The sequence below is a fragment of the Peromyscus leucopus genome, chromosome 8b (genome assembly GCF_004664715.2).
Source record: "Peromyscus leucopus breed LL Stock chromosome 8b, UCI_PerLeu_2.1, whole genome shotgun sequence".
In the NCBI taxonomy this organism is placed as follows: Eukaryota; Metazoa; Chordata; class Mammalia; order Rodentia; family Cricetidae; genus Peromyscus; species Peromyscus leucopus.
Genome location: NC_051086.1, coordinates 12,785,956 through 12,858,044, shown reverse-complemented (window position 1 = coordinate 12,858,044; position 72,089 = coordinate 12,785,956). Strand labels below are relative to the sequence as shown.

The 72,089-nt window shown below is 36.3% G+C and overlaps 1 pseudogene; it reads left to right on the top strand.

Annotated features, from left to right (window-relative positions):
• Positions 1–71,772: 71,772 nt before the first annotated feature.
• Positions 71,773–72,089, top strand: part of LOC114689876 — a 1,768-nt pseudogene continuing 1,451 nt past the window's right edge.

Below are 72,089 nucleotides of genomic sequence, written 5' to 3'. Positions count from 1 at the left end.
ACAGACTGGTTCCATCATGAGTCCACCCTAGCTCACTATAGTGCTCTGTGAGGAACCAATAATTCAGAGAACTGGGGTTTCAATTGAAAAATATCCCCACCAATAATTCCAGACTGTACCTTTTAGGCTGAGTAAAAAGGAGCAAGGGGCAGTTCATTTAGATAGTTTTAAAAAATACATGAGTTTTACCAGATTCATTTTTGTGGAATAATGAGGTAAAAGGAAAATCGGGGATATAGTGAGTTTGAGAAATTTTGTTTCTGTTTGAGTTTTTGATCATAGGTATAATTGAATATTGTATCTTAATTAGCATTGTGTAACAAAGAAGACAAATTAAATGATATAGAAAAATACATTGAGTTTATGTCCTTGAGTTAGGGATATAAACTTTGATTCATCCCATATTATATTGCCTGGAACTGAATAATAGCATTTAGACATTGAATAGGAACACACAGTCAAATGATTGCTTGGTTTAACCTCAACATGTATACAGTAATCAGAGTAGACAAATCAAATGATTAAACTAGGATTTGAGCAATTACAAGTGAAAGGAAGTAAGGCATTGAACTTCAAACTACATTAAAAACATGCTGTGCCATGAATTTAAGATTGTTAAGGAACAAAGTTAAGAAACGGGTGATCTGAGAATGGATGTGTGTTAAGTTCAAAGTGTTTGCCATCAAAGGAAGAACTACCATTTGTTGAAACTTGGGAATTCTTGGGAAGATCTTGGGAAGTAGGAATTGACATTTGTAGATTATAGAGCTTGAAAAGCCCCAAAATATCACAGTTCCTCAACTGTATGATTAAATAATTTATTTTTGAATGCTACTGTGAAACAATCATGATGCACTAGATAAAGAACAGCTATTTAGCGATAAGAGGTCATGAGGTTGCGAACTATGTTTAGTCCACCCAAGGATTAAGACTTGGCACTAACAGAGAGTAGCATGGAAGCATGAATCAGGAATCTTCATGGGAGAATTTTACATTAGCCTATGGTTTACAGCTAATTATTCCCTTAAATTTCCTCCAGGTACCTTTACTTTTGTATCAAGAATATGCTCTCTTTCTCTTATTAGTATTTGACAAAAGCTTTCAAAAACAAAAATCTTGCTCAATAATATTCTTCCCCAGAGAATAGCACACAACTATCCAATACCAAATGCTAAGCCTCTGAAAACAAAAGTATCATTATACAGATCGAGCTGAGCATGTTGTACTTTTGTATTTAGGAGTGGTGTGTGTGTGTGTGTGTGTGTGTGTGTGTGTGTGTGTGTGTGTGTGTGTTTGTATGCATGTACTCATGTGCACACACTAATTTAAAATATATGCTATGATGTACCATACTTCTTCCCTGATTGTCCTGTACAATGTAAAAAATCTGGCATAAAATAAAAAAATCAGATATTAAAACATTTCAAAATTATGATTTAAGGAAGAAATGTATAGACATATAAACGACAGAATTTAACATGAAAAAAAACTGCACATGTATTGGAAATCTGTTATAGATTGCTGACATTAGGCGCAGGAATTGTATTGTAGTTGCATCAGGTGGGCCTTGGATTCCCATGACCAATTATTCTCTTTATTTTGCCCAGTTGTGAATCTGAACAAAAGTCTCCATCTGCTACAAAATATACTTATTTGATACGAGGTGAAAGCTACACTAACCTGTGGGGACAGAGACATATATTTATATTACAGTTAGCAATTATATTGGTTTAGGAAAGTGGCAAGAGTAGTTCTCAGTTCTAAGTTCTATGATCTCTCTAGCTATGGGTAGTAGACTATCAGACATGAATTCCCTCATATTAGTGAACCTTAAATGCAATTAGATATCTGTTGGCTTTCTCTAAGGTAAAAGTGCCACTATTGTATCATTTTGGACATTTTTCACCCTGACCATTGCTGTGACTTATAGTATTTAAAATCAGGTGAGACCATTGATAGCTTTTCTATCTTGTCAACTTGTATATTGCTTTCTGATGCTGTAAGAGGAAGTGTTCACGATGGAAGATTATTACAGGTCAGTTCCAGCTCAATTCCACCAAGTCCTGCATCTGATGTATATAATGTCGTCAGCAACAGGGATTTACCTTCAGTTCTGAGAGGTAACTAAGAGCAACGTCAATAGTTGTTGAGTGTCGCTTGGACCTTCTGTCACCAAAATCTCATAAAATAATGTCTCCCTGTGGCTTTTCAATATCATTAGTGTTATTTCTCTCTCCTTCCCTTCCCCCTCCCCTGTTATATTCCCTTCCCCATCCTTAAATACCCCCCTTACCCTGCGTTTTTCCATTATTCCCCTCCTAGCATCTATCTCCTACTATCTCCCTCTCTAGATGGTCTTCTCTCCATTCAGCATCATAGTCCCTTTCTACTTTCCTGGCTTCTGTAATTACTTCAGAGAACACATTCACATCAGAATAGTCAAAGCTAGGATCCACAAATAATACAGAACAACACCTTGTTGTCTTTCTGGATCACAGTTATATCATTTCTTATATTGTTTTATTGTTGTTTCCATGCATTTAACTGAAAATTTTATGATTTATTTTTTCTTAAAAGCTAAATAGAGACCTTGTCTTGGAAGAGGCAAAAATGGGGCATGGGTTGGGGGTGAAAGCTCAGGGGCAGGAGGAGGGAGGGCAGGGGAATCTGTGGTTGGTAAGTAAAATGAATAGAAAATCTCTTTATATATGAAAAAAAGCTAAATAGAATTCCATTGTGTATATATAGTACATATTCTTTATCCATTCATCAGTTTAAGGGCATTTAGTTTGTTCTCAATCCCTAACTATTGTGAATAGAGCAACATTGAACTTGATGGAGCAAGTATCTATTGAGCAGGATGTCCAGTCCTTTGAACCAAAGAGTGTTATAGCTGGATCATACAGTAGATCTACTTTTAGCGTTTTGAGAAATCTCTACACTTATTTCATAGCAGCTGCACAAGTTTACAATCTTATCAACATTATATCTGAGCTTATACATAAGAAGATATTAAGAAATACCCCCATAACTTCAAAAGAATAGGAACAAACTCCTGAGTGTTTTAGTATGTTCTTTGCATAGATGCTTGGGATTCGAAGACATACCTGATCCAATTATGTTTGTAAACAGAAAATAAAACCAGAAAAAAAGTTAGAAGACACTAAAGTAGCACATGTTCTGAAGCCAGCAGTGATTCAAGGAGGAAATAGAAGGGAGTAGCTGAGATCATTGTCTATGACAAAAAGGAAACTAGGGTTACAGCCAGATTTGATGTTCTATAGTTAATCTGGGAATGTATAATCCTGATTCTGCATATCAAACACAGCATATAAGTAAGTCAGGTATTATAGACACATTAGAAATACACACACACACACACACACACACACACACACACACACTCACACACACATAAAACCTTGGCTTCCTTTTTTTCAATTTGATACAGGATTTCATGTCTTCAAATATACCCTCATCTAGGACTGGTATTGTAGCTGAGGAAGACATACACACATATTCACATGATAAAAAATAATAAAATCTTCAAAAGTGTACTTACATACAATATTCATTAAAAGAAACGGACTAAAGGCTCCAAAATGTGATCCAAACTTACAAAAACCTTCAAAGAGTAGAAATTCTTCAAAACATTGGGTTTGGAAATGAATTTATACATGTAGAAACATAAGATCAGATAACAAAACAAAAGTTGACATAAATTTCAGACATTTCTCCAGAGATGATAGGCAAATAGTATAGTCAGGAAGTTTCTCAGGTCCTACCCAGCCCCACAATCCCGCAGCTGCTTATAAAATAATCACTCAGAGGCTTAATGTTATTTGCAAACTGTATGGTCTATGGCTAGCTTCTTGCTAACTAGCTCTTATAACCTAACACATTTCTATTTATCAACAAGTAGCCACCTGGCTGTGTCTTACCAGTTCTTTCACATTTTGCTTCTCCTGGTGGTGCTGGCATTACTCTGGACTCTGCCTTTCTTCTTCCTTTCTCCCTTCTTTGATTTCCCATTGCCTCTAAGCTGCATTGCCATAAGCCAAGGTTATTTATTAACCAACGGGAACAACATATATTCACAGCATACAGAAAGACATCCCCCAGCATTTCCCCTTTTCTATCTAATCAAAAAGGGGAGTTTTACCTTTAATGTAGTAGTAAAATTACATATAATATAACTGTTAGCAAGCAAGAATTCCAGTTACAAAATCTAGTCTATTTGTTTTTGACAAAATTAAAGAAAATATTTGATCATCTGTCCTATATTTGTGAGTCTAGAGTTTCATACCTAATTTATCTTTTATCATAACTAAAGAAAAACTATAACTATCTAGTCGTCAACTACATCAAAGACTCAAGAGTGATATACTATTACCTAAATAAACAGGAAGTACATTGTAAGCATCTTCCAAAAATATAGAATGACAGAGACATCTGGCTGCCTGGACAGTCACCAGAGCTCCTCTGCAATGTTGGCACATCTATCTTCAGCCTATAGGCCTAGAATTTTTTTAGTCACTTCTCCTTGCATCCTGTAGAATATCTGGCAGTCTACTCTGCGAAGCAGGAATCTGAAGGACTACCTCACCTTGTTTTGGCAAAACTTAGTGCTCATTTTTCTATGGGTCCTACATGTCCAGTGAATACAAAATTTTGTCAAGCAGCCCAGGCAAGAACAGTTTCTTGCTCAAATGGCCAACTTTTGCCATAAGGAAAGAAAACTCCATATGGAGCTTCTTTGATGCCCATCGTATTCTCTGAAATAATTGGTGCTGCCAGGAGAAGATATGTCTCAATGTCCAGAAAAGTCAACATTCTTAAAACATTTTAAATGCCATATTCTGTAGGTCTTTGATGTGTTTGAAGATTACCTACCTAATTGAAATATACCTTTATATATCTAAAATACTTAACTAACCTGACTATAAGTTTGATTATTCTAGATGACTATTAATCTAGATTTTTAATCATATATTACAATTTTAAATGGGTTACATAAACATAATACCTTAAACAAGAATAGAAATATGTATATAGTATAACAAAATTAACTTTAAATTTGTATTAATAACTAAAACGTCTAGCAATGTAAAACATTTAAATAAGTTATGTATGTCCTGTGGGAGCCCATTCTTGGGTTCCTCGTGACTTTACCCAGCAGGTCCGCATAGAGGATGATTAGGACCATGGGCCTGAGTGCAGGTGTCTGAGATGATCTGCACTTGGCTGTGCTGAGGGATGGTCTGTATGTCAAGTCTCTGATTGGTCAATAAATAAAACCCGATTGGTCATGGTTAGGCAGGAAGTATAGGCGGGACTAACAGAGAGGAGAAATAAAAGAACAGGAAGGCAGGAGTCACTGCCTGGAGCCACCGCCAGGACAAGGAAGATGTAAAGTACCAGTAAGCCACGAGCCAAGGTATAGATTTGTGGAAAGGGATTAATTTAAGATATAAGAGCAGTTAGCAAGAAGCCTGCCACGGCCATACAGTTTGTAAGAAATATAAGTCTCTGTGTTTACTTGGTTGGGTCTGAGCGGCTGTGGGACTGGCAGGTGACAAAGATTTGTCCTGACTGTGGGCAAGGTAGGAAAACTCTAGCTACAGTTCTTTAACAGTAGAATCAATAATAATCTACCCTTTTATTCTATCATATCTATACTATCCCCTTTTCCTTTTTAGAAATAGATTGCATTTTTAATCATCCCCTTTAAATAAAAATAAATATTTATAAACAATATTTTGGGAATTTGGGCATAGTTTCTTCTACTACTTCCTGCTGATTGTGGGCTGGTAATCTTATGGGGATCCTGAGAAAATTAAAAATTATAGTTAAATCTTAGCTGTAGTAGTCTGTGAGTCTGTATTGACCTTTCAGGTGGTCTTAGTTGATCAAATCATATTAGTCTGAAAGTAATCCACAGGTTCTTATCTTCTGTGGAAACAAAAGCAGAACCTCCTTTCCAAAGACAAATTTTGAAGTCAAGATACCTTTAAAATATACATATTGGTTTAACTCAGCAACCTTTACAATCAAAATTCTTTCTGCAGTTAAAAATCCCAAAGACTATATAATCCAAACTCTCTGTGTGATTTCTATCTTTATGTGGCTTATTTTTATATTATTTTTACTCTCTTTAAAGACTTTATTTTTTAAAACTATTTCTTTATATAATTTCAAATATTCCTTTTCCTCTTTCTTCAAAGCCTACATACATTTTTACACACACTGTAAACCATTTAGAGTTTTATTCCATCTGAATCTGTCTCATTGCGAATCTATAATCCTTCTCTGACAAGGAGAGATTTTAAACTGCTGCACTCTGTGGCAAGAACAAAAAGCGGTAGCCTGGCCTGCTGACTCCACCCATTTCAGCTTTTCAACATGGCAGAGGTATCCAGGAGAGTAACACTTACCCAGTCATTTCTGGGGTCCATGCTGCCATCAGGTAGTGTGCAGCTAGCCCATAAATCCTTTTTGTCTGTATGAGTAAAGGCTAAATCCACCATGCAACATGCTGCACACCTAGGAGACACCTCCATATACCATGGTAGGAATCTGCCATGCTGTCTTCAAGCCCAAATGCTGCAGCATCTTTGTATCTTGACATCTCTATATCTCAACCCACATGAGACATGAAGTCAGAAGCTGTTTTTAGCTCCATTTAGAACATCTTATTAAGTTCTCTCAGGTTTTAGGTGGAAACTCAAGCCCCATGTTAGATGTCAAATGTAGTCAGAAGATTTCTCCGGTCCTGCCTGGCCCCACAGTTCTATAGCTGCTTCTAAAATAAACACTCAGAGGCTTAATATTATCTACAAACTATATGGTCTATGGCAGGCTTCTTGCTATATATAGCTCTTATAACCTAACCCATTTCTATTTATCTGTAAGTTGCCATGTGGCCATGGCTTACCAGTACTTTCACATCTTGCTTCTCCTGGTGGTACTGGTGTCTCTCTAGACTCTGCCTTTCTCCTTCCTTTCTCCCTCCTTCAATATCCTGCCTGCCTCTCAGTTGCCTTGCCATAGGCCAAAGTAGCTTATTTATTAACCAATGGAAACAACATATATTCACAGCATACAGAAAGACATGCATAGGTTCCCACAAATTCTCAACTCTGCTGACCAAAGAACACAAATTCCAATAGCAATAAATGATCACCTCACATGTTATGGTGGCTGTTATCAAAATGACAACATACTGTTGCTGCAGCTGTAAAAGAAGGGGAGCCCTGAGATGCTGTATGTGGTAATGTGAATTGGTACAGTGTTATGGATAATAGCATATTGCTTCTGAAAATAATTGATATTCTGATTTCTTTGTCACATAGCAAACCCCCTTCTGGACACAAGCACAAGTTAGGAAAACTTTTCTCTTATGTGCACTGTAACATTAATTACAGTATCAAAGACACGTAATCAACCTATGTGTATATCCATGGATGAGTAGAAAAGAAAACAGAATATATATTATATTTAATATATTTATATATATTTAATTATATATGTATTTAATAAAGCAAAAGAAGTGTTTTAAAAGCTAACAATGTAGCTGAGCCTGGGGACATTACACAAAGTAAAATAAGCCATCTATTTCATATCTACCACTGCCCAAACTCCTTGTAATATAAAATCTGTGGTAGTCAAATTGACAGAATCATAGAGCAAAGTGGTGGTTCTCTCAGAGAACATGTGAGGAGGTAGGTTTGGGCATTGGTCAACAAAATTTGAGTTAGAAATGAAAAATTATTTCAGAATATTAATTGCAAAGTGGTGGTTCTCTCAGAGAACATGTGAGGAGGTAGGTTTGGGCATTGGTCAACAAAATTTGAGTTAGAAATAAAAAATTATTTCAGAATATTAATTGGAAAATATGTTGGATGCAATTCATACAATTACATAGCATAACATTGTAAATATTTATCAGCTAACTATTTAATTAAAATTGTTGGAGTGATATGAAACCTTAAGACTTCATAGAAACTCAGAGCAGACAGGATTTCCAATGTTGATAGTTGTGTTGCCTGGTGAGAAACATTGTTTTTATTAGTTTAGCTTTCAATTAGTTTGTACCTGGTAACATTACCCCATGAAAGGTAGGGTGTTGCTTGTTGTTTTCTTACTCTTTTGGCTCTTTGTTCTTTGGAGGGGGCTGCCACCCATATACCCAATAAATACACAGGGAGGCTTATTATTATTTATGAATGCCCAGTCTTAGCTTGGCTTATTTCTTGCCAGCTTTTCTTAACTTTAAATTATCCCCATCTTCCTTTTGCCTCTGGGCTTTTATCTTTCTCTATTTTTGTATACCTTTTCTTTCCTTCTTACTTGGTGTCTGGGTGTGTAGCTGGGTGGCTGGGTGGCTGGCCTGTGAAGTCCTCTCCCTTCTTCTCTCATTCCTTGATCTTTCTTCTTCTCTTCCCAGATTTCTCCTTCTAATTATTCTCTCTGTCTGCCAGCCCACCTATCTTTTCTACTGCCTTGCCATTGGCCACTCAGTGCTTCATTACACCATCAGGTATTTTAGACAGGCAAAGTATTACAGATTCATAGAGTTAAACAAATGCAGCATAAAAGAATGCAACACATTTTTGCATCATTAAACAAATGTTTCACAGCATAAACAAATGTAACACATCTTAAAATAATATTCTACAACAGTAGGGTAAAATGAAATGATCAGATTCAATAAATTAAGCAGAAATTCTAGTGCATATTACAAACTGTATAAAGTTTGAAAACACCTTAGAGTGATAAGACAGAAATAGAAAGACAGATATTATGTGAATCCATTTGTTAAAGCTACCAAGTATGTTTAAATTCACAGAAACAAAGAGCAACACAATGATTGGGATACAGGGCCGGGAAGGAGGGACAGTAGATAGTTCATTCTTAAAGACTAACATGTTTCAAGTTGGAAAAATAAGAGAGTTCTAGAGAGAGATGGTGGTGATTGCTACTGATGATGTGAGTAGAATTTATAACACCCAACTGCATATTTAAATATACTTAAAGTGGAAATATTCTAGTAAGGCTATTTTACCACTATAAATTGCTTGCAAATCTGTAGAAGATAGCTCAGAATTCTTGCATGCAGATGCTATCAGTGACATTTTAGACAGAAAAAATATAAATAGAAATAATAGTGAGACTTTTATTTGTCCATTAAATTCTTAAAAAAAAAAAAACAACACAGAGTGTTGGATGTAAATATCTTTGAATTTTCATGCAATTCTCCTGTTTAAGGAACATTGACTGCCTTCCCAATGGCCATATTTTCATATTAAAAGTGGCAACACAGCCACATGATTCTTTGTATATAGGGAAGAACATATTTAGTTATGTGCATACAGCAACATAAGAGTTTTATAGTAGACACTTCATGAAAACATCCTAATGTCTATTGCATTTTACTGAATAAATGAATATTATGGGATGCTTATCGTCCAGTTAATACAAAGCTGTTCACACATAAGATACATGTGAAGAAAAGGAAATGTTTCAAGACATATGGTTTAGTAATGAGACTAAGTTCTTGAGAAAATACATAGACCAAAATATTGTATACACACATATATAAATAATACCTAAATGCAAAACATATTAAAATACACATTTCTCCTTGTAAGTGTGTAAGTTCTTAAGTTGTTTTAAAATTAGAGTTGTGAAATCAATATTATAGTAACAGTTTTCAAAATCAAACAAGGATTTCTTTTTTTTAGAAACTACCATATTTTTAACAAAGTAGCTAATTTTTTTCATCCTCATCTCTTCTTACACAACATGGATTTATGCAAATACAGCTTTACATGTGGCATTTCCAAGTTTAATAAGTACCCAAAGATCTGATGGATGTTGGCTTTTTCTATATTTAATATTTTTAACTCTACTATTAATAAATTTTGATAAACTACAATAAATATGTAAATGCAGTGAATTTAATATTTAGTGGGTTTTTTTTCCACAATAAATTTGAATGACTAGGAATAGTGGTCAAAGCTATAAATGATTAGCTGTGTGGGTGTCAAATGAGAATTCAGTTACTCTTGCATCTAGAAACAACACATGACCTCATCAACTACTACCTTTAGAACAGTCTGGGTGCATTGATGATGAACATTTTTTTCTGACTTAGACATTACAAATTGTCTTTCTTACTTTTTCAACCTGCATTATTTTCACTTGCAGAAGTAAAAACATTTGCAATACTGAGGTTTCCCCAAATATATATTGACTTCTGGATGTTATAACACCAATACATTTTTGTTATTCAAGGAGGGCAATCTCTTGGCTGTATGGTTTTATGCTTGAGATGAAAAAAATCCACTTTACTTTTATTATTTATGATTATATGTACACATGTGTTTCTGGGTTGTGGGGTATGTCCATATGTATGCAGACACCACAAAGGTCAGAGGAGTTGGACAGTCTGGAACTGGAGTTAGAGGAGGCTGTAAGTCCTTCAAGTGAGGGTGCTGGGAACCGTGTATCCTCTACTGGGCCAGAAAGTGCCCTATGCTGACCTATCTCTCCAGCAAAAAAGAAGGGAAATTTCTTAATATAACTATCAAGTGATCTGATTTAAATGAGGAAACAAGTATAGTTATTAATAACATACTCTTTGTCATTGACCTTCCTTTATAAATATTTTACTATTGTTAGTATAGAAATATTAGTATAATTACTATAGTTTTCAGAAATTTCATCTACTTTATCACTTGGTATTGAGTAAAACAAACACACACACACACACACACACACACACACACACACACACACATACACCACAAAAACAATACAGCTTTATGTAGACACTAGTGCAAATCTGTATCCATAGGAGAATACATTACCCAAATATGCAACTTCTATTTCTCTTGTTTAATATTAAGTTGTGTTAATTATATACTAATTTCATTCTCATAATTGTTTTTGTATTTATTATCTTTGAGTTTAGTGTCATCACCACAAAGTTTGAAGAGTAATCCTCCAAATATTAGATACACTTTCAAACTGACTGTTTTACTGTTTTTATGCTTGGATTTTTTCAGAACTAGGCAACTAACATTCACAAATCATTGAGCATGTAACTAAATCTAGTAAAATCTCTACTTAAAATACCAATATTGAATGGATACAGTTTTAAGTCTATTAAAATGAGAATATCAAATATAACAGTTGAAAAATAAGTTTTCCTTTATTTGCTCATGGCTGCCACTGCCTTTGGTGTCAGTAAGACAAATTTTCTGCAATGATGTCTTTTCCTGAGTATCTCAGTAGCTCTGCTGCTGCCCAGGTTTCTTTAGAGAGAAATTCTTAATCCACACATTCTCCTGTTTATAATGAGGCATACATATCCATTTGCAAAATATGTGGACAGTTGCTACAGAGCTATTTCTTTTCTTGTTGTTTTAATCTTGGAGTCTTATTTTCATGATTTTAATTGGCTAATATAACAAGTAGATGTTTTATACACACACATATTTGTAAAGGGCAGATAACAGCATCTGGTCCTGAAATTGTAAAATCACTTCAATAGAAGAAAAATGGTTGGATGTACATTAAGACTCTGTGACTTCGAAAACAGTAACTCTGATTCATATTACATGTATTTTGACCAGGTGATGAGTTTAGTAGTACACAGGGAATAGTTTGTGGGAAAACACTTTGACCTTCTGGCTTGGCATATTAGTTTATTCCTTTGTACTTTGCTTCTGACTACTTACAAGTGATCCCACAAAATATACACTCAGATCCTGCCCAAATGGGGAAAAGTGCTGTAAATATATTAAAGTATCTTATGGTCATGGCAATTTAACTTTCTTCCATGACACAGTTCCATGTAACTTTTCTCAAAAGCATCATCAAATCTGCTTACCATGCCCAGTCACCAGAAGCTTGGGAATACATAGCTGTACATCTTGTTTCAAGGACAGGTGTACCGTACTCAATCACTCACTTTCCACAATACAAAGTTAAGTAGGGCTTCAGCCCTTTCCCCTTTTATTATTTGTTGCCACCTTTGCTGATTGGGTTCCTGTACTCTTTCCTTATCATCTCTTCCTAACATCTGTTCCATTGTCATTGTCTGATGATTGATATGAAAATCTAAATACATTTAACCTTTGTGTTTGTGAATACAGTTGAATTTTCTTTGACAGTCTCTACCTTACCAGTTGTATAATTTTCCATTATATCTACAATTCATTTCAGATCTTTTCTATTGATAATATTATATGATTTTATCTTTTTCTCTAAATATAAATGTCAATATTTATGCTAGCCCTTCAAAGCCAAGATGATTAGATGGTAAAGTTATTTCCTTTTAAAAACTCTTAACTATAGGAATAGTACTTGATAATCTTGAATAATTATTATCAGGTGAACATATTTAAGTACAATCTGTTACATTGCTTGAAGGTGCCTTTTAGGACTGTTAATGGGAATACTTGAACTATATTAATAAATTAGAAGAATGTGCTCTATTTTTCTGCTGACCATTGTCTACCTGTGGTAGCTAAAATAAGCTTCTATGATGTCCTCACCAAATTTTTCAGCAACATAAAATAAAAAAATTTAAAAATATTCTTCTGATATGTTAAAAAGAAATATCATATCTAGGTAAGAATTCAATCCATCCAAAGAAGAAGGTCCACCAAATAGGGGCATTTTTCAACTTATAACTAACCCATTTTCCTGCTGGTAAACAAGGAAGTCATTCTTAATAGACACATAGGTAGCATGCACAGGAGGAGTGAGTGCTTGTAAATCCAAATTTTACTACTTTGACCTTACTTAAGGGGTAGCTTTCAAAGGGATTTTTCATCATACCAAAAGGAATAGAGCCACACTCATAGTGGCTGAGAACATTTCAGAATCTAATTTTGTCTTTAACATTTGTATGAGTAGGTTCACATAAAATTTAAGGTTACACAAAATAGATATGTACAGTATTTACATTAGATGAAGACAGTTCTGGTTGGAGATTCAGATGAAAGGCTACTTTATCTGGATCATCTTTAAAATGCCAGATTATTTCTGTTCTTCCTCTTGACCATGTAAAAAATAGAGATTACTATTACAATTCTGACCCATTTGCATTTGAAGCATTAGACAAATTAACCTGAATATGAACTCTATTCATCAAAGTAATGGTGGTTAAATTGCTCATCCTATCATTGTATTTATACCCTCTCATACTAACACAGATCTAATTTAAAAAGAAAATCTACTGTGAGATTGAGGCAGCCAAATCAGGTCTTAGCAAAATATTCCATAAAGCTACAAACAGCATGGAGCCTGAATATGAGGATAATTATCCTACTCTTCTGGGAAACAGGTTGATAAGACCATGAAAGGCCCTTTCAACAACTCAGAGGACTTGTGCCAGACAGTAGTCACATTGTTCATAACAAAAGGCACAGTTTAATAAAATAAAAATATGAAAAGAATCTTCTCAGGACATCTTCATTCTGTACAGTTTAAAGTTGGCTTTCAAGTTGTATGCTCATTTTACCAATATGGAAGTCTAGAATGAAGGAGCAAAATGAGAGGAGAGTTAAAGTCTGAAATTGGTAATACATTAGCTACTTCCTTTTATGGAGCATTTGAAGCATAGGCCATTAAACTGTCTTTTCTGTTTGGTTAGCTTTGGGTCCAGAGAAGCATTAAGCTCAGATGGAAATTGAAATCAAAGGAGAATGACATATAAACTGAGCTTTAAAATACAGCAACAGCAAAAAAAAAAAAAAAAAAAATTGTGTTGCCCTTTAAGTCTTCCTTGTACGTGTGTGTGTGTGTGTGTGTGTGTGTTCATGTTCATATGAAGTTGCGTTTGTCTGTGTGGATACACATGCACTTCTGTGCACTTGCATATAGAGTTCAGAGGGCTACCTTGGACATCATTCTTCAGGTGCTATACCACTTTTTGTTTGGTTTTTGGTTTTTGGGACAATATCATCATTTACTGACCTGGAGCTCACTACCAAGTATGCTATTCTGCTTGGCTAGGAAACCCCGGGGATACTCCTGCCTCTGTCTTTCCAGTGCTGGGTTTGCAAGCATACACCTCAATGCTTGGCTGTTTTTCCATGATTTATGGGAATTGAATTCATGCATCATGCTTGCAAGACAAGCACTCTTCTTATTGATCTATCTCCACAGCCCTCCCTTTGCTTATTTTCTATACTCTAGCTAGTAGGTGCGATATTGTACTAAAAACTAAAAATTAGAAAAGGAGAAAGAAAACTAGATGGAATCAAATTTGATAAAGTGCTCTCAGTGGCCTTTTAAGAGTATCTTAAATATGTCCCCCGTTGCTTTGATTAAAATACCACAACATGGAAAAAGGGCTCGTTTTGGCTTTCATTTCCCAAGGGGTCCAGTCCATAAAGGCATAGAAGACAAGATGGCATGCAGGTTAGGCATGACAGCACCAAGAAGATTCCTGTTCTCACTGGGTCCACAGTCCAGAGGAAGAGAAGGAACAGGAAATGGACACAGACTACGAAGCCTGCGGGCCAGCCCCAGGGATCCCATTCTTTCAATGAGGCTTGACCTCCTAAGTTTCCAAAATATTCCCACATGGCACTAATCCGAGACCAATAGTTCAAATACTTAATATGGTAGGGGATGTTTCTTATTTAAACCATAATAGAAGGCTTTTTAAATAACTGTCGAATATGGTCTTGTTTTTGTCTATTAATGGCAAGGAGTAATTCTAGGCACTTTAAAATAATTTTCTTTTTTTTGACAGGTCATAGAGGTTTACCATGAAATATGATCATACCCACCTCCTTTTTCCTCATCCATTTCCTTTTCTGTCCCTACAACATGTCACCTTTCAGCTTCATGTCTCTTATTTTATTTTATTTTTTTATAACCAACTAAGTCCAGTAATACTGCCTGTATCTTTATAGATGTGGGACTTTCCCCATGTCCCAGGCTATATGGGAGCCTGGAAAATCTATGATGTGGATATGTGAATGCCCTTGTTTATTTTCTCATCCCCCCTTTGAGACAGGGTTTTCTTGTAGCCCTGGCTGGCCTGGAACTCACTGAGTAGAACAGGCTGTCCTCAAACTCAAAGAGATATGCCTGCCTCTACTTTCTGTATGCTCAGATTAAAGGCATGTGTTACTTGGTTTGCCTGTTTGTTTTCTAAAGAGAGAGAGAAAGGAAGCATAAAGTTGGGTGGTTGGGGAGGTGGGGAAGAGATTGGGAGAGGACACCATGATCTGAATATATTTTATTGAAAGAAATTTATCTTCAATTAAAAAATATAATTTCCAGCCGGGCGGTGGTGGCGCACGCCTTTAATCCCAGCACTCGGGAGGCAGAGCCAGGCAGATCTCTGTGAGTTCAAGGCCAGCCTGGGCTACCAAGTGAGTTCCAGGAAAGGCGCAAAGCTACACAGAGAAACCCTGTCTCGAAAAACCAATATATATATATAATTTCCTTTCCCTTAGCAACTATCAGGTGCCAATAACTCCTCAGTAATGGCTGAGGCTTAGAGTGTACCTCCTTACCTATACTAGAATCATGGCTTTATCTTGTCTATATTTTGTTCAGGTATCCACAGCTTCTGTGAGTTCATGAAGGTTATATCTAGGCATATTTCTACATTATCACTCCCATGATGGGAGTGACGACTTCAACCCCATGCCCTATTTTCATACACATGATTTTTCCCATTTCTAAACGTGGTTGGAGACAGTGGAGGAAAGATGAAAAGGGGCCTGTCCTGATTTCATAAAGATTATTGAGCCCAATAGTTCAGGACTGGCTATTAGGTGAACTGCTGACCTTATAGTTGATGCAGTTTTCAAAAGTGCTTAACTTAGTCGGAGAGAAGAGCTTACCCCCTGGTGAAATCAGGATCAATACTTATTAAATACTTCATGAACTCTATTCATTTCTAAAACAGCCACTTGTCTGCCCTTCCTGTCATGTTCAGAATTAATTTGATATGTGATACAATCCATACATTTTATATTAGGTTACTTGTATTCTGAAAAGGGGAAAGCCATGCTGATGCCTGAGAGAAGGGCCGTTGATATTCATTCTGTCATTAACAATCTGTACTCTCTTTTATTATTAATTACATTTTTAATTAATCTTTTAAGTCAGCATACAAAGTGATAGGTTTTGTTATGGTGTTTTTATACATATATGCCATTGCATGCTTCTCTTTCCCCTTCTCCTCTCTAACCACTCCCTGCCCCCTTCACCAAGATCTTATTGTAACATTTTCTTACACAAATTTTCATTACTTTCCCTCTGAATTTTGTTAAAAATAATTAGGCTTAAGTCCACAAGCAGAATATCAAAACATTTGCTCCATGTTTCCTTCTTAAGGCTTTTAGGGGAAAGAGGTGATTTCTGTAAACAGATATTAATCATTTTGATGGATTCTGTATAATACACTAATTATAAAGTTAAATTTTCAGATTGGAAATACTCCCTTTAAATTTTGCAATAAAGTTTTTCTTTAATTGTAAAAAGGATAGAACATGTAATTTCCCCCAGTAGTTCAGATGGGCATTCTCTGGGAGCATCATTTTGCTTGGAGTTGTCCTTTATTTCAACTCATTTTCATGTTTGGTGCTGATATTGAGTATGATCTTTTATTATGTACTTTAATGACTTTAAGACAAAGAATGTATTCAAAAATTAAGGAAACTAGTATACAAAGAGAATGAGCGGCCAGCCAAGGCTCTGAGATCAGTAGGTTTCAGGACATAGCCCTGGGTGTCTAAAGGAGTTAAGACTGAGAGACCATTAAAAACAAGTTCAGGATGTCTGAGGCTGGGGATATTTGAACCAGTACAACTTAAAACTGGTTTCCTTAAGAGAAAAATAATAAAAGCCTTTTACTCATGTATCATTGAGGTTTTCCACAAAAGCACTCCCCACTTTGAACTACATCTCCTGTGACAATCACTTTCTATAACGTACATCTTACCCATCTCTATTTTTATTAACTTGGTACAGTAATTGCTGTTAACCCGCAAAGCCATCTTCCCTTTTAAGAGTAAATAAAGCTAATCTTTCCAGTACTCTGAATGAAATAATATTTTTTATCCTATATAGCCCTTCCTTTGGAAAATACTCACACAAATAACCCTAGCTTTTCTAAATTACCATAAAACAATGATAGCATATGGATACTTAAATGCTTATTGTACACTGGGATTTTTTTCCCAAGATATTGAGTAAAGTGACTCTTTCATGTTGTTCAAATCTTAGATGATCTTATAATAAAAAACCTGGAGCCAGATATTGGGGTGAAAGCTGAAAGATCAGAGAAGCAGAGCAGCCAGCTCCTAGTTCTTACCTCTACAAAATCCTCAGCCTAAAGAGAGTGAGTTCCTGTTTTTTTATGCCTTATATACATTTTTCTACACAGATATCACTTCCTGGGATGAAAGGCATGTAAGTTTCCCAGTACTGGGATTAAAGGTATGTGCTACCAGTGCCTGGCCGTTTCCAGTGTGGCCTTGAATTCACAGAGATCCAGGTAGATCTCTGCTTCCTGAGTGATAAGATTAAGGGTGTGTGCCATCACTGCCTGACCTCTATGTCTAATCCAGTGACTAGCTCTGTCCTCTGATCCTCAAGTAAGTTTGTTAGGGTACGGTGGAATTTCTTTGACTCCACTGAAGAATTAGGCCCACTGCCTGTAGCAGACCCTGACTGAGGAGGATTAGTGCACCTCTGGCCTGTCACTCAGCCTCCTGGTACCTGGAGACAATCAGAGACAGTGGGGAGCCAGCCATGTCAAGCAGGAACTCCTTTATTAAGCATCAGCACATGATTTATAAAGGGTCAAACCACAAGCCAGCTTTCCTTTTTACCAATCACAACAAAGGTCACATATCCATGAGGCTCTCCTGGCATAGCTCAGCATGATGATCATGAGGAAGCCATGCACCTACATCATCTCTCCTGATCCCAAGAGCCAATCAGAGTTTTTGGTAAACAAGTTAGGTCCTCAACCAGCTCACTTCCTCTCAGGCCCATCTTTGGCTTTTGCAGCCCAACATGTGTTCGGCTGGGTACATAATATATCACAAAACTTTCAACTTTCTGAAATCATGCCACACCACAGATTGCATTTGGACTTCATCTTATGGCTAGAGACTCAAAGAAGACTTCAAAAAATTGCACACCAAGAAGGAAGCAAAGACTTCATTAACTGAACCAAGTTGGTGTTCACTGTCTTGCTACCCAAATTAATTCTCATATATACTCAATGGTGTTTGTGTTTTCCCAAAGAGGTACAGAATTACTCAATCCAATAGTGCAGCTTGAGTATCTTGGCTTGTTGTAATGCTTAATACAGCAGGGTTTGTCACTGGAGCTTTGTAAAGGTTCAGAGTAAAAAAACAAGGACATTTTCTAGTATGAAGAATGTGACAGTGATTTATTGAGGCATTAGAAAGAAATTTTAACTGAACCCATAGCGATGCAGAACAATTGAAGTAATTTAATTATGATCTTTGAGTAAAAAAAAAAATACACGTAACAGATGTGATAGCCTTTAAAAACTTTTTTTTTTTCAAAATTTCTCATGTCTTAATTTCTCTATTTACTTTGGATCTTTTTGTTTGTTTGTTTTCTTGGGTTTTTAAATTCCCCCAAAAGCTATTTTCACCCATTAGTGTCATTGATGTGATTTTAGAAGTTCCTATCAGAAATCATCCTCAGGAAACAGCCCCTGACTCCTTTTCTCCTTTTTGGCTATTTCAAAAGAGAAAAATACTTAATATCAGTATGAATAACACATGTGCTCATTGCAGCAAAATGTTGGTGCAATCTGTGCTTGATACAGTTATAAATAAGTCTTTGAAAGCATTTTTCTTTATTTTAAATAAAGGCTATAGAAAGCCACAAGAAGGATCTAGCCTTGTTAATATCACAAGCTGTTCCCCCACCTGCACTCTGAGCAGCTTTGGTATAGCAGCTGTCTGGCTTCGTGTTGGCACATCACTGTCTGCACAGGAACCCCATGGTTTACACAGAAAATGAATAGGCCCCAGTTCCAATGGGGTCTTTAATAATCCTTCCTCTAATGCTACCATGTGTGAACATTGGGCTTTGAAGGGCTGTGAGGTGGGAAGTTTCAAGGGGATTATTTCAAGCCACTCAATTTTGAAAGGTTAAAAAAAAAAAAAAAAAAAAAAGCATTGCAGAATAGAGAGAGTACCTTCGCAATCCTCCTGCATGTTGATCAAATGTGGTTTGTATTGATACTACCGCTCCGTGTCTAGCATGTGAGAGCAAATGAAGGAGTGGGTATAATTACATGGCTCCACTCCATTTGGCCTCCTTTAACATAGACAAACAAAGCCCTCTATCGATGTTCCGTTGATTTCATTTACCAAATATTAGCTGGGAAAATATTAACCTAATGGGAGCAAATACTTATCCTGTCATACCTATGGAAATCACACACAGAGATGAAGAACTTTATATGTTATACTTGCTTTGTGTTACTGAGTGACCACTGGACTCAGGAATGGAATCAGCAGTCTCTCCTCTCTCTCTCTCTCTCTCTCTCTCTCTCTCTCTCTCTCTCTCTCTCTCTCTCTCTCCCTCCTCCCCCCACTCCCTCCCTCCCCCCTCTTCCTCTTTCTCTCCTCTTTCTTTTTCTTTCTGCCCATGAATTTTTTAAAAGCATCATCTTTTGCAGGCAAACATCAGTTACAAATAAATTGTTGGAAAATAGGGTCTACACCCTCATATTTTTGACTCCTCTTAGGTAACATTGGAGAATTAAGAATTTCATATTGAGATAATTTTGAGTATTTTGAAGAACCAGAGTGTTTTTGTGTCTTGTGATTTAATCCTTCACTTAAAGACAAACTGTATAATTACAAAATGAAAATACTAGGGTCTTGTCAGACATGTATGACCCCATTTGAAAGTGTCTTCAAACATTGGGAATCCAACTAAGTATTGACCCGAAAGAAATTTAACCCCCATGAGTTTGTGAAAAAAACTATTCCTGAACATTCAATCAACTTATATTTGGCCTATAGATCAGACATTATGTTAGGTAACTCAGAACAGCAGGTAAGTGATATAGAACTTAAATAAAAAATACTTTCATTCAAGTAAGGATGTCCAGCATGTGAGAACAAACAAAAGAGTATATATAATTACATGGCTCCACTCCATTTGGACTCCTTTAACATAGAAAAACAGAACCCTCCATCTATGTTCCATTGATTTCATTTACCAAATACTATCTGGGAAAATATTAGTCTTAGTATTAACTCACCTAAAGAGAAGAGTACATTGACAGAGGATAGAGGAACCATAGAGGAAGATGACTATCAAGAAGGAAACAGGAAAACTGAGAACTCAGCATCTCAGAGAACAGCCAACAAAGCAATCCGAGCTTTACTAAATGGATTAAAAGGCACACAGAATAATGTATGTGAAACATGATTGTAACTGTATACAGCTTGGTATTTGGAACTTGTTCTGCTAAAGTGTTGAACATTCAGAAGTCAAGTTTGAAAAATCGACAAAAGAGCATAATGGATCTGTTTCCTAACATTCCAAAATAGAGTAATCATGAAATAAAAGACGCCAAAGGTTAGCATGTGTGTATCTGCATTTTTGAAGATGCTGATACAGGGCAGTATGAAAAAGAGAGTTCTGAGGAAGAGCAACCAGCTACAAGAATAAAGCAATATAAACCCAGATAATGAAGAAAAGGATAGGGATTGTGAAATAAAATATCCAGTAAGCCTACTTGTCAAGGCTCACTGGAATGAGAAAAATGGGGTAACAGATCTTTGGAGTTGTAACTATGTGTTACTTCCCTTTCATAAGATTGACCACGGTCACACTCCTAAAATTATGGAAGATGGTGGTGAGTTTTCTGTCCTCTGTTCTGACAGTTTCTAACCCTTTCACATTCTTCTGATTCTATGCAACAGAGCATGGAGAATCCATAGATGTATAGGGCAGAGAAACCAATGGCTACTTCCAGCAGAGCTTGACAGGTACCTTCGCCCTGTCATTGATTTACGACAGCATTTTAGCCATAGTCTAAAGATGATTGTAGCCACCATTGCCCTCCTTAAAGTTAAAATAGCTTGCACAGTGTTTTGCTCTAATGTTGTCAAGAAGCATAGCTCCTTTCCCAGAAACTGCTCTAATTGGATTCGGTGGACCTTGACTGGCTTGTCACAGCTATGTTGGAGGTGAAAGAGAAAATTTTGAGATGCTTTATCATGAAAGTTAGAACTGAATGTCTATGATGAAGGCATTTTATGTTCATATTACTTTTCCATGATTTTTATTTTGTTAATTTGACAAATAACCAGCAAAAAGAATAGGATAAGGTTGTAGGGAAGATTCCATACACACATTTATAATTCTGATAGTTCATTGATAATGAACATTCAATGTGAAATTTTCAAGAGTATTATTCTGCTTTTACAAAATTCCATTTTAAAATTTTGTAGCATTTTGAAGATTGCCGTGGAAGCCATCCTGTTTGAGAACTCAGGAGGATGCCCTCAATAACCACCTGACCAGGAAAAAATATACACATTCATAAGGTAAGGGCGTCCTTTTTTCCTACTTGGCCTATTTCCCAGGAAACCATAATGATGTTTAAATTATTAATGCAGTAAAGTTTATTGCTTTGTCCTAAAAATCTGAGCATTATGCAAAACTATCATTTAAAATAATTATTGTCGAAATTTTCAGATAAGCATGAATAAAATTAATTCACATTGCTCAGCCAAATTTCCTTGATCTTTGGTGGTAGGGCTGCTGCCATTCTGTACAACACACAGGTAAAAGACATTTGTACATGCACTTACATGAAGGGAGCCACATGATTGCAGTTAGACACAGAAACACTGTGCCATTAGGTCCTATTTGCATAGAGCACCAAGTAGCAAAAGAGGCTTTTACAATATGAACACACTAAATACTTTTCCTATGTTAATGACTGACATAGCACAACCTGGATCTTACAACATGAACAGGCATTGGGTGAATTATGTCAGTTCTGATTTACATGTAAGGAAAAGGCTATTGTGTATTAGATCATCCTTCTAGGAACTATAGTGACATTTTATTAAGTAATGGGAACATACTTTATCTCCTTTTCAATATACTGAGAAAAAGTATGGTACAGACAAACTCAGAAGAAAGAGTTAGATTGTCAGGTGATAGGTGAGAATTTTTTATTTTTTTTATAAAGAGAAAGTGGTCATTTCTGGAGGCACCTGTTGGAAGGTGATCCAATCAGAGTTGATTTAGCTAAGTGAAGAGGCTAAAAGTCTGGACACCCTTGACTCCTAAACTTCATATTAAAACATTCTTCTCTTGACCTTTCTTGATCCTGGTTCCCTAACAAGCAAGTTGACATTAAGTCCTTATTCTTTAGAAAATTCAATACTGGAGAAGTGTGTAAAGTGTCTCACATGGAGACATAGGGAGCTGTTCTCCGCTCATGGCTGTGCTCTGTTCCATCTTGGTCCAGGATATGATTCTTTTCTTTTTAATGAGTTGTTTGATTATCACCATGGAACTAAGAATACTCGAGGTACTCCACAGACAAATGACTGAAAAAGCAAGCAGTGATCTTGCTTTTTCAGAAATCTACTAGCTTCTAAAAGCGTAGTTATCATTCACATTAAGTTGTTTATTTGAGCTTTTGTTGAGAAAAGGGAATGTTGGCTGGATTTGTAAGTCTTCTTATATATACACTCCTAGAATGAGAATATATGTAAGACATTTTAGGATGTTTTGCATCCTCTCTGCAAAACTCAGATCCAGACATGGCAGTGATAATTATGCAATAAACCAACTACCCGTGGGGTTTGGCTGTGATGCTTCTTAGAGGAGATTAGTCATTGTGAGAAATATTACAATTTTCTGTTGATATGAAAACTTCAGACTTTCTAACTTGAGCCTTGCAGGAATCTCTTAACGCATCGACAGCCCAGTTCCATGAGGGTTGGATGCAAATTGAAGGATGAGAGAACTTTTCAATTTCCCTCAAACCCTAAAATTTTCAAAAAAAAAAATCCTATGATTTCTGATTAATGGAACCCTTGATTTTGATTTATATGATTCTATTACTCATTGTAAGGGGGAAGAGAAGTCACACTTTTTTTCTATTTAATTTTAAAAATTAGGGCTAGCAGTGATGGAATTTAAAATCAAATTATCCTGTCAGAGTGACAGATAAATCTCAAGAGTTTCTAATGAGATTTCCCACTGTCAGGGTGCCGAAAATCTCCTTTCCAGACTCCTTTATCCCAGGCTCTTGACAGTGAGTGACAGCAAGCATCTGCCTTTTGAAATATGGTGCGATTAGAGGTATTTGGTTCTTATTTAGAAATTTGGGGGCAGCTCTCTTCCTTGTTTGTTCTAGGTTAAATGGAAAATGTGTCTACACAGATGTCATGGTAAGTCTTTTCACCCTGCAAGTTGTGGATAATTACCCTCTACCTGGATGTGGTTAAATGAAGTACTTTCAGCAAGCCTCTTGCCTTGGGTGTTGCTATTCTTATGAGACTATTTACTATGGAACTGTGACAAATATGACACTGAGTTCTTAGAATACTGTCCCCTGATTCATTGCTGTGTTCTGAAGTGAATAACCAATACTAGTTCTTAAATTAAATAAAGGATGTTCTTTCTATTCTTCTACAAGATGTATCTCCAGTAATGGTACCTAAGGAACTGAATTGCCCACAAATAGTTTTAAATGCCTTGCAGAAACAAAGGGAATATAAAAGGGAATGAGTAGTGAAAAGAAGATCTTCCATGTAAGACTGTCTTGATATATAATGTGCTGCAAAATGAAGTTTACTCTGGCTCAAACTTTTCCATTTCTTCAACTGACACTGTGCAAGGATATCATGAACTGTCTTGAAGCTTATTTCTACTCCTGTGTACAGAAACTTTTTCTTTGCTTTGATTTCTTTTCCTCCCTTTCTTTCTTTATTAGCAAAAAACTAATCACAAACTACAACTAAAATGCAGAACTTTGCTTTTTCATTATGGTTCCATTATTTCACATGTTGTAATCCTTAAAACAGAAGATATTAACCAGTAAGTGCCTCCCAAGAAGCCTGCTTTGGTTGCTCAATTATTATTTGAAAATGAGACATGGTAATGATATTAGCTAATAATTCAAAGAGCAGATGATACTCAGAAGAAAATGTGGCAAGGCACCTAAGCATCGGCCCTGGAGAGCTGTGCACACTGTATGTTAGTTAAGAGTCTTAATAAAAGAACAGAAGGAAAGGAAAATAGCACAAGATGAAGAATGAATTACTTAAGATTAAATAGTTTCTATTTCAGAAATAGGCTACATGTACAGCTAATGGCAGGCATTTTCTACAGACAGATGGAACCCTCTCATCTCCCAATAGTATTGATATGAAGTTTCTGTTAAGATTCTTTTTTTCTGAAACATTTGCATATAAATATAAACATCATTACTAGGGGCTAATTGCCCTGTAGGAACTAAAATGTGGGAATTAGCATCTTTAGTCGTTTTTATCATTATTTTTAAAGTATCTCTAACACGCATCATATTTGGTACTGCATGGCTGCAACAGATAATTACTACCATTAAGAATCTCAAACGCAAAATCAAAACCATTTGGAATGGCTTCCAGGGCAACCCAGAACAGTGAGTAGCCACCAAAATGAATATAGGAGGGTTTTATTCATACATATTCATAAGGGTACTTAATTTGACACTCATAGTAGGGGGCTTTTGAAAGCTTATCAAAAGAGCAGCCCTCAAACAAGACTAAACATCAAAGAGCTCACTCCCAAACGTGTCCACGATCGCTAGTAAGAGGCAACGGATATTACTATAGGAATTACTTATTTTAACTACTCTGAGGAGGTAGCTGTTTCTAGGAAGATATAAACCACATGCTTTTTTTTCTTCTCTGCCTTCCACCTTATTGATGAGAAATGTTGGGAGGAAAAGCTATTCACAGGATAGATCATAAGCAACAACTCTGAAGAAACAGGCATGGAGATTGGTGTGATTAATGGATCTTGCTTGTGCAAAATATGAGGGAGTGCCTGAGACATGTCTCAAGCTCAGACAAAAGGAAAGTGAATACCAAGATACAGCTATGGCTGAGATTCTGGCTATGTGGACACACCGCCAGTATGGGGGTGGGTCTCTCTATACTTAGCATACAGGTGCTCCCTTGTTTGAGGGCTGTTTTCAGAGGCGATCTTGCTGACACTTCCACTTTTCAAAACCATTTCCATGACATTCAGCAAATGTTTGTTCTGGTGGAACAAATCTGTTAAATTATAGATTAGAAACAGCACAAAGAAACCTTTACAAGTGTTTCCGTTTCACACAAAATAAACACCATTGTATTTAAATGCAGCACTCTTTTAGAATAAAGCATCTATCTACCGATCAGGATTTTGTAATTCTTATGCCTTCCCTCCTCTTGGGTATAGATAGCCGAGAGACACAGAAAGGACTGAACATGGACCCTGTGATCTGTGATTCAGAATGTACCTGCCTGTCAGTATTGTTTTCCTCCTCTTTCCAGACTGTCTTTCCCTAGCAGCCCTACACACTACTTGGCTTTCCAGTATTTCTATGAACAGTCTATGAAACAATGACTGCTACAACATAATGGTTGTCTCGTTTTATTTAATGAGAATTTAATTTTCTTCATCTCTCCTATGTACCTTCAGATAGTCATTATATTTAGGAAATATTGGAGATTTGTAGCTTTAAAAGCATTCTGGGAATAAGTACCAGACCGTTACTACACTTAACACAGTCTTCCAGTCACATGCCTTTGAAGTGACTGTATCTGTTAAGAGAAATGTTAAAGAACTCCTCTATGTTGAAGACAACTAAAGTCCAATTTAGCAATTCTTTGTTGAAAAAGGTTTATTATTAAAGCCATATATTATTTTATGGTATAGTAATTATTTTAATAAGCATTAAAATAAAGGGTTTTATTTGCTTATAGCCCTTAGTCATATTAAGTTAATAGATAATCTAATTGAGACCAAATTAAAAAGGGCCAAATAATCGAAAATGCTAACTTCTCAAACCACCCTCTGAAAATAGACTGATGTTTTATAAAATAGACTTATAGTTTAGTTGGCTACAAACATGTTTTAAAACATATTTTAGAATAGATTTAAAGTATGGTGAAATACATTGAAACACTCTAGATGTATATACTACATTAACCATTATGCTCTAAAGTAATGTGTAAACAGGATAGATAAAAGCAAAAACCTATTGTGTGTGAAAATCTAATAATTGAATGTATTTGGAATAAAGGAGTTGCTAGGAAAGATTTGTAAAACACAGAACTATTACAAGCAATAAATAAGGCTAAATATTGGCTGTTTTTAGGCAAGGACAATAATTTATTTCTTATTCACATAGTATGGCAAAATAATACTGAGATGGGAACAGAATACAAAATTGTAGATGAATCAAAGTCATTGTAGGCTAAATATAAAGCTAAAATAATTTAATAATAAAATGACAAGTTAATAACTTTTGGAGACATTGCCATACTTCTAAGCATAAGCACTCCCTTTAGCTTTTGAAGACTGTAAGAAAGTGTCAGTTATTAAAGGAAAGATGAATATACCTGAACTAAAATTTTGAAAACATGTTTGCATCATAAATTATTGTTAGTTAATTCGAATGATAACACAGGAATAACTTTTCCAAAAACCATAGAAGTCCATGGTGCAATTCTCTTAAAATGGTGGGCAATGATAGATGTCAAATTATAAAATGTAGAAAATACTGAATCTCCATTACAAAAGAACATGAAGAAATAAGACCATAAATACACACCCTCTCTCAAGGATCAAAGGTTATCATGGAAGATGAAGTAGAAAGACTGTAAGAGTCAGAGGTGGTGGCTAACTTCAAGGAAAAGCTATTTTCTGGCTACAATAAGGCATTTGCCTATATGAACTCACAGTAATTGTGACATCATGCCCAAAACCTGTGTAAGTTCAAGCCAGATAAAATCCCAGCATGGAAGCAGATAGGCAGTATGGAAGACCCACCCCTAGGTGAAGAACAATTGACAGTTGATAGCTTCTGGAAGCCACACAGTTAGCTTTCTTAAAGGTTCTAGTCCCTGCTAGGTCTAACAGGTGTCAGGGAATGTCTACACACCTGACAGTCTCTAGGCAGCACTAAGGGGAGTTAACAGTTTGTTGCTGAGTTTTAGTCTTGCTTTTTAAAAAGAGGACACATAGATGGGTGAGTTCAGATCAAAGGGCAGATCTGGAAGGAAAAACGGGAAATTGATGGTTATTATCAAAATACAATATATGAAATCTCAAAGGTTAATTAAAATACAAAACAGACCTCCTTTCTTTTTCTTGGTAGTTTTTTTTTTAGCTCTGTTTTGTTTTCCAACACAGCCAATATTTAAAGGTAAAAATATATCTTGTGCAGAGAAAAAAAAGGCCCATTCTCATCCATAAACATGTGTACACATGAATATCAACTTCCTAAAAATTACACAAAAAACTCAACTATTGGTTCAAAAAATAATCCTAATGCTTTTCCCTATAATTGATCAGGCTTTCGTGAATTTATTTACAAGAACATGACCACTATAAAATAAAACTTTAATGATGTTTACTTTAGGCATTTTCACAATTCTTATTAATAGAAAAAGTCCAAGTGTGAAGTGCAATCTTTTTGTATTTACATCAAGTAGATTTTCAGGCCTCAAACCTTGATTTATCACCTGCCTTCAATTCTCAAGGTCTGTGTAAGTGTCATAGAGATTCTGTTAGAAAAATGTCCACGTGCTTCAATCAGTCAATACAGGGAAAGACAATGAGACAGGCAGAAATGTGTGCAAGAAGAGAATGGGGAATGAGGCTTTGGACATCCAGCTCAAGCCCTGTTGAAGCAATATAGCTTTAGCAATACAAAGGGATACTGCATGCATGTCTTCAGTTAGTACATAGTGAGGACCTATGAGGAGTGAAGTGAGAACTTGCCAACAAATTGGATGATGAAACAATGAATTAAAGGGCATGGAATATAGCTCAGTGGTAAAGCACTTGCCCAGCATGTGTAAGATCATGGGTTTGATCCCATCATCCCCAAATGATGAATATGATGGATTGTTTTGTATTGAAGCTGAGGACATAAATAGTGGCTATATACATATAAATACATAAAAATACTTTTATTATATTTATATATTACATAATATATAATGTTATATAAATCCCATATCCTAGAGGAGGAAATGTTCAGTTATACTATTTCAAGTATTTAATAGCTGCACCCACTTCCATCATTTCTCATTTTCCTCAGATGAGTGGTTTGCCAGTCCAATTCCCTTCTTCAGAAAAATCAGCACCTGCTTTTCTATTGTCAGTCTGAACAACAATGGGTTAGTTTCTCTTAAAAAAACAAAACAAAACAAAAGCTCATGGTAGGAGACAGACTTATCTGGTTCACCGCTGTGCTCTTAAAACTTGACTACTTAATAAGCGTTTGTTGAATGATGAATGCATGCTTCTGGTATGACTAAGCTGTTTGAATAGACACGCTCAGTGCATGGAGAAAAATCAAAGAAAACAATGGAAGAGTGAGAGCAAAGAAAAGATTACGGGACTAAGAAAAGCAGAGGCAGAGAAGAGATAATTGTGAGAGAATTTTTTTATCTTTTAAGGAAAGCAGAAATAACACTAGGAAAAAGAGTTACTTATTAGCTGAAGAGAAGACTGCTTTGGTATGATTCAAAGATGGGGTTTCTGAAGCCGTAGAGTAAACATATGTCTAATTTTTCAAAATAATATCTGATTATATTTCAAAGTGGTGATCCTGATTTCTGCTGTTACCTCTCAGTATCTATGTTAGAATTGGGCTAACATGCAACCTGACCAGCATTTGGTATTGTGACAGTCCATAATTTTCTTCAACGTAAAGGACAAAACAGTCATTTTATTTTAATTTGAGTATGTTTTATTGCAGGTGATAAATAACTTTTTATTTCCTTGTATTATTGTCTCATTTACATTCTTAAAAATACAGCCTTGCTCAGTATTTTATTGTTTGAATATTTATCAGGAGTTTTCATGTAATTTTGTAAGTCTTGCCCCGCCTTTCTTTATGGGAACTTTTGTGGAATAGATGCCTTTGTAAGTTTATCTCCTGTTTGTGTTTTTCTTTTAGCATGTTGTCTTGGATTTTTGTAGTTCTGTGGGTTGCATATTTGAACAATTTCAATACCTACTCCTATAACACTCCAAGGGAATTCTTTCTCTCAATTCCTTTCCTACTTATTAAGAATTTTGAGTTCAAATTCACTGTTTGTCCAGCAGTAATCAGCAAGGGTCTGTGGAGTAGCTATTGAAGAAGTCTTCCAGGAATGTATAATCCTACCTGACAGAGGATGGAAAAGCCAGTGTGGCAGTTACTAGGAACTCCATTTAATTCCATTTAGCAACACAATAACATTGTACTCTTTGTTCAAGTTTTATGGCTTTCTTGTTCCATGGTTGAACCCCCGTGTACCTATTCTATGTATTCTTTATCAAATACATTTATAGACAGTCTTTACATGTGTGTGTGTATGTGAGGGTTGTACATAGATGTAGTGTGTGTGTGTGTGTGTGTGTGTGTGTGTGTGTGTGTGTGTATTCAACTCAGAAGCAAACCTCACTTATTTCCATATTAAATATTTTCATTTTAGTAGCAATTATTAATTGTACAAACTAACAGAATTCACTCTGACATTCCAAACATGTTTCTTATATACTTTGATTATCTTAAATCCCTAATTAACATATCCTTTACCATCCTTCCACTGTTCCATTTCTTCTGCCTTCAATCCTTCCTCCTACTCCCATGCATTCTCTCTATTGTTTTATTTTTATTTAAGTATTATTGTTACATATATATATATATATATATATATATATATATATATATATATGGAACCTGCTGACACCCTTTAGTGTTACTCATATGTTTATGATTTTATGGGGGAAAGGCACTTGGATAGGCGTTCAAAGGCTTCTTCCCCAGGAATGCTGAATGTCCCTCTTTTGGTAGTCATTGATTGCCTATAGTTCTTCACCTAGAGATTAATGAGATTTCCCCTGTCTGCATTTGCATAACAAATAGTGATATCTTGTTAAATTCTTGTCTAGGCTACCATACCAAGTTTTTATGGCCTTAGTGTCTCAGACCTTTATAAAAATTCAATCTCTCAGCAGACATCCCGGTCCTCTGGCCTTGAAATCTCTCTGCCGCCTCTTCCATGCTATTCCCTGAGGTTTACTTGTAGCAGTTGTATTGTAGATGTATCAGTTTGGCTGGGTACCACACTATCAGTGGTTCTCTACATTTTGATCAGTTGTAGCTTGCTAAATAAATGCAGTTAGAAATGATACTTGTTCAGGAAAATTGCAGTGGTAAGTTCTCTGTATCCAATTCCTCACCATTCATGAGTATTTGACTAGGTTTACAGAACCAGGCATTATTTCTTTCTTATTGAACATGCCTTAAGTAAAATTAGAGAGCTGTGGTTACCCAAAGATGTAAATGTCACCATTACATCATTAGTAGTATCTTCCCTCCCTGATCATTGCATTTTAAAGGTATCATGCTAGAAGGACTATTTCTTGCTTTCTTCCCTGGGCAGCTTGCATAGTAACTTCCTATGAGAGCTAGTCCTCAGAGAGGAGGCTTTCAAGTCAGTTCTACTTCAGTTCCTCTGAGTCCTGTGAATAAAATTTGTGGTATCTTCAGCAATAGGCACTTACCTTCAAATTCTGGGAGATAACCAAAAGTAATGGCAATAGCTTATATTATTTGGCATCTTTTGAAGCCTCTTGACCAACAGTTCATAAGGATGTTTCTAATGTCTGGTTTTTAGGAATTTTCTTGCAAAGACTGTGGCTCTTAGGGGGGCAGGCAGCGTTATCATTCTTCATGGTGTAACTCATTTGAAAAAAAGTGTGCATGTGTATTCATGTACATGTCTATTTTGTGTGTAATTCTAGGAAACATAAAATAAGTTGATTCACTAAGAATTTTTCAAACATCCTTAGTGCTATTAATTCCACACCTGTGCTTCTTATATTGCCTCATTCCATATTTCCCATTCCCTTTCATAGTATCTGCAAACTGCTGTTCCCATCTCTTGAGCGTCTCTCTCTCTCTCTCTCTCTCTCTCTCTCTCTCTCTCTCTCTCTCTCTCTCTCACACACACACACACACACACACACACACACACACACACACATAATCTCTCTTTAACCTTCCCCCTTCTTTATTATTTTGAGGTAAGCTTTCTTATTTGGTCTGAAACATACTCATTTGGCTAGGCTTCCTGAAAAGGAAGCTCCAGGAATCCACTTGTTTCTGCATTCCCAGTACTGAAATTACAAGAACACATTACTGTCCCCAACTTTCTTCATATAAGTACCCAGATTAAACTCAAGTCCCCAAATCCATGTAGCAAAACTTATGAATGTATTCTCAGCCCAATAAGCAATTTTCTAATGTATAGGTAAACTTAGCGTCTATATAAAATATAGTATATAAAAATATAGAATGGTTTTCTCCACAAAGGGTAATTTTTTATGCATTAATATATGCTCTCATTCTCAAAAGTGTTATGTGCTTTATAGTAAGGCCCCTGGTACAGGGGAGACTATCAGGGAGGGCTTTTCAGGCTGCTGATAAACTAATATGTTTTGCTTAGCAACACATTGAAGAATGAATGTATTTTATTTTCACCAGAATGTGTTTGTTTTTTAGTGTTAAAATACTTGGAATATTTTTACTTTCATAACGAAACAGAAATGGAATTTTTATCAAGCGTATGTTTGACTGTTGTCATTGTCTTAATGTTTCTATTGCTGTGAAGAGACACCATGATCACAGCAACTCTGATAAAGAAAACACTTAACTGTTATGGCTCACTTACAATTTCAGAGGTTCAGTCCATTATCATCATGGTGGGAGGCATGGTGACTTGCAGACAGGCATGGTGCTGGCTTCATCTTGGCTTGCAGGCAACAGGAAGTCAACTGGAACACTGGGCAGTATCAGGAGCGTAGGGCACCTCAAAGCCCACCTCCACATTGACACACTTCCAACAAAACCATACCCACTACAACAAAGCCACACCTCCTAAAAGTGTCACTCTATAAGAGATTATGGGGGCCAATTATATTCAAACTACCATGGACATATTTTTTAGTCTAACCTCTTTTCCTTATAATAAAAAAGTAAAGGTTGATACATGTGGAATCATGTGGAAAATTATTATATTCACACAAAATATCAGAATAAAATTACCCTAAGTAGTAGCAGTTATCAGAGATGTCAGTCTCATCAACATCATTACAGAATTATTCTCAAAAGCCCAAATATGGAAAGAAATCAACTTTTAACAGCTTAATGAAAAAAATAAAGATGAAGTCCAGAGAGATTGCTCAGTGGATAAGAACACTAGTTGCCAACAATGACTATCTGAGTTCGTCCTCACAACTCACATGGTAGAAGGCGATAACTCATTTTGCAATGTGTCCTCTCTTCTACACGCACACACACACACACACACACACACACACACACACACACACACACACACACAGGCGTGTGTGCATGCACATGCATGCACTGATACACAAACACATGCACACACCACACATACACATCATAGCATTCACATACTATCTCCCACACTCACACAAAAATAAACATTAAAAATTTAATGATATTTTTAAGTTGAGACATGTGCATATGTACAATAGAATATTATACAGAGTTTAAAACAGGATAATGTTGACATTTGAACAGCATGAATAAAGAAAACATCGCTAAAGGAACTCGGCCAAAGATAGAAAAGGAGACATTGTGAGGTATTAATTATGCAGGATGTTAAAACTTGAATTTAAAGAAAGCATGAAAGAGTAGTTACCTGGGACAGGATGCTAGAAAGAATATGGAACTATTGATTACAGGATAAAAGCTTCAGTTATTCAGAATAAAAGTTCTGGACACATAATGCCATCCTATACTTAACAATGTGTAACATGCCTGTGATATGATAGTGAAGCCATAGAACTGATTATACACAATAATAACTATGAGCTGGGAAAGATATATTAATGAGTTTAATTATTTGTGTCTTCATAATGTATATGTCAATTCTTTGCTACTTAAATATAGGTATATTTTGCCAATCATATCTCAAGAAATAAGGAGAATGAGTATGCCATGATATGAGAATATTGGTTCTCATTCACATTTTTTAATAATATCCTTGTTCATACAGAGTCCTCAAATTCTTTAATAATTAATTTGTCACATTCCTTACCATTTTAGGTTTCTGATAAATAAATTTTACCTCACATTCTGGGACCAATTCCTTAATGCAGCAGCACTGGCCACACATGGCTCTTGAGCACTTTAAATGAGATGTGGATCCCGTTTAGTTAATGCTAAAATTACATTAAAACTTTTAACATTTTATGCAAGAAAAGTAATACATTTAATTAATATTTTAATTATCCCAAATTGAAATGATCTTCCAGAAGCATTGAATTAGCTAATATATATCAATGAAATACTTTGCATGTGTTTTGGTTGTTTGTGTACATTTTTTTTTTAAAAATTGTTTATTTTTATGTGCATTAGTGTTTTGCCTGCAAGTATGTCTGTGTGAGGGTATCAGGTTCCCTGGAACTGGACTTACAGACAGCTGTGGTTTGCCATGTGGCTGCTGGGAATCGAACCTGGATCCTCTGGAAGAGCAGCCAGTGGTCTCAACCCCTGAGACCACATGGTGAGTCAGCAAAGCCTGAAACATTTAGTTGAGGCAGGACCAAGACCCTCCCTGCTGCATCAAGGCTGAGTAAGGCATCCCACCATAGGTAATGGGCTCCAAAAGTCCACTCATGCACCAGGGGCCCCTCAGACAGACCAAGCCACACAACTGTAATCCATATGCAGAGGGCCTAGTCCAATCCCATGCAGGTTCCACAGCTGTTGGTCTAAAGTTCATGATTTCCTAGGAGCTTGATACAGACGTCTCTAGATTTCCTCATCGTGATCTTGATCCTCCTTGCTTATATAACCCCTCTTCCCTCTTTTCAACTGGTCTTCCGGAGCTCGGCCTGGTGCTTGGTTGTGGATCTCTGCATCTGCTTCCATCAGTTACTGGATGAAGGCTCTATGATGAACAGTTAGGATATTCACCAATCTGATTATCCAGGGTAGGCCAGTTCAGGCACCCTTTCCACTATTGCTAGTAGTCTAATTTGTGGTTGTCCTTGTGGATTCCTGGGAATTTCCCTAGCACTCTTTACCCCATAATGTCTCCCTCTATCAAGATATCTCTTACATTGCTCTCCCACTCCTTCCCTCCTCCAGATCCAGTTCCCTCATGTTCTCATCCTCCATCCCCTCTCCTCTATTGCACCCCTCTCATCCCCAGGTATTCATGGAGATCTCATCTGTTTTTCCTTCCCAAGACAATCCATGCATCTCTCTTAGGGTCCTTCTTGTTTTCTAGCTTCTCTGGAGCTGTGTGTTGTAGTCTGATTATCCTTTGCTTTACATCTATTATCCACTTATGAGTGAGTACATACCATGTTTGTCTTTCTGACTCTGCATTATCTCACTCAGGATGGTATTTTCTAGTTCCATTCATTTGACTGAAAATTTCATGATGTCATTGTTTTTCTCTGCTGAGTAATACTTCACTGTGTATATGTACCACATTTTCTTTATCCATTCTTCACTTGAGTGGCATCTAGGTGTAAATCATATTCTTTGTTTTCTAGCAGATAGCAATCTTTGATGTATGAAAGGCCTATCCCTTGTTTGCTTCAGTTGATGAGACATTCATTAGTCTTTACTGATTACTCACTTCCATGTTTTGTCTCCCCGTAAGTATGTAGATATTTTAAATTACTCTTGTTGTGTTTGGTTTTAGCTTCAGTGTTTCCTTTTAAAATAAAATATCACCTCATTAGAATGTCTAAATTTTGGTTCAAATCACTTTCTCAGTATAACTTAAGCTGGTATCACTATGTAGGTATAAGGAGTCTCTTCTGGTACCCTCATAGTCTCCTTGGCCCATTTTTGGTCTTTTTTTTTTTCCCCAGAGCTGGGATCTGAACCCAGGGCCTTGCACTTTCTAGGCAAGTACTCTACCACTGAGCTATATCCCCAATCACCCCTTAGCCCATTCTTATTTGTTTTCAGAATATTCATCATTCATTGCTCACTTGGCATTGGCCCTCTTCAAATTGCAGTATCACATATATCTACTGTACTTATGCCCCTTAATCACAAAGATTAGCTTTGCTTTCTTGTTTCTCTCATGTGTCTCAGTTTTGTTTATATATTTTTTCCACATTTTCTTTAACTAGAATCTTAATAGCTCTCATTTAAAAGTAATGTACACAGAAGGGCCTTGTTACCCTACACACTTCCTATCCTTCCTCCATATTTCTGCTTTAGACGTTTTGCTACTAATATCATCCAACTAGGAGCATTGGGAAATACTCTTGCTAAACACCCTGAAGTTTCTGCTATATTTAGAAAAGACAAAATAAAAAGTTGAGACTCAAATGAATTAGAACATAGACTCACATTTCCTGATGTATAGGAAACATGCACATATAGTGAGTGACATTTCCCAATACTTCAGAATGAATCAGAAAATACTTGGTAATAGAGGTATTCTATGACAATTAGCTAAGTAAGAACACTGCTAGTCATTTAAAGGCATTTAATTTACTATGATTACAAGAGCTGGAAGGATTTACACATAATACTAACCTACTTTACATTTGTGACTTTACATGGTCACTTATAATTTTATATCCCTTCCCATTTAGTAAGCCACTATGATCTATGAACCATTTTAAGTAGTTTTATAGTTCTTATTCAGTTTTAAAGTTAACCATATATCATTACACTGTTTCTAAATAATGGTGTTGTGATTAAAGAGCAATAACTAGGAACTATTACTTTTTCAGCTTACAACAGCTCTCAGCATGGCTCAGAACACTTAGTAGGTAATTAAAATGCTTATTTAATTTTCATGCATGGCTGACTCAAATAAAATATATTAAGAGCTTAGGGTTTGAAGTCAGAGTCAAATTTAGATCATAAGTCCTATGCTTAAAAGCCATGTGACTTCACTTCACACAAGGACTGTACTACAGATGTAGGTTTATTTTTGTGAATTATTTTTCTAAATAAGAATCAATTGCTATTGGCTTGCTGCGAAGATTAAAAGTTATTCTGCCATAAATTGTTAATTAAGCCTTAATATATTATATACTCCCAATACATTTTAGGTGGTATTTAAATTTATTTTTCAATCTGTTGATTTTAACTCATAGACAATAGATGACACACAAATCAACTCTTTGAAGATTCTCACCTTCATAGATTTCTTTTCAAGGGCATTCCTTTATGTGGGTATAAGCATTATGTAAACCACACATTTTAAACCTTTTGTATTTACTTTCATCAGAAAAGTTTTACGTGCTCATATTCATTTTAGGTAAACAGCAAGGAACATGACTTCCCTTACTTTATGTAAGTCAGTATTTGTGCTTGCAGTTGTGATTGACACTTAGGAAATGGATGGCTAAGTAGCTTTGGCATTAAAATGGAAAGCGTTAAAAAGGCAAGGGTTTGAGGTTGTTTGAATGTTGTTTAGGTAGAGAAATCCATAAAATAATACATGAATAAATATATAGATAAGATGTCTATGGAATTAATGAACAACATAAGAATTACTTTATTCACCATTTCTAAAATTTCTGTTCAAAAACTTTCTAATATGTGCCTCAAATAATACACGGTGCCACCGTTTGTCAGAAAATATGTAAACTTGAAATGCTTCCCTCAGCTTTGAGTGCAAGGGCTATATGCATTAGGAGCCCTGTTTGGAGACAGTTTATTTCTGTGGTGAATAATTTTAATACACAGCAATATCCTGCTTTGCCACAGAAATGAAACAGAATTCCCTAGTGTATTTGTTCTTGCTCATTCCCATAGGATGGGGAGTATGGGTATGCTTACATTTGTAAGGTAAATTATATGCTTAGGGATGTAATAGCCCTTGCGTTTATGCATTTATTTTTTTCCTCTGAGGAATTCAGTACATTTCATATTGGTTTTAGAAAAATGGAAAAGTAGATCTCAATCTTGACCTACCATCTGAATGCTGGAGAATAGCTTATTTTCAATATTTCCTTCAAAACTCTATAATAAGTAATAAGGAATCTAAGATAACATAGAGAGAACTATAGAGAAAGAAAAGCGCCCGAGTCTCTCACAGCAGCTCATGTCTGTAAGCAAGCACTTAAGCAGGTGAAGCAGTGGAGAAGAGATGGTCACTCTGAATTTGAGGCCATCCAATTGTATCTAGTGAAAATCAGGTGAGCTTGGGTTGCATCATCATATTCAGGACAGCCTGGGCTACAGAGTGAGAGCCTATCTCAAAAACACAAGAAAACAAAACAAAATGAGAGTAAAAATAAGGGGAAAATAAAAGCATCTTAATTTATTTGTGCAAAATCTTCAGATCAAAATTCATTAAATAAACAAGCAAATCTTAGATGAAAAGTAGAATTTCATTTCACAGGTATGCTAAGTAGGTTTAAGGACGTTTAAATTTTGAAAGAGATAATATATCCTGTTTAAAGAAATAAATATGATTTTAAAAACTATTTTATAATATTCATACTTCGTGTGTATTATCCTCATTAAGGATTTATTCTCACTGGCAGAAATACATTTTAATAAAATGCCTGTCCACAATCTCTGCCTTGTAACCAAAGGGATACTTTTTCAGATTCTGGAAAAAGTCACCCCACCTGGTTATTAAAATCTTTACTCTTGCTGCCTTTGGAATGTCACACTAGAATATTGGGACAGGCCAAATTAACACTTTTTGCTGTTTTAACTAATAGTTATGTTGTGCATTATTTAGGAGTCCATACTGGAGTTACATTCATAGTATGTGAGAATTGATAGTTCTTAAAAGGGTGATGAGTATCACAGATTATGGCATGATTTCATGATTTCAAAAAGAGCCCATACATGGAATTTGCATTGGAAAATTGCAAATTTGAAGGTTGCCATAACTCTCTACTTCCCTATTTGGAAACAATGGGTTCTCACTGCCCTTGGAGGGTTCTATCATTGTCCTCTGGTGGGCCAGAGAGCACGTGAAATGGTGCTGTCCACTATGTGACAGCTGGAAGAACATTGTGAAACTTTAGATTATGCTGCTTAGAATTTGATTGTTATGTAACTACGGTGCAACCCTTGATAGTCTTTGATACTTCTGACTGATATCTTCCAAGTGAAATGAGAGTAATCAGCACGTCTTTATCTGAAAATGAAGGGAAGTAATGTATATATAGCATTGATTACAGTGGCAGATACACAAGTGCTCTTTTGTCTGAGGAAAATACCAAATACATTTCAAACATCTCCTTTTGCCAGTCCAACTACGTGTACTATAAATAACCACATCTTTCACTCTAAACTAATTTTTTTAAATATGCTTTCATATTCCGTTTTGACAAACACCCATCATAGTTTTGAAGTAACACCTAAAATGTCATTTTTACTACTTTTACCTAATTCATTTAGATTATTCATTCATATGTAGGTTTTCATAAAACTTTTCAACGCATCATGATAAGGCTACAGTTCCTGCTCACATGCAGAGTTCCCTAGTGAATGCACCCAAATGGCACTCAACTCCATGTATATTTTATTAGAGATACATTTCTATGATCAATTTTAATATATAAATTATAAATAGCAAGAAGTAGAATAGTAGATTTAGTTATCCACCTAGTTAATATTTTCTCCCCAGCATCCAAACCTCTTCCAGCACAGACTCCTCGGCTTTAACTTGTCCTCCCTTGTGTCTCCTTGCTTCTTTGTAGTTCTCTGAATGATGCTCTTGGGCATCTTTCCCTCATATGCCCCAGTTTTCTTGCAGTTGGAAGTTGGAAATACATGGGGTCCTTTTTCTTGCTACAATTTTGACTCTTTCACAGGCCCTGATGCTACTTCTTCATCAGGTGATGAAGTCTCTCCGGCAGGACTTGAACGTTTTTACTCAGCCTATGACTGAATTTGCATTGCCATCCAAACAGCCTGGAGTCATTTCTGGGACACTTTAATGATATTTTTTCCTTTTATTCTTTTATCACACATTACACCCATATTTCCTTGAACTCCACTCTTCCCAGGTCCCCCACCACTTATGGTCTCCCCCAGGTTCAATCCTCTTCTGATTCTCAAAAAAAAAAAAAAAGCAGGCCTCCCAGGGATATCCACCAAATGTAGCCTAAAAAGATACAATAAGACTAGGCACAAACTCTGATATCAAGGCTAGACTAGGCAACCCAGTAGGAAGAAAAGGGTTCCAAAAGCAGACAAAAGAATTTAGAGACACCCCCACTCCTGCTGTTGGGAATCCTAAAAAAACACCAAGCTCCACAAGCAGGGGACATAGCTCAGACTCATACATGCTGTGCTTTTCCCTTCAGTCTCTGTGAGCCCTTTTGAGCCCTGCTTAGTTGGTCCTGTGGGTCATTTTTTGCTGGTGTCCTTTACACCTCTGGCTCCTACATTCCTTCCTCTCCCCTCTTCTCTTTGTACCTAGTGTTTGGCTGTGGATCTCTGCATTTGCTCCCATTAGTTGCTGGATGATGCTCCTATGATGACATTTGGGCTAGGTACCCATCTATGAGGATAACAGAATATCATCGATTACATTGGCTTTTTTTTTTTTTTCCAAATAGGCTCAATGTTTTGAATATGCTGGCTTCAGTGGCAGTATGCTTTCTCTCTTTATGTCTTCCACCCACTTAATGCCTCTTCCATCTTAACTGTGCAGCCATGTACTGCACTGTGATTGTGACTTTGTTCTGTTTGTAGTAAACAAAGCTGACATGGCATTCATTTCTTTTTGCTTCTTGTTAATTTCATAGATAAATTAGCTCTTGCTATATATATTCTCATCACCAGAACACAGTTTTTTATTGTGGTTGTTTCTTCCTTCTAGAAATTGCACCTTTTCAATGAAAGGAAGAATGAGGTGATATACTGTGTCCCCCAATATGCTGTGCACCCTAATAAAGCTTACTGAGGATCAGAGGAAAAAGCCAGCCACTATATTAAACATAGAAGTCAAGCAATGGTAGCACACCCCTTTAATCCTAGCATTTGGGAGGCAGAGATCTATCCAGATCTCTTGTGAGTTCAAGGCCACACTGGGGAACAGAGCCAGGAATGGTGACACACACCTTTAATCCCAGCACTAACCATAGAGTTTTGGAGGTCTGTACAATCCGACAAGAAGTAATGTAGCTAGGAAGAGAGAGGAAGCAGAACAGAAAGGCATATAGGCATGGATATACAGGAAGTAGGTCTCTTTGGAAGCTGAGGGGTCAGTAAGGTGAGGTTAGCTGTAGTTTGTCCTGTTCCTCTGATCTCTGAGTTTTAACCCCAATATCTGGCTCTGTAATAATAAGACCATTTAGCAATTCATCTTATAGAAGCAATATATGTTCTGTTTGTTTGTTTTTTAACATGTTTGGGTTGGCAATACTATTACTCTTGCATTGTGGGCCACTGATGAGTAAAAATAAAGAGAATTTGAACACAGTTGCTGCAAAAGTGCATTAGTCAGTATAGTAATGGAAATCAGTAAGAGGCACTTAGTGCTTACTGCTTGGATAAGCAAGACAAAGGAGTGCATAATATCCCTGCGGAACAGAACAGGGTATGGTTTGGCAAGAGGAAACTTTAGTGTTTGTCTTAGTTAGGTTTCCTACTGATGTAATGAATACACTATGACCAAAGGCAACTTGGGGAAGAAGGAGGTTTTGGGGGGCTCACTTATCCTCAATTACAGTCCTTTGAGGGGAGTAAAGACAATAACTCAAGCAGGGCAGGAACCTGGAGGCAGGAGCTAATGCAGAGGCCTTGAAGTGGGTGCTGCTTATTGGCTTGCTCCTCATTGATTGCTCAGCCTGCTTTTTTATAGAACTCAGGACCTCTATCCGTGGGTGGTACTACCCAGAATGATCTGTGCCCTTCCCCATCAATCACTAATTAAGAAAATGCCTTACAGGCTTGCCTACAGCCCCATCTTATGGAGGCATTTTTCTCACTTGAGGCTTTAGTCTCTCAGATTATTTTTATTGCTTGTATCAAGTTGACATAAAAATAACCAGCATACCATTTTACTGGAAAATATGGAATTTACAACATTTCTTGAGCTGTCCATTTCATAGTATTAAACTGTCAATGATCAAGAGTAAGTGAAATAGTGAGAAGCAATATAGTATGTAAGGGGAGTTTTCACTACACTTGTACTGTCTCCTACAAATGCATCAGGTCAAACAATGGACAAATGTGCTTTTAAAAAGAGTGATTATGTACCGTAAGTAAACACTACTACCAACAAAGCTTATAGGAATAACTAAATCTATTCCCATCAAGGTGTATTATGTAGACTTTCTGCTACAGGTAAAATCTTTTGTACTGAAGGAATAGTACATTTCCACACGTTTCTTCATCTGAATCCTGTACACTAATCTCACATAGATATAATTTCCCTAAAATAGAAATTCTGCCCACATATTTGCTCACCAAGTGTTTGAGTTCATTTCTGCATAGCAAGGAAGAAAATAAGATTTTTGTGTTGTGTCATGGTAAATGAATAAATAGTTTTTCTATTCATTAGAGTGGACATAATAGAATAATTATATATTCATAGTGGTCAGTTTTCTATAAATATTAGAATCCAGTAATTGCTATAAAACTGCATGCTATTTATTCATTTGGAGACTTAAAGGAACATGCATAGCATGAAATATTTCTATAAATAAAACATACACTTGTCTTACTTGTTTTGACCTTTAAGCTGCTATAAAATACTCTGTTTTTTTCCTTGTTAATATTTGATTTATTCACAATCCTGAAGTAGACAGTGTTTCAGATACAGTTTTCCTGTGTACACAATCCTTTTATGGCAGCTATTCCTCTCCCAGATGGCAAGGATCTTGAATTTTCTTTTCTCTCTTTTGTTTTCTCTTCTTAAAGATGTGGGAAAACAAATGAAAATTGCCCATCTTTTTCCTCCCACTTTTATAATCATGTTGCCTAGCTTCTGACTGTTGTCACTAGTCAGTCTGAGAATTGAGAACGTGTAGGGTGGTGAGAATTCCTCAGCTTACACTTTCCCAGAGTCAGGGTGCATATGGCTATATAGACTCACATAGTAAGCCTCAGAAGGCTTCTTTCTCCAATTTGTCCTCCTCCGTATTTCCATAAAGATCTAACATTCAAGATGTAGGCTTCACAAATGAGAATGTTTCATGCAAAACAGGAGCCATCTGTCAGCCCTTGAAAGCATCCTGTCTATTGTATTCTCCTTTTGTTTGCTTTTAGAGAAGTAGATTTTTCATTTTAGGAATCTAAAATGGGATGATCTCTTCTGAACTCTGATCGCTAGTTAATATCCTATTAAATTTATAAAGCATTTCTGAAGATAAAACTATCATGGAACTCAGAAGTCCAGACAGGAAAAACTACAGATGCAGAAATCTGAAACATGGTTTAATCAGTAATTTGCAGAGGGAAAAGCATGAAGGTGGTCAAATTAATTCAGTAATACTCTGCTCATTCTGTTAGTTTCAATTGTACACTCATCAATGTCAACTGAATAATCTGACTTAGAGTTTTGGTGCTCTATTTGATGCAGAATGCAGACTCATACTTCCCTTGTCAGTATGACCAATCCATTTTTTCTTAATTAGGTTATTACAAGTCATTGACAAAATGTCCAGGTAGTTCCTCTCCAAACATTGTTTCCAAGAATTGCAGTATAAAGAGGGTTAACATTAGAAAGAATAGGTAATAGAGAGACCTGATGACAGTGATTCTGGCTAAAAAGTTGTTTGATTTTTAAAGTCATCCTGTTTTGAGTCAGAGAAAAGAGTGATAACCAGGAATACTACAACAGTGGCTACTATTACAGACCAGCATTCTATTAATACATTTTGTCTCTAGAGAAAATTAGAAACAAGTTATACACATTCTGTAAACCAAACCTCTATTTAACTATAAGCTAACCAGACATTGCCTAATGGTTCTGATAAGTAATTTGTCCATGTTTGTAGTGCGTCACTTGAGAAAAGACAGTTTTTCATTGTCTTCAGTAGGTAAACTATGGGGTTCTATTTTTGCCCTTCTATGAATCTAGTATTTATTAATGTGTTATCAATTATTGTTTTCTGTACATTGTGTTTTTCTACCTAGTTCTAAAGACAAACAGCACAAAAAACATGCATGAAAGATATAATTAAGATTGATTATATATGATATAGTAGGATTAAAAGTTCATGTGCTTAATATTTGTGTATTTTATATGCAAACCGACATGATTGTCCACTGCATATATTTCTGTTATACATTGTGGGATATGTTATATTAAATCATAGGCAAATTAAGTTTCTATTTTAATGCTTTTGAATTTCCTAATTTCCATGAAATGAATAATCATAGTTTTTCACTACATTGTACAGACAATTTTAAGATGATTTCTGAGTGATAATAACTGACCAGTAATCAATAAACTGTGGAATAGATTAGCTGTTATCAAATACACAGTATGAACTTTCATTAAAAAAAATACCTGATCAAAAAAGGAGTTTATTTGTAGCTAACATAGTCTCAAGATGAACAGATCCCACTTACAAAGAGGACTTTGAGAAGTAAATGTGGATTCTGATTCAGTTTATGATTCTATTCGGCTCTGAGAATAATAAATGAACATTTTTTTTGCAAAAAAAAAAGAGAAGATGCAAAGTATTAAGTCCCTTAGTTTAATCACATTTTGTGATATATTATATACAATATAGTTTGTAGTGATACCTCTACCTTAGAAGATGATTATAAGCATATTTATTTAATATATTAAAACACTGTTTTATTTGCAATATCCCAGAATGAGTCCTTTGTTCATCCATTGAGAAGTGTTGTGGCTATCAACTCACATTGCATAGCTTTTTTCACTGGCCAGCATTGAGCATGCCACTGCAATGCAGGCATTATACAGTATATAGGAACAAGGGGAAACACATATTTTATATTTTCTAAAATTGTCATAAGCAGTAGTTAGCTATGAAAATAACAAATGAGGAAAATGTTAAGTGAAAAATCATAAGAGATACATATGTGTATTATATGTTCAATTTAAACACTGTATAGGAATGAATATTTACATGGAAATAACATTTAGCAGTCACCACTATAGATATAGGACTGAGTTGTGTCTGTGTCTTCAGAGCAAATGGCTCTCTTAGTCCTATAGCATACATTAAAGAATCTCAAAGACTATTGTCTCTGTTGAATGGATTATGATTATCAATTCTTTATCAGATAACTATTTATTGTGTGTCTATTATTGACAGTCAGTGTTTTTTCTTGAAAACATAACCATATATATATATATATATATATATATATATATACAGTATACATATGATGGAGTTTTATATAGAGTGTTTATAGACTGCACAGTTATGAAACCTTCATAAATATAACAAATGAAAAACTTTTTAAGAAGTTGTCATTCATTTAGATGAGAAAACAAGTTACTAGTTAAGTTAAAAATCTGACAGCTGACAAAAAACATGTTACACAAAGAAAGAAAGAAGAAATAAATTTAGACTTTTGCTTTGGTGTATGTACAACATTCTTTTTGTGGACTTGTAAGGAAAAAGTGCTTAAGATTCTCGACATTTAGCAATGCTGATTGTAGACCAATCACATTGAAGATTTGAGTCCAAAGAAAATCAACCACCCATAGGTAACATTATAAGTCCTTCCTTGCAACAAGAACACTCTAATGTGGGTAATATTTTGAGTAGACTGGTATAAACCAATGTTGGAATTTTCCTAGAAACTGAGATCCTCAAATAGGAAAATAAACTTTTGTAATATCAGAAATCTCACTTTTACTTTGTATTTTCAGTATCTGTGGTGAATTTAAATGAATAGTGGTATGTATATTATTTTTGTTATTACTTTGAAACACATTGGTTTGATATAATACTAATAAAAGCTAATAAAATATTCACATTTCATGCTTTAACATATTAAACTATTGTTGGATTTGGGGCTGAAATTTAAGTCAAGCAGCCCATTGTATAGCTATATGAAAGAACTAGAATTTCTGATCAAAGTAACAAAAAGAACAATTTAATTTTCAGGGTTTTTCAGAGAGGGACCAGAATAGTGTTGTCTGCTTTTTTTTTTTTTTTTTCCTGAGACAGGGTTTGTCTGTGTAGCTTTGTGCTTTTCCTGGAACTCACTCTGTAGCCCAGGCTGGCCTTGAACTCACAGAGATCTGCCTGGCTCTGCCTCCTGAGTGCTGAGATTAAAGGCATGAGCCTCCACCACCCAGCTGCCTGCTTCTTCTTGTAGACAGAATGAGTTAGACTGTATATGTAGGATCAGACAACATCTATGTGACATAGAACAGGAAAAAATTTAGCAGATAAACTGTAGAAGAATGTTATGTGTAGATATGTGATAAACCTACACATGTTAGCTGCTGTAAAATAAGAGTCCACATGTGGAATTCATTTTTTCCTTTATTTCTCTCTTGTTCTTGCTACTATTCTGATATTTCCATGATAATTTACTTCCTTGTAGCTAGTCTTAAAAGGGAGGTTATTCTGTTCATCTCTGGCTATAAAGAAGATACTTCCAGAAACTAAATATAACTACATGTAAAAATAAAATTATCTTTGGAGCTTGTGAAATATCATCTTTTAGTTGTTTCTACATCCTACTATTTCTTTACTTTTTTCTACTTACTCTTATTTCCGCACAAAGCTCTGTAATGCAAGTTTATAAGCATCTTTAAAGAGCATAAATTTTCCTGGAATTCTTAGTTTCCCTTCCAATAATAATGCTAAAAAATAGATATCCAAGAATCCTTGCTCATGAATGACCCCGCTGATGTTTATAAAAGCCCCTTTCAAGGGACCCTAATAAGCATTCAACCTTGTGGGTAATTAGAGTGTTCAGGGAAGAAGCAGGACTGGGCCACCTGGTGATGTGCACAGGTTTTAATTTTGTTTGCCTCAGGGAAACTTGTACTGTCCCAATATCCTGGCCTCAGCATTACATTTTACTCTCTTCTGAAAAGGTCTCTGTCAGAATATACCATGAAATTAAAAAAAATGGACTTGACACTATGAATTACAAATGGTTGTGGTCAGTGTAAAACCACAAGGGATATCACTGATCAAATTCCTTAATGAGATTCCTTAGGACACATGTCTTTTGCTTGTATTATAATACATATAATAATAATATTAGAAAGAATGAGACTAAACAGTGATGATGGTATAATTAATATGCACTATGAAATAATTTGTATGATCATGGGATCATAAACAGACTTAACTATTGTCCTCATTTTTATAGAATAATCTTAACTCTTGGTAAACAATACAAGATGTTATTAAGTCACTCTGAGAAGTATGCAGAGACACTACTTTGTAAGACCGGCCACTGAAGTCTAGTTGTCTTCTCCTGTTCATTTCTCAGAAGGCTTGTTCATCTTTGAAGCTGGTATGCCAAACTACATGCTCATTCAGGCTTTCTGTGTGGCTCTGTAATATTGAAATCATGTTGAATCCTCTTCCCTAAAGTAGTTGTTTATTATTATTATTATTATTATTATTATTATTATTATACTTTGCTGGCTTTTTGAAACAGGGTCTCACTATGTAACTCTAGCTCCCTAGAACTACATAGAACAGGTTGATCTGCAACTTACAGAGATTCGTTGGCCTGCTTCCTGGGTTTTAGGATGAAAGACATGTGCCAACACATCAAACTTCCTAATTTTTTAAAATTTAATTAAATTTGTTTATTTTGCACCCCGACTGCAGTTTCCCCTCTGCTGTCATCCCCACACCTCCTCCCCTTCTTCCTCCCCACATCTGCTCTTCCTCTGTCTCTATTCAGAAAAGGACAGGCATCCCATGGGCATGAACAAAGTGTCAAGATGTGGTAGGACTAAGCATCTCTCCTTATGTTAAGGCTGGACAAGACAATCAGTATGAGAAATAGGTCCTCAAAAGCCAGCCAAAGCATTAGGCACAGTCCCTGCTCCCACTGTGAGGAGTCATTCAAGTAGATCAAGCTACACAACTGTCACATATAGGTAGAGTGCCTAGGTTGGTCCCATGCAGGCTCTCTGGTTGTCAGTTTACACTCTGTGAGCTCCTATGAGCCTAGGTTGGTTGTTTCTGTGGGTTTTCTTATGATGTCTTTGACCCCACTGGCTTGTACAACTCTTCTTCCTATTCTTCAGGAGACTTCATCAGTTCCTACCTAATGTTTGACTATGGGTCTCTGCATCTGTTTCTATCAGTTACTAGATGAAATCTCTCTGATAACAATTGGGATAGTTACCAATCTATGAGTATAGAAGAATATCGTTAGGCATCATTACATTGACATTATTTCCCTTCAATAATCTTTTGTTCTATCCTAGGTCTCTAGGCTATCCAGCCTCCAGATCCTGGCACACAAGAAGTGTCAGGGGTAGGCTCACTCTCATTGCATGGGTCTCAGGCTGGACCAGTCATTGGTTGGCCACTCCCACAATCACTGCACCACCCTTAACCCAGCACATCCCATAGACAGGACAGACTTTAGGTCAAAGGCTGTATGGCTGGGTTGGTATCATAATTCCTCCACTGAAAGTCTTGCCTGGTCACAGGAGATGGCCAGTCCAGGCTATATATCCACTATTGTGAAGAGTCTTAAAAAGGGGAGATGAGAGTGTATGTTATGGAAAGAACACATGCCTCACAATCATGAGGGTCCTGATTTCAATGCCAGCATTGCTAATAAGTAAAGTGAATGAATATCCCTTATTAAACTAGTTTTCAGTACTCACAAGCCAATTAGAGAGTGGGCATTGATATTCCTCTTGTTGACCAAGTGGATTGGAGTGCTGTGAACTTTTGTGTAAGATTTTAGGTTGGCAAATGCTATTAGTCATTTTAGGCATATTTCTAGAGGAGATCAACTGGGTTGAACAGAAATTCTCTTTAACTTTCAGAGGAATTGCTGAACTGTCCTCTGTGGTAGTTACATTTGCCGTCATCAGTTATTGAGGAGCACTTTGTACACAACCTGTTAACACTGGTTATTGTGTCTTCCACTGTGTCATTTAACTCAAGAATGGCTGTACAAAATATAATTTATACACATGGTGGAGAACATCCCTAAAAATGAAATGATTAAACATGTTACATCAAGAAAGGTCACTGCAAAATACAAGGCATGCAAGTGAACCAGGACAGACAGGAGAGTTTGCAGGTCAAGTGGTAATATCTTTTAAAAAAATCCATATGAGGCATATTCATGGAAAGACTAAATTAATGGTTATTTGTGTCTGAGGGTAGAGTAATGGCACTTCTAACAACTTCGGGACTTTGGGGAGGCAATAAAACTATTTTGAAATTGTTAGGATGGGTAAATTCATATATTTGCAAAACTAATAAAGTCTAATGTGTTCATGCACTTCTAGAAGATACATGCTGTATTTCAGGAAATATATCTCAATTATTAAAAATACATTTTATTGATTTTTAAATGAAGTGTGTACACTCGTGTATGCATGGGCATACCATAGCATATTTTTGAGATGAGAGGACATCTTGTGGAAATTCTTTCCTTCTGCCGTGTTCAGGAATTGAATTTCAGTTGTCAGGTCTGGGAGCAAGAAATTTTACACATTCAGAATTCAGTAAACATCATTGTATCATTTGTTAAAGTCTATTTGAAAAATGATCAGTATATCAACTCTAATAATGATAATTATATTCAAGATTGAAGAGAGAAAGGAAAATGCAATAAAATGTGTTTTTAAATAATTTTACTATAAGATTTTCATACAATGTATTTAGATACTAACTACTACCCTTTCCATAATACCTTCCTACCCACAAACCTTCCTGTTCTTTTTTTCCCTTTTATTTTATTTTACAATACTATTCAGTTCTACATAACAGCCACAGATTCCCTTGTTCTCCCCCTTCCTGCCCTCCTCCCCTTCCCCCCAGCCCACCCCCCATTCCCACCTCCTCCAGGGCAAAGCCTCCCCCGAGGACTGAGATCAACCTGGTAGACTCAGTCCAGGCAGGTCCAGTCCCCTCCTCCCAGATTGAGCCAAGCCTCCCTGAATAAGCCCCAGGTTTCAAACAGCTAACTCATGCAATGAGCCCAGGACCTGGTACCACTGCCTAGATGCCTCCTACACAGATCAAGCCAATCAAATGTCTCACCCATTCAGAGGGCCTGATCCAGTTGGGGGCCCCTCAGCCTTTGGTTCATAGTTCATGTGTTTCCATTCATTTGGCTATTTGTCCCTGTGCTTTATCCAACCTTGGTTTCAACAATTCTTGCTCATATAAACCCTCCTCTTTCTAGCTAATTAGACTCCCAGCACTCCACCCGGAGCCTAGCCGTGGATCTCTGCACCCAGATTCCTCAGTCCTTGGATGGGGTTTCTGGCACTACTATTAGGGTGTTTGGCCATCCCATCACCAGAGTAGGTCATTCCCGGCTGTCTCTCGGCCATTTCCAGCAGTCTTTTGTGGGGTTATCTTTGTGGATTTCTGTGGGCCTCTTTAGCACTTTGTTTCTTCCTTTTCTCATGTGGTTTTCATTTGTCATGGTCTCCTATTCCTTGTTCTCCCTCTCAGCTCTTGATCCAACTGGGATCTCCTGCACCCACAGGCTCTCTTTCCCTCGACCCTTGCCCTTCATTGTTCCCACTCATGTCCAGGTTGTTCATGTAGATCTCAGCCATTTCTCCGTCATTGGGCGATCCTCATGTCTTTCTTGGGGTCCTGTTTTCCAGGTAGTCTCACTGTTGATATGAGTAGCAGTCCAGTGATCCTTGTTCCACATCTAGTATCCTCCTATGAGTGAGTACATACCATATTAGAACTTTAAGTCCCTGAAAAAAGAAATTGAAGAAGATGTCAGAAAATGGAAAGATCTCCCATGCTCATGGATAGGCAGGACCAACATAGTAAAAATGGCAATTTTACCAAAAGCAATCTACAGATTCAATGCAATCCCCATCAAAATACCAACACAATTCTTCACAGACCTGGAAAGAATAATGCTCAACTTCATATGGAAAAACAAAAAACCTAGGATAGCCAAAAGAATCCTGTGCAATAAAACAACCTCTGGAGGCATCAGGATCCCTGACTTCGAGCTCTACTATAGAGCTACAGTAATAAAAACAGCTTGGTATTGGCATAAAAACCGATATGTGGACCAATGGAATCGAATTGAAGACCCTGACATTAACCCACACACCTATGGACATATAATTTTTGACAAAGAAGCCAAAAGTGTACAATGGAAAAAAGAAAGCATCTTCAACAAATGGTGCTGGCATAACTGATATCAAAGTGTAGAAGGCTGCAAATAGATCCATATCTGTCACCGTGCACAAAACTTAAGTCCAAGTGGATCAAGGACCTCAACATAAATCCAGCTACTCTGAACCTGCTAGAAGAGAAAGTAGGAAGTAGTCTTGAATGCATTGGCATAGGAGATCACTTCCTAAATATAACACCAGTAGCACAGACACTGAGAGAAACAATCAATCAATGGGACCTCTTAAAACTGAGAAGCTTTTGTAGAGCTAAAGATATGGTCAACAAGGAAAAGTGACAGCCTACAGAATGGGAAAAGATCTTCACCAACCCCACATCTGACAGAGGGCTGATATCCAGAATATATAAGGAACTCAAGAAATTAGACATCAAAACGACCAACAGTCCAATTAAGAAATGGGCTATAGAACTAAACAGAGAATTCTCAATAGAGGAAACTCAAATGGCTGAAAGACATTTAAGGAATTGCTCAACATCCCTAATCATCAGGGAAATGCAAATCAAAACAACTCTGAGATACCACCTTATGCCTGTCAGAATGGTTAAGATCAAAAACACTTTATGCTGGAGAGGATATGGAACTAGGGGAACTCTCCTCCACTGCTGGTGGGAATGCAAGCTTGTACAACCACTTTGGAAATCAATATGGCACTTCCTTAGAAAATTGGGAATCAATCTCCCCCAAGATCCAGCTATACCACTCTTGGGCATATACCCAAGAAATGCTCAATCATACCACAAGAACACTTGCTCAGCTATGTTTATATCAGCATTGTTTGTAATAGCCAGAACCTGGAAACAACGTAGATGCCCTTCAACTGAAGAATGGATAAATAAATTGTGGCACATATACACAATGGAATACTACTCAGCAGAGAATAACAATGACATCATGAGGGTTGCAGGCAAATGGGTGGATCTAGAAAAAAATCATCCTGAATGAGGTAACCCAGACTGCTCTATTTATTGTAAAAATCACTTAGTCCAATTTGTGTGACCCAAATACTCAGGTGTGAAGCCTACCCTGGGAAGTGTCACACTCTTAAAGAAAACTGACTCCCCCTTTTCTGGCAGCCATCAAATGCCAATAGCTGCACAGCTAGCGCTGGGACTTTGTGCTCCCCCCACCCCGACAATGTGAATTTTTTCTGTCCAGATTTCGCAGATGTTGTGCATGCTGCCACAATTGCTTTGAGTTCATATACGCTATTACCATGTTGTGTACAGTTAACAGTGTGTCTTTGTAGCCATGCCCATCTCTGTTCCTTGGAGTCTTTCTGCCTGCTGTTCCCTATTATCCCTGAACCTTGGGAAGGTGTGTGATATGTATGTCTCATTTAGGAATGAGTTCTTCACTGCTACGCTCTCTTTGCCTGAGGTCTTCTGAGTTCACACTTGTTAGATTTACATCAGAACCTCTAAAGCTAAATAATCATATATGTCTGTATATGCAATTATATGTGTATTTTCATGACATAAAGACATATGTTATGTTTACAGATGTGGGTTGTTTCCATATTTTATCTATTTTGGATAATGTCATTTCATCTAATATGGAACATAAATGAATCTCTCTTTGAGTCCCCATTAATTACAAATATTTCATGTTGAATCTTGAAAGTAGACTTGTTACATAGTAATTCATTTATACTTTAAAAATAAAACATTGTAATTTCCCAGTAGGGTCTATATTGCTTTAAATTCCTACATAAAGAGTGCAACGTCTGCCGGGCGATGGTGGTGGTGCATGCCTTTAATCCTAGCACTCAGGAGGCAGAGACAGGTGGATCTCTGAGAGTTTGAGGCCAGCCTGGGCCACAGAGTGAGATCCAGGACAGGCACCAAAACTACACAGTGAAACCCTGTCTTGAAAAAACAAAACAAAACAAAAATAGTGCAAGGTCAAGGGTAACAACTGTTCTACATTCTCACCAAGACTTGAGATATACTTATCCCAATTTATACACACACACACACACACACACACACACACACACACACACACATACACACACATATCATATGTATTTGCTTTTTGGATAGTACTTTTCCTAAAGACTGGAGGTGTTATCTCATTACTTTGATTTATTGATATCTAACTAAGAATTAGTGAGATTGTACAACCTTTCATCTTTTCCTGTGCTTTTGACCATCTCTGTATCTTTCTTGAAAAATATCTATTTAAGGATATTGTCCATTTAATTGTTTTGTTTTGATTTCATTTTTATTGCTGAGTCTAAGGAAATTTTTTATTTTTCTTGGATATTGTTTCCTTATTAAAGAAGTAAATTACAAATAATTTTCTATTCCATGAGTTATTTTTTTCTTTATGAATAACAATTTTCAACATTAAAACGTTGTGTTTTTTTGTAGTCTAATTTGTCTGTTTTTAAATTTTGTTGCCTGGGCATTAATGTCATATCCCAAAAACCACTTTGAATTCAGTTGTTTAGAATTTTGCACTTTATCTTCTGCTTTGAGTAAAATCTTTGGGATTTACCTTTAAGTCATGGATTCATGTCAAGCTGATCTTTAATAAAGTATTATAACCATGTCTAAATTCATTTTTGTACACATATATCTCCACTTTCCCCAGAAACATTTGTTGAAAAGATTCATTTCTAATTTAGTGATTGATACATTTGTCAAAATCATGTGACTGTACTTATGTGGGTGTATCTCTGGAACAGGTTCTTTCACTAGTCTCTATATACCTGGATGCTTGCCAGTGCCACACATATTGTTTCATTTACTGTGGCTTTGTATAAAGTGTAGAAATGAGAACCAATCTGCATTTGGATATTTATCTGGTTTTCCTATCTCATTAGTGTATTACCCAGTCTTTCTTTATTTATTCCCTTTGGTTTTATTTGATTTGTCTTATGCTACTTTATTTGGGTCCTTTAGATATATAGGTATATTGTTGGTCTGCATTTGTGAATATTAGACTCGCTTTTACAACTGTATTGCTTTGTTCATAATGATTGTTTAGTTTTATTTTCATCTATCATTTATTAGAACATTTTCTGTCTTCTTAGGTCTCTTTATTAATAGTTAATATTTTATTTATTTACCACAATTGAGGAAATTTTCAGAATTTTGCCATGTCTGGTATTTTATTTTATCCTTGCATTTAGAGAAGACATATCATACAATAACTATAATTTCATAGATTGAGACTCAACTTGTGGCTTACAATTTAATATGATCTGGAGAAGATTCTATGTGTAGTTGGAATTTTCTTTGGGCCACCAACCAGATCCCAAATGAAGACATGGAGACTTATTGTTATTTATGAATGCTTGGCCTAAGCTTATGCTTGTCCCACTAGCTCTTTTAACTTAATTGCCCTGTTTCTATTCATCTATGTTTTGCCTTGGGCCTTTTTTCCTTTCTTTCATTCTGTATGTCCTGCTTTCCTGCTTCCTCTGTATGTGTCTGTCTGGCCTCTGGCATCTCTCTGTAGTCTCCCTTTCTTTCTCCTTTCTGGAGCCTAAGTTCCTGCTTCTTCTTAGTCTCTCTGCCTGCAAGTCTTGTTTATGCCTCCTTCCTCACTATTGGATCTTCAGTTTCTTAATCGACCAATCAGGTGCCTTAAGTAGTCAAGGTAAAGCATAACACCTCTTTACATAGTTAAACAAATATTACATATTTAAACAAATGCAACACATCTTTACATAGTTAAACAAATATTCTGCAACACCTACATGAACTGGGTAAGACAGCAGATGTTATGGTTTAGAGTAGAGTACTGCATTTATGTTTATTATATCTGGTCTGTTTGTGATCATCAGATCCCCCTTTCCTTAGTCATTCTACCCCTCATTGTTCTTTCCATTATCAAGAATGTAGTAAGGTCTCCTACTATTGTAAAACAGTATATTTTCTCCTGTGAATCTTTCAAGTGTCATTTGTTATAGTTTGACAATTGTCAGGCATACTGGTGTTTTTAACTGTTGTATCTCTTTGTATCTGTTACATTTATTCACATGTGATTTTCCATTTTCTTCATGACTGCCTTTATTTCCATAGCACACATAATTTGATATTAGTAGAGTCACACTTATTCTGTATTTGGGTGGCTATTGTCATGATATATATCATGATATCCTTTTTCCTTCTCTCATGTCAAAATTCATCATATATTAAACCCCAAATCAGTCTTTTTTGGAGAGTATATGACTAAGTCATGCTTTGGTATCCATTTTTCAAGTCTCCTTATCTTCAATGATAAATTTAGTCCATTCATACTTAATATGTTTACCAATTAAAAGGGACTTATTCTTGTTTATTCATTCTTTATAGTTGTGTGTGTGTGCATGCCACATCTCTTTCTTTAATGTATTCACCTTTGAGAGTATTTTAGTCAAAATGTATTTTATTTTTTTTTGTTTTGTTTTCCTTTGTTTGTAATCTGTTGCTAATTTCTGTGTGGAGACTGCATTTAACATCTTAAAATTATAACGCTAAACTTTAGGTTTATACAAACTAACTTTAATATCTTCATTTTAAACAACTCTTTTTCCATTCCTTTCACTTTATGGTTATATGTTATACACCCAAACCATAAACTGATAATTTATTTAATTCATCACTAAATTAAATTATCTAGAAAACTAACTGTGGTATTGAAGTTGAAACAACTGAAATGTTCACATTCATAATTTATTTTAAATGCATCTCACAATCATATATGAAAAATGGGATTACATGCCATTATTGCAAAAATTATGTTGTCACGGGCTATACATAAATGTCTATTTCTTCATAAAACTTCATATTACTATATAAAGTGATTTTATTTTAGCCTGCAGACCCCTTGAGCTTCTGTTATTTTGCCCCTGTATGCTAAGTGTCTCATTAACAAGATGCCTCTGATTGTCTGAGAATGCCTTTATGTCTCATTTACTTTTGAATGACATTTTTATCTTTTGTAAGTGTTGTTGCTAACAGATTCTTTCCTCTTGCTTCTTAATATGTTAACCATTGCCTTTGGGTCTTCAAAGATCTGATGACAAATCTGTTGATATCCTTGTGAACACCATTGTATGAAATGAAATGCATCCATTTCCCTTGCTGACTCAAACTTCTGTCTTCAATCTGAATGGTTTTCATTTAACATGTGCTGGTTTGCATATCTTTAGGTGCTTTCTAATTCCAATTCAATTTGTTTGGGTACTTGTTTTTATACTTTAGCCTCATCATATTGAAAGGTTTTTCACATATTAGTTTAAACTTTGTCTCTTCTATCTTCTCCTCATCCCCTGCTTTGGGGGACAGCCACACTTGCTATATTAGTCAGTTAGATGGTTGTATTAGTCAGGATTCTCTCGGGCAGTGGTTCTCAACCTTCCTAATGCTGCAACTCCCTAATACAGTTGCTCACATTATGGTGACTTCCAACTATTAAATCACTTTGTTGTTAATTCAGAATTGTAATTTTGCTACTGTTATAAATTGTAAGGTAAGTATCTAATAGGTACAGGATCTGACATAGGACCTCTGGAGGTCATAACCCACAGGTTGAGAAACCATGCTGTAGAGTAATAGAATGAATCTCTCACTCACACATATATATGTACATATGTATGGGGACTTTTTAGAATGACTTACAGGCTGTAGTCCAGCTAGTTAAAAAATAGCTGGCTATGAATGGGAAGTCCAAAAATCTAGTAATTGCTCAGTCCTGGAGGCTGGTATCTCAGCTGATCTTCAGTATATGCTGGAATCCCTGGAGAACTAGGCTCTAACACCAGTGAAGGAATGGACTTGCCAGCAAGGTGAGGGGAAGCAAGCAAAGAGCAAAAGCTTCCTTCTTCATGTCCTAATATAGAGTTCCAGCAGAAGCAGTGGCCCATATTAGACCTGATTAAAGATCTGAATTAAACGTGTATCTTCTTCCTTAAAGGTCCAAACTGGAAGTAAATCTTCCCACTTCAAAATAAGCAGAAATTCCTCACAGGTGTCCCTTCTATTTGAGGATTTTAGTTAATTCCAGATGTAGTCAAGTTCATATCCAAGAATAGCCATCACAGTGATGCTCCACAAGTCTCCCTAGATCTTTTTGCTTTTAATTCATCTTCATTAATCTCTTCCCAAGACTCTAATGTCTTTCTTCAAGATTTTTCAATCTATGTTCTACCTGGTAAAATTTGCCGTTAATTCCTCACAATAACATTTTGTTTTGGTTTTTCTTTATTAAGAATTTTTTTCATTCATTTTACATACTAACCACAGATCATCCTCTCTTCCCTCTTCCTCCTCCCCACCAGCCTTCCCCCCCAACTTACTCCCATTCCCTGCTCTGAAAAAGTAAGGCCTCCCATGGCGAGTCAGCAAAGCCTGGTACATTCAGTTGAGGCAGGTTGAAGCCCCTCCCCGCACATCAAGGCTGTGCAAGGTGTCCCACCATAAGTAATGGGCTCCAAAAGGCAGGCTCATGTGCCAGGGACAGATCCTGATCCTTCTGTGAGGGGGCCCCTTAAGCAGACCAAATTATATAACTGTCTCGATTATGCAGAGGGCCTAGTCCAGTCCCATGGAGGCTCCACAGCTGTTGGTCTAAAGTTCGTGAGTTCCCATGAGCTTGGTTTGGTTGTCTCTGTAGGTTTCCCCATCATGATCTTGATTCCTCTTACTCACAAAATCCCTCTTCCCTCTCTTTGACTGGACTCCATCTTTGTAATTTTTCATCTCTGAATTTCCCTTTGGGCTTCTATTTAAAATTTATATATTTCTACCTGATGTTTCTGTCTTGATTATTATTTGTATTTATTTTTTTTTTTTTTAGAAAAGTTCTTGTTCCTTTTTAGTTTTCTGTTGAAAACTTGTTATTTAGAGAGGTGGCCCTGAGGTCATAAAAGTGGGAGAGCTGCTCCTGTCCTCCCCATCTCAGCACTTGGGCGAGCAGGGCCTGCACCTTGCCTGGGTGAGCCGTCCCAGAAGTTGTGAGCATGGGGAAGTTGTCCCTGCTACTCCTCTGTCACGTGGTGGCATGGGTGGGGAGAGATCTCTCCCCTTTACCACTTGTGCCTCACCATCGGCTACAGATGATGGAGCTGACCCTACTCCTTACTAGCTACAGCACTCAGGAAAGCAGGCCCTGCTCCTTGCCTGGGCAGCCCAGTGGAGCTGACCCTGCTGGTAAAGGTTTGGGTAAGCTGACCCTGAGGGTGTGAGAGTGTGAGACAGCTGGCCATACCTACCTCATCCGCCATGTGGTCATCAAGGGAACTGACTCTCCCCCTTACCAGCTGAAGAAAGTACCTCACCCTGGCAACACAGTAGAGCTGACCCTACTGAACAGGTGAACCAGCCCCGAGAACTTGAGCATGGCAGATCTGGCCCTGTCCCTAATCTGCCCTATGATGTGGGCTGGAGTGATTGCTCTCCCCACCTCTTGCCCCCTGTGGCAGGTGGGAGAACGCGCCCTGGGGTTAAAAGAGCAGGAGAGTTGTCCCTACCACTTGCCAGCTGTAGCACTTAGGAGAGTGACACCTTCACATAGCCATCACACCTGCACGTAGGCAACACAGTAGAGCTGGTCCTGATGGTCCAGGTGTGGGAGAGCTGACCCTGAAGGCACTAAAGCAGGAGAGCTGGGCTCACCCTTGCTCATGGCTGCAAGGGGTGAACTAGCGATGCTGGAGAGCTCAGCCTGATGGTAAGGACAAAGTAGAGCCGGTGATCTGACCAACCCTGTATCTACTGAGGCCCAGAACCATGGTTAGGAGTTGGCCCACCCCAACATCTACCCCATCTATGATCTGCAGGACCATGTGAAGGGGCCAGTACTGCAGACCCAAACCTGCAGGATCTCCAAGACACAGGGCAACAATAGGATATCTGAGAGGAGTCCCAGTGAGGGTGTAGCATCAATAGCACAGCAGAAACCAGAGGCCTAGAACCAGACCAATGACTATTTGCTATGAACACTTACAAGTAAAGGTATGTGGACAAAATGGTTTATTGCACGACTCACTGTGTCACACTACAGCTTCCATGAGATTTTTTCTTTTCTTTTTTCTCTTAAATTTTATTTTATTTGGGGGGGGAGAGATAGAAAGGGCAGAGGACAGATATAAAGGGACGGGGAAATGAATAGGATTGAGATACATTGTGAAAAACAGAATAAATAAAAAGAAAGTAAAAAAGAATAAACCTGTTATTTAAGTTCAAACAGTGTGGTAATAGGAAATCGGGCTCTCTGTCTTGCTTAAAGCTTACTCTTTCTATTTTGAGGGTTTTCATGGGCTATGTCTATGTCACCCTTTAGTCACAATGCAACACTAAGGTTGCCTTACATCTTTCCAGGGCATGTGTTATCACCTGTGTCTTTGTAGAAGCTGTTCAATTCCTGCATAAATAAGGTTGCTTTCCAAAGTCTTATCTTTTAATACCTGACCTCTAAAATGAGAGAGAGGGAGAGAGAGAGAGAGAGAGAGAGAGAGAGAGAGAGAGAGAGAGAGAGAGAGAGAGAAGAACAAACTGTGAAAAGAAGGTAGTCTATCTATTTCTTGTTATTTGGAGGGTAGGGTTGGCAGCAGTGCAGTGGATACTAACAATAGTGGTAGTGGCTTCCTTGTCCATAACTTCGGGGTAGCAAGCTGCAGTATTTAAGAAAGAAGTGCTCGTATATTTGGGTATTTTCCCCACCATGACACCTGACAGCCACTTCAAGAATTCTTCTACAGGTCTAAGATTAGAACAAGGGGTGTGTGACACGAACCTGTTAGTGTTGGAAGAACTGTGGTTGATGAAACTACCTACCACGTATTGTTAACTGTTTCCTGGGGAAGTCTCAGGCTTTCTCCAGCTGCATATCTGTTCCCTAGAGTTCCAGAGCAATTATGTCAGACCATTTGCTAGTGTGATTGCTGTGTATATTGGCCAACAGATTCCTGGCGAATCTAACTTTCCACTGCCTAGAGAGTCCTCTGCTCTCCTTATATTTCATTTTTACTTCAGGCATTCTGTTTAATTCTAGAACAAACTTGTCAGTTTATCTGAAACTTCCTGCGATCTTGCCTCAAGTTTGTGAAATCCAGGAAATAACTTGGGGAGAAGTGGCTTTTTAAATTTTAAAGTTGGATACAGAGGTATTAATTATTTTCTTCTAAAAGTTAGTTAATTCTATTTCATTTTTATTGTCAAAGGTAACAAAATTAATAGGGCATTAAAATGACTTATCAAAATATTTCTAACCAAAAACAATGTATACAAAATCCTTATTATAGTAATTCTCCTGGATATCCTAGGGATATTATTTTTCAGTGATGGGGATTTTCATGCTCTAGGAGATGAGCGAACATCCTGACCCCCATGCACATATGGCCAGTACTCACTGGAACTAATGTGTTATATGAGAAAAAAATAACATGGAGGAGGGAGAGTATTGGATTGCAAATAGAGGGAGTTTAGAAGATGGAAACAGAAATGGGAGCTATATAGCATCGAATTTCATTGGATAGATGTATGAAATTCACAAAACTAAAATAAATGGTAAAAAGAAGTGTTGTCTTGATCCTTGCCTTTTAATTTATAAATAAGGTATATATCTTCCTCCATTAGTCTTTCAAAATATGCCTGTGTTGTATGCATTATTGGCCTGTAAGCTGAGGTAGAAACATCACAGTCTGAAGGACGGCCTAGGCTATAGAGTGAAGCCAAAAGCAGCATCAGCTATTTACTGAGACTATGAGTCAAAAAGCAAGTGAACAGGGGCTGAGACTGTACCTCAACAGCACAGGTTTGCTTGGCATGCATGAGGTTCTGAGTTCAAACCTCTAGTATTGAATAAAATGAAATGCAGTTTCTCACCCTGCTGGTTTTGCAATAGAAGCTTTGTGTGTATTTCTTGTATTTATTCATAAGCATTTTGTTTTGACTGAGTGTGCCATAGGTGGAATACATTTTGAGCTTTATTTTCTGTTCCTATACTATTCAAATGTAAAAATACTATTTCTGACATTAAATTTATATTTGGTGATTTTGCTAAAATCATTTAATAAGTCTAAAGAGTTATTATAGACCCCTTAACACGTTCTTTATAAATATAGTGTACAGATATCTACACAATTTGCCTCTGTTGAATTCTGAAGCAGTTGCTCACACTACTAGTAAAATGTTAAACAAGGTGTGAGACTAGACAGACATCCAAGTTTGCTTCGGTTCACATAAAGACATTAAGGACACATACTATTAAAACTACTCACCATTGAAAAGTAGGATTTGGGAATAATCTGTTCATCATATCGAAGATGTAAGTTCATCTACTTGTTTTGGTCCTTGTATCATTAAATTCTGCATTTAATTAAATATTTTAATGCCTTTTTCTCCTTTTCTCATAGCCTTTCTCAATAAGTGTGTCAATAGGTTTAATTACAGGTTTAATTTAAATGCATATTTTAACATATAACCATTGAATGACTTCCAAATGAAGACTGAAACATCGTGTGTGTGTGTGTGTGTGTGTGTGTGTGTGTGTGTGTGTGTGTGTGTGTGTAAGTATATATATACTTCTGTTTTAAATATGGCAATGTCTAGTTTATGAGACAGGGTGGTCTATTGTGCCCCTTAAAAATCTTAATCACTTTCCCGCATTATGAGTAGTCTGTCCTTAACAAATGAGTTGGCATATGTTCCTTGCTATATTTTCTTCTGGGCTGTGGATAAGCCTAGCAATCACAAGTTTTCTCTTTTCAGTTTTGATAACACAATTTAACAGGGAAACATGTGGATTTACTTGCACTCTAACAATAAAGCATTGAGTCTTGGATTTTTTTAGAACAAGTGAATTTCCAGTAAAAGTGCAAATTGCTAAATAGATATTCAACTTCTTTTTATTGGGGTGTTTTTGTTTTTGTTTTTGTTTTTCTTCAGTATTTTGTTTCTGAGTGTTGCTCTTTTTGTGGAAGCAGTCAAATTTATTGGCATGCAGTGGATGATGATAGTGTATTCTTCTGCAACGTGATGGGGAACCTTTGCAATTTTGACATTGGGGTTCATATTCTCTTCTTGATGATGACTGCTAAGTGCTTATCCATCTTTTCAGTCAACCAACTTTGGACTAACAAAATTGTCTAGTGATCACTCTATTTCATTTAATTGATTTCCATTATAATTTTTTTACTGTGTATTAACTGCTTTGGACTTAAATTATTTTAATAATTCACTATTCTCAAAGTTAATCTCAAGTTATTGACTTTAGACCTTACTTTAGCTGCTAAGATTAGAATTTAAAACTAGAAAATTACTTTTAAATTCTGTTTTAACTGTATTCTAAGTGTACTGACAGTTTTAAACTATCAATCACTGAGAAATACTTTCTAATAGATCATGAAATTTAATGTTTGACTTGTAAAGGCATCCTCTTCAATTCCAAACTATTCAGGAGTTATTTAAGGTTTTTCCGTTTATGTTAAGTTTAATTGAATTTGACTTACATAAACAATGGGTGCTCTATGGCCCAGGTGCTATGCAAGTCATCAGGAAGGTCTTAGGGCAGAAAAATACGGTCACACTGATTGTTTCCTCAGCCCATGAAAACTAATCCTGTGAAGTACAAAAATTATTGTTGTGATGTTCTTCCAAAGACCTTCGTTCAAGCAATTTGATAACATTGTTCAAATCAATATCACTCCTGATTCTTATCTAAGTGATCAGTTAATGTTTTAGAGATAACTATTTAAGTCTATAATTACGGAATTACTTATTGATTCAATTTTGGCTATTTTTACTTATATATTTTCAAGTTCCATTATAAATACAATTTTAAATTGCCAGATTTGCCTCGAGAAAGAAATATTTGTCATCATGAATCTCTATATATCTCTGCTTGTACTGTTTACTTGAAGTATTGACTGTGACTATAACATACTGTAATTGGAAATACCTTCAGATCTTTCTAGTGATTCCCACCCACATGTACCTTTTACTGACTAGGAGTTTAGCCTAAATGTTTTTATATAATTAACTCCACTCTTTGTGGCCAGAACTTACTAATTTCTTATGAAAAACTTTGGTATTTATTCACAAATTTCCTCATAATATTATCTGTATTCATAGTTAAAGTTGTGTACAGAAATATAATTTATCTGTAATAAACTGTTCATTAAGTCTTCTTTACCAAACATTTGAATTTAATAGAATATGTTTAAAGTCTTATTTTAACACATTCTTCTTTACAATCACCTTTTGAAGCTGTGTAACATAACAATATACTTAATACTTTAAGATCTATGACATTAATATTTTAATACAACAGGATACTTTGAAAATGTTTAGGGAGAATTACTCCACTTTTTAATGTTTATGCTATAATTTTACACATAACACATCTATAGATATTATAGTTTATTAATATGATATTAAACTTGCTACTTAAATAGTCATATTTGTTTTAAAAATATGTACCTACTTATGTGTCATCCTGATTCCATTTTATTTCCTGAAACTTTAATGTTTCATTGCATATCATTCCTCTTAAATCTGTAAAAGCTTTCCAAGGCTGTGTTGCAGTCTGCTGGGACAAATTTGATTAGTTTCACTTTACCAGATTATATTTGCATTAGTTTTATTTTTGGAGACTATAATTGTTGAATATATAGTTCTTGACTGAGAATTCTTTTTTTTTTTCCAATACGTTATAAGTGGTATTTCATTGTTACCCACATGCCATGGACTGAGGAAATGTCAGCTGCCTTTGATTCATTGTTCTCTCTCATATGGTGATTGATTTTTCAGTGGTTGCTTTCAAAATTTCTTTCCATTTTTATTCTTAGCATTTTCTTGATATTTGGTGTACATACTATTATTAACAGTATTACTGTATTCATTCCATTTGAGGTCATGTTATTTACTTTAATTTTACTTATATTTCTGTCTATATTAGAGAAATTGTATATACATATACACATATGTGTGTGTGACAACAATTAATGATGAAGAAGGCTAGAAATTTGAAAGAGAGCAAGAAGAGGTATAGGGGAGAGGCTAGAGGGAGGAAAGGGAAGAGGAAAATGGTATTTAAATTTTATAATAATTATATTATAATAAATATTACAGTAATATATAATATAAAAGATATATAATATGTAAAATATATAATATAAATGAATATAAATAAATAAATAAATAAATAGAAATAATTTTATTTTAATCACAACGACAAAAGAAAAAAAATGAATGTAATGAGCCCCATAGTAGAGAATTTAAGTTGTATTTAAGTAGTAAAACTCAAATAGACTGTAAGTAGAATAGAGTGTTCAGGATGATTTATTTGAATAGCTACTGAAATGTGAATTTTTTATTCACTAAATTTGATCATTGACAGTTTCATATATGCATGTAATGTGTTCTGATTGCTCTCATTCCACCTTTTTCTGTCTCCCTTCTACCCCTGCTTACCTGCCCTCCCACCATGACTTTATAGGTATGAAACTATTTAGTGGAGCCTGTGTGCCTATACTTGTGGGTATAGTGAGAACTCCCCCTCTGAGAAACCAGTATTAGCCAATAGTTTAGCAATGAGAGGTAGTGTCCCATGAGTCCCTCCCTCATTTGTGATTCAGTATGAGTGCATGCAATCTTGTGTAGGTCTTGTGTAGGTCCACAAACAGTGACTTCTCTGAAACCATTATTGTAATGGTTGTCATACCTACAAGATAGTACTTGGAAGCCATTCTAGGTTCCTCCAACTTTTACTTTTATGCTGCTTCCATTCTGTCATATTCCTCAGAGAGGTTGGTGTCAGTGTCCCCTTTGGAGCTATAAACTCAGTCTCACTTAATTTTAAGTTGCAAAGAGAAGGCAGAAAGAATTCAGTGGGTCAAGCCTTTATGCCAGTTTGGAAAAAAAAGTGTGTACTTGAGATCAAACAGGTAAGGAAGTAGTGAGAAGTTTACAGACATAGAAGACAATGTATACAAATGAACAATCTACATGTCTGTATAAGACATGTAGAACATGTACAGACATCAGTGTCTAGAAATACAAAACAATCAAGAATGAATCATAGTCAATCAGTTATTTTTAAGTAGCCAGGTAACTGAGACTAATCGGTTGTTGTTATTATTATTATTATTATTATTATTATTATTATTAATGGCTTTGACTGTGTGGATGTGTGGGTTCAGGTACATTTTACCAATCTTTTGTCAATTCATTTTCTTGTCTGTCAAAAATAGTTTACTTACTTTGGAATAATGACAAACTTTTGTTCAGGAAAACAGCATTATGATAAGTGCTCAGCCATCTAGAGGACTTAAATACAAAGAAGCAAAGGTACCTAAATTGCTAAGATTGTATAATTGTACATGTATGAACATTAGTTATATATAACTTCTATTATATAAATTATTTCATTGACAACTGAATAAATTATGTAAAATATATCAATTATGTAATTACAAGAGCCAATGAGAATGAGATTTGTGTTTTACACTTGTATACATTTGGTGGACTGCTAATGCTCTCTCTTCAGTAACATTCACTCTATAGTGGTCCAAAGAAAGCCTTGAAGGTTTTACATCCTGTTCTAATAAGATAGTAATATATATTATTTCTGTAATGAAATTTTCTAAAAGTGCTTTGTGTTCTTTTTGATTAAAAGGAACTAATTTTATACATGTGATCATTGCAAAGACTTCAAACTGAAGACCATTGAAGGTTTTTCACTGAGAATTTTCTCATCTATTTTAAATTTCTCTATTTAATTTTCACAAGGACTGCCTTTATTTTACTGTTAGAGCTGGCGATACTGACTTAAAATTATCTACCTAGAGATATCTTTTCTTATAATACATCTACTTCCACTTTTGTATTTATATTAAATCCTAGGGTTTTTTGGTATATGATTGAACTGAGAGTTCAATCAGGTGACTGTCTAAGAAGAGGTCACCAGTTTATTAATATTTCAACATTTCCCTTAGGCAATCTTTAAAGCTATTGCCATTAAGTGAAAGATTTAGGAATAAACTGATACTAGATACGAGAAATATCATTGTAATGATGGACAATAGCACTATTTTGCAAGGATGTCAGCCAGAGTATTTATTACTTCTCTTTTTATATCATTGAGACATGAATTATAAATGATTAAGCTCTCCTTAAGATAGGTATATTACTTTAGAAATTAAAGTATTTTATGTGTTCCCATTAAAGGAACAGAGCTATATAAAGATTCCTTGTGATATTTCAAAGCTCATGAAATGTTGCCATTTTGAAACAATAAATAAAATGCAAAATAATAAGATTCTTTTCAAATAAGTCACTGTCATGAAAATTATTCTTTAGTTGATTTGATTGCCTAACATGCTTATATAAAGGAGTTGAAAATTATGCATGCATTGCTGATATTAACTGTATAAGCTGTTCACATAGAATTGTTACCTGACATAGAACTAATAAGTTAGTTCAATGCATTTATTGTATTAAAGCATATTAGTCATGTCACAGATGATTTCATTTTTTTTCAATGGTATACATAAAAGCAATTTTCTCTTGGGGGAAAATGATTACTTTAATTTGATTCTGCATAACTTCACTGTCTTTGTTATCGCTGTGGAAAATATGAGCAGGGAAATGACTGAAGACAGTTGAACATCAATGGAGAATCGGAGTGCTAGGCCCTGATGCTGCTCACCAATGCAACATCTACACACTTTTGCTGTTCTCTTTATTAGCATATTTTGTGTGTATGAATTTGGCCAAGTAAATAATTCTCTATAGGCTCTAGCTTTCCTAAGAGTTATTTGGGGGAGAGTAACAATATTTATAAATTGAGACATGTATGGAGATTCAACAAATTAATTGTGAAGCACTGTAGCTCAAATACTCTTGGTTGAAATCTCTGTAATTTAGTTTCTCTGTGTCTGAAGTTTTTTCGTTGCTGATATCATACAACCAGTGGAAATTTCCATACTATAAAACTTGGTGTTGTGTAAAAGTTTGCTAAAAGTACTACATACATTTGCTTTCAAGTTATTTATGTAAGTTATACAATGATACCTAAATGAATCTAATTTATAAATTTGAGTCACACCCCTAAGATTCTGTGCATGAAAATATTCTAAAATTTAAAAATAATTTCAAAACTCAAACACAAAATGCCAAGAATTTCTTTCTACTCAGCAGTCAAAATTAATTTATAGTATTCAGCCTTATTATTATGAATCAATGTTTTATTAAAACATAATTTTTAATCAGAGAAATTTCCAATTTCTTTAGAAAATGTCTATTAGAATTATAAACAAATACAAGGTGAACTAATTCATTTACCTGGACTCCAGACTTAGTTGGTAGTTAGGCATTAGTGGTGCAAATATAAGACATCTCAAATGAAATCAGAAGCACTATACAGCAGAAGGGTGACCTTTTTAGGACCCTTGGTTGATAGCAAGAGTTTCCTGTTTCAGTTAAGGAATCTAGACATCACAGTTGTCTGGGCAAGTCATTAAATAAGGATTTCTTTTAGCAGAAAAAAAATCCAAACTGCATCTAACACTGTGGATATAAATCTCTGCTAGCTTGAGGAGTTACTAGTCATCAAGTCTTAGGTAAGGTTACTGAAGACAAAGTTACATTCAAGAAGTGAATACGACCACATAGAAAGCAAAATCGGATAGGAGAAGACTTCAGTGAAACACCAGGCATTTCCAATCTGTGACCTTTTAGCATATATTTTAGGAAGTTGATGCAAAACCATTTTCATTAAAACATTTAGCTGAGTTTGAGCATATTCTGAACAGATTGTTACCCAACTATTACACTATTATAGATAACTAAGAGATTTTCCAGCTTTACAAGTGGGTGTCAAATTTAAATTTGGTGAGGGACAGGAACAGTGAGTGAATGGCAGATGTCAGGACATTATTGCCATAAAAGTTAATAACTGATACTAGAGTTTTTCTGGTCCTGCCTGGCCCACAGTCAGGACAAATCTCTCTCACCCGCCAGTCCCACAGCCACTCAGACCCAACCAAGTAAACACACAGAGACTGAACAACCTGGACATGAGTGGGGGTAATGAATGGTGAGGGTCAAGAGAAAGAGAGCGGGAGATCCCAGCTGAATCAAGAACTGAGAGGGAGAACAAGGAATAGGAGACCATGGCAAATGAAGACCACATGAGAAAAGGAAGAAACAAAGTGCTAAAGAGGCCCACAGAAATCCACAAAGATACCCCCACAATAGACTGCTGGCAATGATCGAGAGACAGCCCGAGCTGACCTACTCTGGTGATGGGTGGCCAAACACCCTAATAGTTGGGCCAGAAACCCCATCCAAGACCTGAGGAATCTGGATGCAGACATCAAAGGCTAGGCTCCGGGTGGAGCTCTGGGAGTCTAATTAGCGAGAAAGAGGAGGGTTTATATGAGTGAGAATTGTTGAAATCAAGGTTGGATAAAGCACATGAACAAATAGCCAAATGAATGGAAACACATGAACTATGAACCAAAGGCTGAGGGGCCCCCAACTGGATCAGGCCCTCTGAATAGGTGAGACAGTTGATTGACTTGATCTGTTTGGGAGGCATCCAGGCAGTGGGACCGGGTCCTGTGCTCATTGCATGAGTTAGCTGTTTGAAACCTGGGGCTTATGCAGGGACGCTTGGCTCAATCTGGGAGGAGGGGACTGGACCTGCCTGGACTGAGTCTACCAGGTCGAACTCAGTCCTCAGTGGGAGGCTTTGCTCTGGAGGAGGTGGGAATGGGGGGTGGGCTGTGGGGAAAGAGAGGGGGTCAGAAAGGGGGAGAACAAGGGAATCTGTGGCTGATATGTAGAACTGAATGGTATTGTAAAAAAAAAAAAAAAAAAAAAAAGAAAAGAAAAGAAAAAAAACTGTATGGTCATGGCAGACTTCTAGCTAGCTGTTCTTATATCTTAAATTAACCCATTCTATTAATCTATAAGTTGCCACGTGGCTCATGGCTTACCAGTATCTTAACATCTCATGGTGGTGGCTGGCAGCGTGTCTCTGCCTCAACCTTCCATTTCCCAGAATTCTCCTCTCTACTTGTCCCACCTATACTTCCTACCTGGCTACTGGCCAATCAGCATTTTATTTACACAGAGCGATATCCACAGCAAATACCTGTGTTGTATCTAAATGCAAGGACAACACAAGGAGGAGAGTGTAGAGGCCAGAGAATTAGAGATGGTCTGTGAGAACACAATAGCCATAGAGAGTGACTAATAGAAAGGTTGAAGACAAAGAAGAAAAGTCATGAAAGGATAGCGGTGTTGTATATGAGCAGAAAACTGGAAGAGAGCATTCAGGAACAGTAAAGAACCATCCTGAGGGAAGAGGTATCCCTTTCAGGCTCATTTATGCATTTAATCTCCATTCATTTAGTAAAGGTGTAGCAAGAACTGGTCTGTCCTTTCATATAAAGTGCACAAAACAAAGATGTGGCTTATAATAAACAAGAAAAGCAGAAAAGGAAGAGGCAACAAACATGAGCAAAATATATAAGACATGAAATGGAATCAAGTAACTCAAACTTTTTTTGAAAAATGCAAAATGAATTTGTGAGTTTCAGGAGTAAGGAGTTAGAATTTCTAGTTAGATGGGGCCATTTGAATAATAATGATTGAGAAAAGTTTTGAAGATACTTTTCTGCACAACAGCCATGACTAATATGTTAGCAGAAGAAGAAGAAGGAAGCTGCTGTTACTGAGAAGAGAGTGAATAGAGGAAGAATAAATGATGTCAAAGGAACAGCCCGGATCAAGATCTCACAGGATCCAATAGGATCCTGAAGATGTCCTAATTCTTGTTCGGAGTGAAGCAACTGGTTTCAGCTAGAGGAGTTAGATGGTACTCTAATAAAAGAGGAAGGATATAACGCAAGCAGCAAATTAAATAAGGAACTTACAGAGATGATCAAGGTGAAGGATTATGTCTTTAATGAAGGTGAATGAAGCCCTTCTTGTTGGCTTGGAAGTTGGATGTGAGAGAGACTAATCAAGAATGATTGAGCTGTTTTGCTTTTGAGTAACTGGAATAATGGAGTTACCAAAATTAAGATGATGGATGTGAATGTAGCAAGTTTAGTTAAAGTCAAGAGCAAGAAATAAAAAGCATATGAATTAGAAATGAATGAAGTTGTTTGTATATGACATGCTACAGACTCACGATTATGTGTAAAAACCTATGTCCCTGAATAACACAAAACAAACTGTTAAACTAATGAATTTCATACAATTTGAAGAAGCAGAATTATCATATAAACATCACTATCATTTGTGTTTATACTAACAACAAATTATTAGAAGAAAAATTAATCCTATTTACTGTAGCATAACAAATAAAGCCCTTAGGTATGAATTTAATCAGGGAGGTGAAAGATTACTGTAAAAAAAACCTGTATAAGACACTGATCAAAGCAATTTCAGAAGATGCAAATGAAGGAATCACATATTCATAGATTGTACTAATTAAATATTATAAAAATGTCCCTCCTTCCCAGTGTGATCTAGAAAATCACTGGAATCCCAATCCTTTTCACGGAGGTAGAAAAATGATTCTAAAACTCATAAGAATTTACAAAAGACCTTAGATAGCTCAAATGAGCAAAGCTGTGGTGAAAGATGCCCCATTGAACACTCAAGCAGCATGGTTTCATAGACAGGAAGGCAATTTGATATTTAGGACAAAATGTAAACTGAAAACACCCATTTTAAGGTAACTAACATATAAATGCTATGTAAAGCTGGAAAACTAAATTAAATTGCCATGATAATGAGTCTAGTCAAAGGCAAAAGAAGGATTTAAGTAGTGTCACAACAAATCAGTTGGCTATCATAGAATTCTCTCATTGGTGTTGTGAAAAGAATAAGTAGAACTTCCCTAGGCCCTGATGTTTAAATCTGTAGCATCTAGGTAACAAGATAGGCTCTATAATCATTTTATAATAGGCCATTTGCCAAATGTTTTGGGAACACTGCTTGTGAATTTGTTGTGAATTCTGATTCTAATCAAGCAACTGCTACTCTGTCCCTTACGATGTAGGCATGCCCAGCATGCTTCATCACAGCAAGTAGCCAAGAAGGCAGAAGGTACATGTGTTGGGAATGAGTGACAGGGAGTCAGTTTCATGATCCAGTAATCTAATCCAGAATGTACTTTGTCATAGTCTGTTTTTTAGAAGCAAGTAGTTAGCTCCAGACTAAATGCCAGGGAGGGGATTAAATAGAAAGTGAATACTGAGAGGTAGAATCAGTGAGACCTGTATCATCAGTTGCCTAACACAGAGCCCATATTATTAAATAAAGCATATGTAGTATTAAGACTATTTACCAACAAGCTATGATCCCAATTTCTTTTTGATTAGTTTCATTTTTATGTTAGTGTATATGTGTGCATGTGTGTATGAGAGAGAGACAGAGAGACAGAGACAGAGACAGAGAGAGACAGAGACAGAGAGACAGAGAGAGAGACAGAGAGATAGGAGAGGGGGAAGAGGGAGGGAGAAGGAGACAGACAGAATGTGTTATATGCACATGTGATATATGGTACCTAGGAAGGCCAAGGCAGACACTAATATCATTCTGTATCACTTTCTATTTATTCCTTTGTGGTTATATCTCTCCTTGAGCCTGTAGTTAGGCTGGGAGCCAGCAAGCTCCATCAATATTATTGTTTTCACTTTCCACAGTGATGCTTTTGCAGGTACAGGACCACATGTGTTTTTTAAAATGCATTCTGGGATTCAAACTCCCATCCTCATGCTTTTGTACCAAGCACTTAAACATTGGCCACTCTCTCCATTTATTCACTCCCTTGATTTCCTTTCTGTACTCCTAGAAATATCATCTTTTCTTTTTCAATATTCTTGATTCTTGACATTTCAGTCAAGAATTATATGCAATTTTACATGTTCCTCACTCTTAAGAAATTGATTTCCATGCAATTTCTAAGTTTGTCCTATTAGCTCCAGCCATCTACCAACCATCTATTTGCAATCTTTAGTGTTTCATGAAGAGCTTCCAATATATTTGTTGTTTGATCCATTAAGGAATTTGACACATTTAAACTAAATGGCCTTATCCATGGAAATTCACATAAAACATGGGGGAAAGTTACTGAGGGTTGTATGTAAAATATGTAGCTGTGATCATAGTGTAAGTGTTATTTCATCACTGCTTTTCAGTTGCTATAACTAAAGAACTCACGTGGAAATGAAAATGAATATACATCTATTCTCTCACAAGAAGGCTTACGGCATACTCAAGGAAACTCAGATTACTGTAAGCAATGCACTCCAACTATTTAGCTGGATAACACTGCTATTTTTTTCTTCATCCTTCAGCTTTCTTGGCTGATCCTTCTTGTCATTTTCGTGTTGTAGCCTTGTTTCAGGTTCCCACTGCCAACAGCTGGGATAATCTCTTCCCCAACATCTGGATCTGCCACCAAAGTTTACCCCTGTGCAACAGCTAAACACAGATGCAAGTCTGATGATCTCTAATTACCAGGTCGGCTGTGCATTTGCCTC